This window comes from Pectinophora gossypiella, chromosome Z (assembly GCF_024362695.1).
Source record: "Pectinophora gossypiella chromosome Z, ilPecGoss1.1, whole genome shotgun sequence".
In the NCBI taxonomy this organism is placed as follows: domain Eukaryota; kingdom Metazoa; phylum Arthropoda; class Insecta; order Lepidoptera; family Gelechiidae; genus Pectinophora; species Pectinophora gossypiella.
In genome coordinates, this window is record NC_065433.1 from 21,935,832 (window position 1) to 22,007,920 (window position 72,089).

Consider the following 72,089-nt stretch of genomic DNA (forward strand, 5'->3'; position numbering starts at 1 on the left):
TCGAAGCGCGAAGTTACTAAAATACGAATAATTCGGGCCTTAAGTTGGGAACAGTTCCATGAAATCAGCCGTGTCGCCCGGGGCGGGCGGCGGCGGTGTGATTGCCGGCGCTTGCCCGAACGAGCCTGTAATCTGACGCCGTTTGTTTGACAATTAAATGTCTTCCAAGACATTTTCCCTCGTCAGATTGACCGTGCCGCACTGTGCCTAACCTAATGTCCACAACTTCAAACATTTCCTATCTCTCGTGTTAACACAAACAGCTGTTTTCATTACAATCATTGTTCAAGATAAAATACATCAATGCATCAGAAGATATTAACGACAAATATAATCAGTCGTAATGTAGTAGTAAGTAATAAAAAGACCCCTAAAGGAAATCGAATCACCCCCATGTATGTTCATTGATTATTTACGGTTTAGGAGGTAACAATAAAGTTATAATAATAAAATTCACTACTTTTAAAGTCTCATATCCCTATTTTAAAAGCGGTAAGAACCCGTTATTATGTGTTTTAACTTCTAAAGTGTTTAAAAGTAAGTAAGTATACCTTTACAGCGAAACACGACAGGCACTGCGGAGGAAAATAATCAGATTATAATAAATTGTAGATGAAACGTTAGATGGTATTTTACTCTGGCAACCAAACTAAATAATTTTACCAAAGATTTCCGTATTTTAGGAAAAATACTGTTGTTGGAGAAAATCGTTCGAACAAAGGGGCGTGAACCGTTCCTAGAACCAGAGTCCACTCCAAGATTCCGCGGATACAATCAAACTAGACAATCAACTGAAGGAAATACATTTTAATCCGCTGGGAATGTACGAGATTTTGCTTCAGAAATTCCTAGAAAAGTAATAAAACTTCAGATTTGAATTTTTGTTCTTTATTGGTTTCCGAGGAATCGATTTTATAGATGGTTTTTTGCACGCGTCGCTACGGCACTGGCCTATAAACAACTCTATTACATTGTTTGGGGGCGTTCGCCGCGGTACACTTTAGGACGTGGTAAATGGGATTTTGTATTTTGCATAATGTTTTCTACCTTTTCTCGTAAGTACGTGAGGTGTGAACGGTGAGCTACTGTCAGTCGCGCTTTGTTTGCGGAGACACGGGTTAAGACATTTAATAAAAGAGACCTTTTTTAAGAAAGTAGAATAATGGCGATTTGCATATTGTGGCGTATGGAGGTTACGTAGCCAAATGTGGACATGTACTACCTAACTAAATGAAAATTCGATACTACTTACTGCAGAGTTATAAATCGTCGCGTCGATGGGAAGCACCTAATCCTGGATTAATTGATAATCTAATATATAGTATAATTTAATATATAATATAACCTAATATATAATATAATGTTAGGTACTATTTATATAAGTAATTCTTCTATCTCATTGAATAGTACCATAAGAAAGCTCTTAGTGGAAACAATACATTTTATTATTTGCGTTCCAAATCATGCAAATATTTCCAAACAGTCGTTGACAATAAAATTATACGTTACAAAATCAAAATATGTCATTTAAACATCAATATTTTCCCAGTAATCAGTCAGATTCATTGTTGACTAGGAGAATAAGGTCGCAGTTAGAAAATATTGCCCCGAGCACAAAAATATTCCGGCAAAATTATTTCAGTGAGCGGATTGGAGCGGAGGGCGTGATTACAATCAGTTTAACGCCAATTTTCTTTTGGCTAAATGTATTTTATCAGTGCTCCGACAATTTTTCAATGTAAGAAGAGGCGAACCATAAATATGTATCACCTTTAAAAAAATGTTCGGCTTACTCCACTTGACATTTATAAATTTGTTTGAGGACCAACTAGAATATGAAAGGAGATACTTCCGGGACGCGTCTGCGCCATGGATGTTAATCTTGTTTAAAGAAAAGCCTGTAGCTCCGCCTTTGTTGATTGAATCAGTATAGTTATGGCATGATTAAGCAATTAATTTCCAACTCATCTATTTTTATTATCAACTATTGATGGGTTTCAGTAGCCGACAACTTTATATATACGTATATTACGTTTAAATCTATCGTGTCACTGTACTTAAATACTATTTACACAAGTATATAAACAATTTTTGTATATGATACAAAGACAATAAGTAGAGAAAATATTAAACCACTAACACATTACCACGAGTGTACTTAGTTGTTGCAATGAAAAATGCGGATGTGATGCCCTAAGATAATCATCATCATCATCACCAGCCCATTAACGTCCCCACTGCTGGGGCACGGGTCTTCCCTATGGATGGATAGGGAGATCGGGCCCTTAAACCACCACGCGGGCCCAGTGCGGATTGGTGGTTATTAACGACTGCTAATGCAGCCGGGACCAACGGCTTAACCTAAGCTCACGTACCCTAACATCACGTTTTATATATTCCTGACAGATTTCAGACTCAGACTCATCAGACTGACAGACTTAACCTATACTTACCCCTGCAAACGGGGTGGGTGAGCACAAAACTTTTGGTCTTCAGTCCTAGAACAATCATTTAGCTATTATTACCCTTAAAATTTAGGTATTTGTATAAAAAAACTACCTTATTGCCCTTACTCACTTAACAAAAGTTTGAGAATCCCTTTTAATCTAAACGGTCCATTTTCGAACCTAATTACGAGTATTTCTTAATCCCTAGTATTTATTACGGATGTTATGCTAATTCACGTTAAATACATTCACAACAATGGATTACCGTCGAAATTACACTACCAATCACCCCTGAGGGGAATGGAGAGTTCTAATTCATACACATTATTGTAAGCGAATTAAAAACTTACTGCTAGTGAATGAATAGGCAAAGAAAATACGCGTATTTTCTTTTGAATTCGTAAGTAGGTAATTGTGTAGGTAAATTATATTTACATTATCACTGGTAATAACAATAGAATGACTGTGTGTGTGCTGTGCTTATTCAGTTGTTCATGAATATCTCTAGATTGGCTTAACTTGCTTTGTGAGGGTAGTTGTGTATTTATTTACAGACGAAGCCTTCTTCTACAAGATGTATAAATAAATCAGTGACGGGGCTCTGCGTCGAAACTGTCAGATTTGTCACTGTCACCAGAAGTAAATGAAAAGGCTCAGATAAAACTTGTCGACAAGGGAAAGAAATGGATCTAATAACTCATGACAAACTGTACTTTCAAGAGTATCATTAAGCGCGTATAAAGTGGAGGGAATCGGCCACAACCTCGGTTACTGCTAACATTCAATGTTCAAATTAAATTGTTACGTTACAATGTCAATAATAATAAGCTTTGTATATTAGGCAAGATTAACTCGCAAAAGTCTTTGGCATTTAGACAGATGTATATCTTAATTAGAAGCGTGAGTGAGGGAAGTAAGAAGGCAGGATAAATATTTAATATTAATTAAGTTTATCACATTGCTCTTAAGTAATTTGGAGTGGAGCCGCGATTTAGCGAGCGAGTCATTCGTCAGCAGAGTTTATTTGGTTAGTCGAATAAGCGAGTAGGTCGGAGTGGGAAGGATAACGCTTATCGAATAAAATATTCAGTGTGAGTGAGTTCACCGGAGCGGCGGAGGGTCGCGGCCGCCCCGCGCGGCACTCCCGTGACAATTAATCACCTGGGACTCAACTCAGATTGATAGCAATCGTGACTGTTCAAACTGCGACACTGCGCCGCACCCCGGCAGACGCTCTCGTTTCCTTCTTGTTCTGATTACTCCAGCGAATACTGTCTTGTTTACCACTCCGAATTTTGCAATTGATGTCGTATTCATTGAGTCATGATGATCAATTGTACACTGATTGCTTTGAATGATAAATAAGGATTTCAAAAAGAAAACTGCCATTGTCCGTAGTGTTATTATTTATTCTGTGCTTTCTCCTACGATTAGCAGCGTCGCCTCTACTAGAATAAAATGTCTTAGAATACACTTACTGTAGGTAATTAAAAGCAATAGAAAAGTTGGCGAGTCTAAAAATTGCGCATTCTAAAGGCGGATACATACATTGTGAGCCATGTGCTATGCTATTTGTTATACATGCGTAGTTTCGCTACGAAGGCAACACCCACTACGCGTATGCAGGCTCGCTATGTTTATCTCTCACAAAATAAAGAACAATACGGCAGTAATGGAAAAGCTGATAAAGATCAGTAAGTACCTAAGTTTTGATTCAATTAGTATACACGCTCTACACTACTGCACCTTAACTGTTTGTGACTACGCTCTATGAATTTTGAATGTTAATTAACTTAAGCATTAAATGATCTCGCTATTCCTTAAACGGAAGAACCTAATCAGATAGACACAACTCCTACCAGTATCCCTGTAGAAGTCGTCAGAGACACTATAATGCATTACAACTATAAAGAAAATAATCGAAGGCCACGGCCGGCAGAGCAGGCGGGCAGCGGCGCCACGGACCGGCCGCAAAAGTACTCTACATCTCGCCCCATGGACACATGGATGCCTGGAAGCAAAGTGACTTTCCTTGCTTGATAATCGCTATTTAAACAGTTATTTTAAGCAAGTATTACTAATTATTTATTTAATTATTCTTTAATAAAATAATAATCTTTGCTAGAATAATGTGAACTATCCAAACCTATTTAATTACATAATTACTTCATAATAATTTACATTGTTTTCATCTTCGCCTTCTTTAGACTTTTATTGGTTGCATGCAACCATAAACAAACACACCCAAAGATAACTAACTCTTCAACTCCATTTTAAGTATAGATTTCTATGTGCTTAGCACAGTAAGCGTGCGACTCTTTCTCACCTCGACATACGTCACCCGTCACTCTCTCACAGTACTGCACAGAAAGAGACAGATGATCTCTGTCGCGTTGAGAAAGAGTCGCGTGCTGTAAACTTCATAACCTACCTGAGATAATAAGTACTCGTACATATATCTTTCAAAGAAGCAACTCTACTATCTGCTCTACTGAAAAATAAAAATATATGCGTGGGGTAATACGACAGAACAAACATAAGGTACCAACTCTGTTCTCGCATTAACAGAATAAAATTGCTAAGTGAAAGGTACGAAACTTGCCTTAACATTTTACTTTAAAATATAAGTGTAAGTATAAAACTTATTAATAAACTTGATAGGGAATTGGTTATGGCATTTTTTCTCCGCTGTGAAAACGATATTTGACGTAATAATTTTAACTTGTTGAACGAAAATGGAAAAGGAAACCGAACAAAGGGAGGCGGTGGATTCATTTAAAAATATTGGGTTTGAATTTAATAAAGTTGGAAAGAAACAGTCTCGCCAATGGACGTGGCTTGGGTACAATACAAGTCGTAAATTGTCAATTACAACTTTAGACGATATTCACGCAATTTTTTCTCTTGAAAAACGCAATGCTGGGGGCGAGAGAACAATTTGCTTATTATGTAAAGTTGCTAAATGAGCTCGCGGCTTTGGGGACGTTTGGTTATATCTAAAAACACTGTTGGACGCTGTTGTACTCAACAGGCGGTGTTGCTGAGGTAGTAATCTCTTCCAGGCAACTAAAGAGGTATAGGAAATGAATTTAATAAAAACGTAACGGGATAGACAGTGCACAATTAAAAGTTGAAAAATATAAGTATACCTAGACTATACCTAAACTTACTACTTCGCAAGTTATTAAATTACGTGTAATGTAACCTACATTGATTTTATACACCCCATCCAAGTACATACAGGTAGTCATACAAGTAGGTATGACTGTTAGTGACACCGTAACGAATACTGAGGGGGAAGATTCTGAGTTAATATCAAGTAGAATTTTCCATCGCAAAACTATGGAAATAAAAAAAATATATAAATTTTCCACCAGGAAATTCCACTGGATATCTTGACAGATATAACTTAAAATAAAATTAGATGGTGTTTACAGGAATTGGCACCAGTGTCTCCCAATATCTAATGGCATAAAGTTCTCGTAACGCCATTATTAGTAAAGGGTTAATGCGCGAGTATATCGCTGTTTTATTCCAAATCAGAGTTATTCCACTCCGCGAAGTTCGAAGCAGCTGTTACCCGAACGGCAAACTCCGTGTTTTGCTCAAGAAGACGAATTATTTGAAACGAATTACCGAAACTTTGTCCCTCAGAGATTATCGTTCGTAAAGTACGTGTATCTATTTTAACTTAAGATAACTTCACACGATCAACTTCAACGTAATGTATTGATTCAGCTATGAAATATGTGTACTCTTATATATGTATGTACCCTTTTCGCAACTCAGGTTGAATTGACTTTTTCGTACAAAACTTGGCAAAGCCATCTCCACGAGTAGTTCTAAGTCATATGAAGCAACTTGACGTATCGGCACATTCGTAAATAAAGTTGGGTAATAAATCCGAACAAGTAATCCTTGGCAGACCGTATACATCTGAGATACTGAAAAATCGACATATTACTTAAGTTGTTTTAAATTATTCACTATGGTACCTTTAACTTCTGGTTTATTGTGAATCAGTTCGCCAAAACTCTGAGATGTTTATTTATATGTAAGAAGAAGTAAAAAGCTGGTAAAGTTTGGTGTCGGGGTCTGTGGCGGGGCGCGGGGGGGAGTGAGGGGGGCGGGGCGGGCAGGTTCAGGCGCCCTCATGTGGACGGGCTGCTCACGGCCCATAGAACACAATTCGTTTGATCTCGCCGCTCTCTCGCTAAGCGCTATTTATGTCCCGCCCCACCAAGGACACCTGCCGATGATGACGACAAATGTGAGGCGACGAGATTAGGCACCCGCTCCAATTAAATAAACATGTGTACGACATACGAACACATTTTCTTCCCGATTACGCTCCGCTCTAAAATTTTCATCACAACATAGAACTCATTTATCTGTATCTTTTGTTGCAGAATCAAGCAAACGTATCTGAAAATGAGGAAAAAATATGCCAACAAAACATGTGCCAGCAAATGGGAAGTCTGAATACAATGGCTGCCAAGAACGTAGTTTCCAAATGGCTTCGCACGAAGCCGGGGAAACATAAACACCAGCCATGGCGTTAGTGTTCAAGTTCCTACTTATCAACTCACGATGAATATGAGTCTAGAGACAGAGGAGCGGGGCGAAGCGCAGCCACCGCTCCTGCTGGACACCTTCTCGCGCGCGGTCAACGCGGTCGTTGAGTTCAACAACACCTTCGACAACTACACCTCGATGAACGCCAGTGGCACCCCGCACACACTATGGAACGAGTACGTGAAGCTGCTCAGGGAACGCTCGCTGCTCGTGTCCTTCCTGTTGATATTCTCCCTCACCACCGTCTTCGGCAACATGCTCGTCATCCTGGCCGTGGTGAGGGAGAGGTACCTGCACACTTCAACCAACTACTTCGTGACGTCCTTGGCTGTCGCCGACTGCCTCGTGGGACTAGTCGTAATGCCGTTCTCGGCCCTCTACGAAGTGCTCGAACATACATGGTTTTTCGGCATGGATTGGTGCGACGTCTGGCGATCCCTGGATGTCCTGTTCAGCACCGCTTCGATTCTCAATCTGTGCGTGATATCATTGGATCGATACTGGGCCATTACTGACCCTATCACATATCCGATGCGAATGAGTGGAAAAAGAGCTGCTTTCCTAATAGCGGCCGTGTGGATATGTTCCGGCGCGATATCCTTCCCCGCGATCGCTTGGTGGCGAGCCGTCCGAGCAGAAAAGGTCCCCATCTACAAGTGCCCCTTCACTGAGAACCTGGAGTACATCATTTTCTCATCGACGATCTCATTCTACCTGCCGCTATTCGTGATGGTGTTTACGTATTACAAGATATACCGAGCGGCCACAATCCAGACCCGTTCCCTGAAGATCGGCACTAAGCAGGTGATGCGCCCCAGCGGCGAGTTGGAGCTGACGCTGCGCATTCACCGCGGCGGCACAGTGCGCCAGCGCGGCGACGCGTGTCACGGCGCGTGCACGCCCGACGACGCCGACCAGGAACCGCTGACTGCCATGCAGAACAACGGACTCTCGCGCTCCACCACTCGACTTAGCAATGTCGCTCACAACAAACATTTGACCAAGAACTTTTCGCTGTCGCGCAAATTGGCAAAGTTTGCTAAGGAGAAGAAGGCGGCTAAAACATTGGGCATTGTGATGGGTGTATTCATTGTGTGCTGGCTACCGTTTTTTGTGGTGAACCTGCTGTCTGGGATCTGCTCGAGCTGCATCGCGCACGAGGAGGTGGTGAACGTGGTGGTGACCTGGCTGGGCTGGATCAACTCGTCGATGAACCCCGTCATCTACGCGTGCTGGAGCCGAGACTTTCGCAGGTAAGTGATAGCTGTGCGATTTTATTTGTATCTACCTGTGGCTCGCGACTTCATTTCCTTGATAAACCCTTTGCAAGTCCACATACAATTGCGATTTTTTAAAGAGAAACCTACTCATATAATTATTAGTATTCTTACCAAGTATTACAGTTGACCTATTTATGTAAATGTCTTATGAAATCACTCAAAAATGTTGCTTTGATAAAGAGGAAAGTATCAACCGAAAATATAACATATAACATAATGTTATGTATAGGTACTTATTTGTTTTACTCAGCTGGCTAAATATGTGACCCAAATTGTTGTTAATGTTCCTTTGTTCTATTATACAAAGTACATCTTCTCAAACATGTATTTTATGTAGGTACGAGTAGGTATGGGTTAAACCTCTTCTATTTTGAACTTGGGCTTGAACTCGTCAAAACAGTGGTATGATTTTTTAGCCTGTACATTTCGCAACCTTCATTCAAACGGACACGTTGACACCTCCATGGATTCAAAATGTCACGTCTTTTATATACGTCGTTTTGAATCGTTTCACATAAAAACAGCAGAAAATCCAGTATTGTTACCAGTGTTGGTAATTATTCGTAATAAATACCTATCTAGTCAGTAAATTTGCATCGCATTCCTAATACTTTACAAAATATTGATAAAATGTAAATACGCGTATGTTTAATAACAGCTCTATACTTATTAAATCAGTATTTTTCGTTAATGCATCCATTTCAAAATTATCAATTATCCATCTCCTTTATGTTACCTCAGCTGAAGTTAATTGTCTGCCATTAAGAGCACGCACATTTCAGACAGGTAAGTAAGTATAGTTACTTTTAAAACTAAAAAAATATAGTAGGCATAATAATTTACCTTTCACCAACGTTATATATGGCGGGTATTTAATATAAGTAGCGGTTTCTAAATACCTATATTTACTAATTGAAGGAAACCGAGTGTGGTGTAAACAATTTAGTGCAGCTATGAGGATTAGTGGATACCCCGGGTTATCCCGTCAATTAGGCTAAATCCGCGGTTGACGCAGTATATGTATCGAATCCTGGGTGAGGGTGTCACCGCCGTATATCATATTACGCTGATTACGCCGAGAGCCCTACTAAATCATTTCGGCTTCGCTGCGTCGATATATTTTTCCTCCAACAATTTAAGTTTTCCAACTTCGTGTTCAAAAAAGAATTTTGATTTAAAAATTATGTAATATATGTCTATATTTATAGATTATTTCACTTACGGGCTCTTAGTACCCGATAAGTAATTTCCTGAATGATCATATATTTTTTTGAAGACGTCCTTGGGAATTAGCTATAGGTTTTCCACAACAGTGAAGCACGAAATTTTGGGTATAGGATGGGCTTACAAAATTATCGATAAATAGTTGAACTGTTGAAACTATAAGGTGACACTTATTTTCTTTTGACCAGTATTTAATAAGTAGTGTTCACAAACTCTATTTATTTTTATTTTATCCATTCTATTCTATCTACCGCAGTCTATTGAAGTTTATGTAAAAGTTAATCTTTGTTGTACGAGTACTGCGGGGCGGAAGGCAAGAGGAAAGCCACTGCCGTATTTTTCCCTAAAAACGTAGCATGAAGGAAGCTACACCGACAAGAGCGTGTTTCTTATATTAGTATGAAATTGTATTAATATGTATCTACTATGTATAGGTAGAAACTATGGTCTCAAACTTTTTTCATGCTACACAACACTTCTGAAGTTTTATATTAACGCCATGGAGAATTCATTTAGTTGGCAATGAACTCCAAAGCATTGCGTGGCATTGCCTTCCCCTATAAAAGTTGCACTATTAAACGAACCGCGTAGATTACTAACAATGTATAGACGAAAGTATTTGCATTTTACTAAACTTTTTATGAGGTTTGCATTGCATTTTAAAACTGTAAAAGCGATATAAAAATAAAACAATGCATTTTAATGTGGCGGACGAGTTGAAGTATTCCATTAATCTAGAATTTACTTGTAAAATATGTAGGTACTTACTTTACTTCGAATAGACACAATGTATATTAAAGAATATAGGTTAGAATTGGGTGGCATATTTTCCTCTTTAACAAAGGATTATGACAAATTCCGGGTCTGGAATTGCTGTAGGACACCTAGGTGGTGGCAGCATGTCACGGACAAGCGCCATCTAGCGAAAACGGGATGTAACTTTTTTATCATAAAACAAAAGAAAAACAATAGAAACAAAAACGGACGCAAGAACGACGCGTTTTATTTTCCCGCTCCTTATACGAATACCACAACTGACGTAGTGGTAGAGTGAGTATACAGGGTGTTCGTGACATCGTAACGAAAAGTCCTTTCTTTGAAGTAGTTATTCAGCATGACTGTCCTCGTTTCTTTTTTAGACGACATATAGTTTCTGTAATAGTTAGTTAATTACTTACAATAATTTTCCGACAGGAAATTCCACTTGATATCAACTCAGAATCATGTCTGAATCATTCTCCTCAGCATTCGTTACGGTAACGTGTCACTAACACCCATATATACTCCTATAACTGTACGAACATATTTGGGATGTAAATGACATCGTGACGAATACTAAGGGGGATGATTCAGCTCATATTCTGAGTTGATATCAAGTGGAATTTACCGTTGCAAAGTTCATACTTTTTTGTTTTTAAATTATTTTCAATTGTATACTTTGGCGATGCTCGATATTAACTTAGAATCATTGCTTAATCTTTCCCCTCAGTATACTGTATAGTCCATATCGCGTACCCAACCCATAGCTTATTAAAACGCCATCTAAGTTCGCGTATAAACTGTTTTTATAACATAAAATTTAAAAAAAAGAAACGAGGTAACATAGACAATACGAAAAAGAGACGTAAATTAAATAAACATAGCTACTGCTGCTGCACTGGGTTCCCTCATTCAGCGCTTATCGCTATCGACCCACTAGGGTCGATTAATTCTTTCAAATATTTTTCCTCTCAGACGACGCCCTGAGCCGAGGTTCGCGCCCAACTGGGCACCCTCAGGCCTGTTGTCTTAAACGTTGTACCGGGTGAGAGCCTTCAGCGCTCCCCATTTGTCCGGCCAAGTAGTTAATGCCATCTGCGGCAAATCTACAATAAGTCACGTCAAAAAAAAATGCTGCACTGGGGCGGCGTAAAGCCTGCTTCCCCTGGATATCGTTTTAACAGAGTTCGTCGAAGTTATAACTTTGAATGAATTGTGGTGGTTCGTAGGTGGTTGATTAAACGATGAAAGCGGAACCGCCTCGTAATAAGTACAACGGTGACCCAGTTACGTATTGACACGCTTCCTTTAAATATGATTTTAACTCGCGTTACGAAAACGTACACGACAGTGCGAAGTAGTCAGACAACTCATTTACGAAGTCCTAAGATAATTAGAATGATGATAGGAGGTCACTGATCAACCCAATATAATGGTTGAACATGTACGAAACAACACAATTTCTTTATCAGTTTTAAAAACGGTCCACTGCGTAGTAGACTATTCACCCCGAGGCATTTAAAGCATTCTCCACTTAGTTACTCTGCTGAGAGGGTCTAGTAATTTCGGACACAATGCAGTATTTAGTTACTAAACAATACAAATACATTCGATTCTATGTTTTAGAACCCGATTAGTCAAGCTATAGAGGCAGCCAATCAGCTCGCGACACCAAACACTTGAGAACCCCGATACCGATCCCGCTGGCGTGGTCGATGATTTCCATCATTCAGCGCTTATCGCTATCTAGGGTCGATTAATTCTTTCAAATATTCTTCCTCTCAGACAACGTCCTGAGCCGAGTGAATTGGACACCCTCAGGCCTGTAGATTTAAATTTTGTACCGGGCGAGAGCCCTCAGCGTTCCCCATGTCCTTCGAGTTCCTTTGAAGCTGCAAAAAATCAAGCTTCTAAATCAACGCAACGCAAAGATTTCTTCTTATTTTCATACAAGTTGTACGAGAATCAATACTTATGGGGTACTTAAACTGGGGAACCTGAATCATGAAATTTGACAAGAAGAAACGTCGTTACAAAGTAATTTGCAGTTGGTAAACTAATTGAGACCCATACCTATGTATGGAGTAAATAGTTTGTCAACGGCAAAATCAAGGCTTCCCGTAGGAAAACCCTATGCGCGTGTCTGAATCACGCTTGGCAGGCGTTTTTTAAAACTATAGGTACGACACACATATTTTAAAGCACGAAAGCGCAGCTGAATCTAGTTAACGATTACTATCCAAAATCGTTATTATACTTTTACTGAATACATAGTGTCGTTACTTAATATAGCTGATCGTAAGCTTAAAGACAATTGGATCGTGTACTAGCTTTAAGATAAGTTATGAAATTCTGATTACTAAATAAAGATAGACCTAGAGGTGACAAAAAACGTACTATATTTTCTTATTAACTTATTAATGAATTTTAACCAAGAAAACCGAAATAAGTCCGACATTTTATCACGTTTTTCTATGACATCACAGTGTGCTTTTTCATACTACCTTTTTTTTTCATATATAAACCATATAAATTTCCCGTTTTCACGTTTAGTAAAAAGTAACTGATTTAACTACTTGGAAACTAACCTATTGTCAAGATGTTACAAATTTTAATAGTTAAACACTAAATAATACAAAAAAGAAATTACTAGTCACTCTCTCTGTTAGCTTTATCCTAACGAGAGAGATAGCATTCTATTATAGAAAAGCCTGAAAGATTGGAACATTAAAGTCGTTTGAGGTTACATCGTGGATCGAGTGTTTTTAGTCTGCATGCGCCCTAGTTGGAATTCATAGGCTATATTTTATTTAGAATAAATAATTATAAAAATCTACATTAACCAATGTCGTGTTGGTTTTCTGTTCTTCATCCTTTGTGAGATCAATGACCGGTTGTTGTCAGAGTTCCTATTGAGCTGCTAAATACCCCTGACATAGCTCATGTAACGAACACATGACACACACCTGACATAAGCAGTGCTGTGTAAAGTTCATTATTGTCTATTGTGTGGGAATCACATTTGTGACGAGATGCCGGTTGGAGGTCGCGTCTGTTCACAAAGTTAAACTGTATAATATGAAAGAAAACATATCTGTCTTGCTTAGTCTAAATTTGTAGATAAGTTAGGTACCATAGATCATGGTATAAGAAAATCAGGTATGCCCAAAAGTGACAGCTAACATTTCAAGGTTAACCCAGCTGACGTCATCCCACCCTGCGTTGACATTTCGTAAAAAATGAATTACCCATGACCAATGTTTTTAATTTACTTTGCAAAGCAATTTTGAACTTTTAGTAAAAGATTTACTTACGATTTTAATGATTTTTATATATGTTGGCAAGTAATAGTAATTAAATAAGTACATAAGTCATAAAGTATTATTGATTGATTGATTGATTGAAGTCAGTCATTCACTTAATTTTTAATATTTAATTTTGCGTCCTTGGAATGTTGGAGATACCAATTTAATGGTACGTCATCATACTTATGTAAGTAAGTTGTCGTTACATGAGCCATGTCAGGGGCCATTGGCGGCTCAATAATAACCCTGATATCAGGGTGGATGAGGTTGAGAATTCACCTCACACCTTACACGATAGAAGAAAAAAAAAGATTAAGCATACTTGGTTTTCTTATACCATGCTATAGATAAGATAGGATAGGTGTAACGGATTGTTGTACGGGCTGGCACTGTGGGCGTCGGGCGTGCGTTATCAATACTGACAAAGGCATCGTTTACAGCCCCATGACGACACGTGATCATGCATTCGCTGGTGTAATTCTTAGGCTGTTTTGTCTAGCAACACATACTAACACGTCGGTTAGCTCACGACTAATCCCGTTTGGGGTAGTCAGAGGTACATCCATCGCAAGATGAACGCACGCACACCTCACCGAGCTTTCTGTCAGCTGCATCGCCGTTTATAATGGTGCAGCCAACTGTATTAGTGAAAACTGCACTTAAAATAAATTAATAACTTGGCGCAAGTTTGGGGTTCGAACCGGCCTCACCATTTGAGAAGCAAGGCAGTGAACTACAGGACCATAGTGACTAGACTACTAGTCACTGTGTGTGTGTGTGTGTATACTTGTGACTTTTGTCTAGACTAATATTTATTAAGATATTTGTAGGCTTACTACGCCATACGCATATCGCGATGCGATATAAATGAACCAATAGAATTGATTTATTTATCGCGCAATTGAGAGTTGCAATGAAATGAAAATAAAATTAACAACGAAGGAAAACTTCGAATGTAGAAGTGAGTTATTACATTTCACCGAAATATTTTTATCCAATTATACATTATATCCGAGTATGTTAAATTTTCATAAATTTGACGAAATAATTGAAACACGACAGTGTTTTGTTTGTAAATTTTATAACAAATTTATTTTATTCTAAAAGCCAAACACGAGCCTCTTTCATTTCAAAAAATATTAGCTCCCTTAATACTTGACCTACTTTACCGTACTTTATCCACCCATATAATATGAATATGTATCTAAGAGACTTTACCAATCAATGGATGTTGGTCTAATTTCCTTGGTTCTTTTTAGAAATCCCAGTAAGTATTTCAAAATATTTATGACCCCGAGGTTGTAAATGTCGAAACTATAGGCACGTTATGCTAATAAATCTATCTTCAACGTGTGATATTGTGGAAAAAATAAGAAATACAAATAACTGTATTTGGTTAACCCAAAAAACCATTCCTTTTAGATACCAGGATTTTTTAGTCTAGAACTAAAACGGGTTTATGGTCTATTTCTGAATTCCCAACTAGCCAAGGTAACGATTTAGCCAAATCCTTCAAAAAAGGTAGCCATCATTAAACGGCAGTTCCAGCGTTAAACATAGATTCGGTAAAATAAATGGAATACGAGTATTCTTAATTAAAAAAAACAGGGGGGGGGGGGGGGTTAAAATGGCCACATCGAAGCAATTCATCTAAGAAAGCAATATTGCAATTTGACATTTGCGCGTATAAAAGTAAGTGCGCAATGCAAACAAATGTCATATAGCAATATTGCTTTCTTAGATGAATTGCTTCGATGTGGCCATTTTAACCCCCAGGTTGTGTCGTCGGAGTGTTCTCTTTAAACCCAGTCTTCAGGTTGTCGCAGTACCTTGGCATTCACTTATTCACTTCTACCCAAGGCTGTTCATACTCTGTATCCATAGTTTCTCCAAAATGTACTCGTCAAGAAAAACGTGGATAACAAACAGTATAACAAGTTTGTTCTGATTACGTTAGACGGGTTCCCAAGCCGTGCGCCGCTTCTTCATAATATTATGTTACGCGTAATAAATGCAATTATAGCGTGTTTCATTAGGTGCGCGACAACTTATCTCGTTCGCAACACGGCTGTGACTGCGACATTTGATTAGCTTGGAAAACTTTTTTTTGACGTGACTTATTGTACATTTGCCGCAAATGGCATTAACTACTTGGCCGAACAAATGGGAAGTGCTGAGGGCTCCGGGCCTGGGGGACCCTAGGCGCTAACCTCGGCTCAGTGCGTCGTCTGAGAAGATTATATTTGAAAGAATTAATCGACTCTAGTAGGCTGATAGCGATAAGCGCTGAATGACGGAAATCGTTGACCACGCCGGCGGGGTCGGTATCGGGGCGCTTGGAAAACCGGTTACATAATATAGCTCGGACGCTTATGAAACAAAAGTTTCAAAGTATTTGTCGATTTGTTTCAAGTTTTAGTGCATATATCGAGAGTGTATCAAAGACACCCACATTTTCTTTTAAACAACATTTTCAGGACAAGGTGACCTGATCTGAAATTAGCCTGGTTTTCCCTGCGGGATGGAACGTAACCTGTGCTTGTCAATTTGTTCAGGTTAGGTAAGCCCACCCCGGAATAAACGGAACAGACGCTCAAAAGAGTCTAAAGGGAAATTTGAAACACCGAGCTATCAAAGTACGTGCGGGCTTATGAACGAAGTAAAATAAGGTTAAGCTAAAAGAAGGAAACAAAGTGATGAGTCAAATGAAATCCCCAATTATAAAACTGCTATGAAATCAGTTTCATCGTTCCGAAACTTTGTTGCATAATTTAGGAGCGATGACGTCGAAAACTTTCCTCGTAAACATTGAATGCGTACTCGACGAAACAGCAGGCTTTCTTGTTATTTTCGTTAAAAAGAGGCCATTCCCAAAATCCGTCGGTGGCTCTGCTATTATTGCCTCAGAAGTCCTCTTTAGACTGGCTATGTACCACTTTCCAGCCATGTAGTTAATGTCATTTGAGGCAAAAATAAGTCACGTCGTTAGTATAAAATTAAATATAGCGTTGTCTATACTTATAATAAATCTGTAGAGAGGTCAATTCTGTACATTAAATATTTTTTCAAAATAACTATCAGGGGGTGATAAGTGATCGATACTGATGCCAAAAATGCAATCAGTAAAATTTTTGTCTGTCTGTCTGTCTGTCTGTCTGTCTGTCTGTCTGTCTGTCTGTATGTTCCTTATAGAAACAAAAACTACTGGACGGATTTTAATGAAACTTGGTACAATTATTCTTCACACTCCTGGACAGGTCATAGTATACTTTTCATCACGCTACAATCAATAGGAGCAGAGTAGTGAAGGGAAATCCTTTTGTATGAAAAATCTAAACCACTCAAGTTAGACGTTTGAAATTTGGCATGCAGGTACCTTAGATACCGTAAAGGTGCACTAAGAAAGGAATTCCCGAAATTCCTACGGGAACGGGAATTAGCGGGAAAATCCTTTTGTATGAAAAATCTAAACCACTCAAGTTAGACTTTTGAAATTTGGCATGCAGGTACCTTAGATAACGTAGAGGTGCACTAAGAAAGGAATTCCCGAAATTCCCACGGGAACGGGAATTAGCGGAAAAATATTTTTGTATGAAAAATCTAAACCATTCAAGTTAGATGTTTGAAATTTGTCATGCAGGTACCTTAGATACCGTAGAGGTGTACTAAGAAATGAATTCCCGAAATTCCCACGGGAACGGGAATTAGCGGGAAAATCCTTTTGTATGAAAAATCTAAACCACTCAAGTTAGACGTTTGAAATTTGGCATGCAGGTACCATAGGTACCGTAGAGGTGCACTAAGAAAGGAATTCCCAAAATTCTCACGGGAACGGGAATTAGCGGGAAATACCTTTTGTATGAAAAATCTAAACCACTCAAGTTAGACATTTGAAATTTAGCATGCAGATACCTTAGGTACCGTGGAGGTGCACTAAGAAAGGAATTCCCGAAATTCTCACGAGAACGGGAATTAGCGGGAAAATCCTTTTGTATGAAAAATCTAAACCATTCAAGTAAGATGTTTAAAATTTGGCATGCAGGTACTTTAGTAAACTTAAAGCTTAGTTGCAACAGGATATTACAAAATTCCCACGGGAACGGTAGTTAGCGGGAAAAAACATTTGTATGAAAAAATCAAATCTAAATAAAAGGAGAAACTGACTGACTCAGTGACTGACATATCAACGCATAGCCTGAACGGCTAAATGTAGGCATTTGAAATTTGGAAGGGACATAGCTTAGGTACCGTAGAGGTGCACTAAGAAAGGAATTCCCGGAATTCCCACGGGAACGGAAATTAGCGGGAAAATCCTTTTGTATGAAAAATCTAAATCGCTTAAGTTAGACGCTTGAAAGGGCTATGAACCTTTCTGGCATATCTCAGTGGCGCCACCTAGCGGATTTTTTAAAACTGCGGCGCACGATGAAACCTGTGCAAATCGATAGGGGACACTTGTCTGAACAAAAAAGCTTTAATGGACCTATGCTCTAAAGTGTCACGTTTTCAAGATATCTAGCTTGAAAGTTACGAAAAGTGTCGTATGGATAAATCGATTTTACTATTTATCTATATACAATCGTAATATAGTGACAAAGTGATTGATTATACATGAAACATTATTTAATATACAACATATTTATCTTATTGAAAAAATGAAATTAATAAATACTTGCAACAACATTAATGGTTTTTGTCTTTGCTACATTATATAGGAAGTACATAGGTACTTAACTGTGCACACCTTATCTAAGGTTACTAATTGCAAACTGAGTTTATCAGTTTGTGTTATGTATGATATAGGCGTCATTTACTCCTTAACTTGATTTTACTTGACACAACGATAGGATCTAATGAAATATAAAATAAAGTTTACATTTTTATAAACGCAATGCGTTTAGTGCGGCATCATTAGTACTCGTTAAAAAGCAGAATTCTCGAAGTTTAAGAAATCTGTGTAAGAGAAACAAAATGGTGTACTTATTAACTGCCATTTTGCTTTCTCGTTTAATTCCAGGAACTACGAAAATGGAGGTCCTTTGTTTAAAGTTGCACGAATTTCTATTATTGCGGCGGAATCAACAAGGATAGCGAATAGCCATACAATAAGTGTGAGTGAGACAACATCATACAATAAATACAATAGGACGATTGGCAGCCGGGTGAACTTTCAGTCAGTTTGCCACTTTCATCTTCAACGTGCGCACGCGCTTTTCTCTGTTCTGAGACTCTATCCTGTTCATTCTGTTGTATTTGTTACCACTGTTGAGTTTGTTAATATTCCTCTTGAGTTTGTTAGTATTTTTGTTGACTTTGTTAGTGTTATTGTTGAATTTGTTGTTGTTGTCTTGGCAAGATGTCCAGTCATGTTGGTGCCAAGCAATGTTTTTTGTTGTGGTGTAAGCACTGTTCGTGGCCCGCGCCGAAGATCTCGGCGTCCTATATAGTCTTACTTGACAAATGAAGATTATATTGCTAGGCACCCCAACATCCTGAATTATGCTCGCCACTTATTTGACGATCGAGAGCTAAGTAATCTTATTTGAACATTGCAAAAATTAAAAATCTCAGTATGCAGTGTATCTGGTATCTATATTATAGTCCCTGGTCAGTATAATACATAAAATGACAATGCATAATTCGGCTCGTTTCTCAATCGTGCTTTTCATAATCGAAATGTCATATGAAAAAAAATTCGTGTATGAAAATAATATATATCCTACTTTATCGAAGCTCTCATTATGTAGCGTCTTAGACGGAGTGTAATCAACGCAAAACATTTTTAACAGAAAGTCGTCAACTTATCTCTATTATAATTAGCCAGAGATAGCTCTTACGCCAAGCGTATCACTTGTGTACCAGACTTACGCTTTCAATAGATTTTATAGCCAACTATTACCACTTAATTATGTATAATAAATGATATTTGCATTTTTTGTAACAGTAGAGAGTAATCAGTTCATATTAATGCAAGCACAACGGTAAGGCTGTTTTTTCATCTGACATGTGCTACGTTGCTAGGTTTAATATCCACCAATCAGATAATTGGGTCTGATTCTGATCGGCACAATGAACCCGATTGTAGGGTATGCAACGTAGCATCTAGCATGTTACTGGTGGAAACGCAGTCTAAATGTGACGTACTTACTTCATTATTGATGGAACAGTATTCTTATCGTTTCCAGCTAACTACGCAATACCGAATATGCCACATTTAAAAGAGGAAGTGAGGATTGCTTGCGCCCTAATAAATGCCTTTGGAAAACGGGTGACAGATCACCCACTCGTAAATGAAATAATCAACGATATATACCTTAAGCACGACGCCCCAAACTATCTGTGCGAGTTTGTAATACAAAACAATTTAAATCAACGCAGAGCCGCTTTCCAAGCTATGAACTCAAGTGAAGGCTTTCAACAGTTTCCCATCTTATCATATGAGGATCTGTTGATAATGTGGTAAGCTACTATGGCGAACACCTAAAAGAAAACGGAACGTTTTTCATTGAAGTGTATGAAGATTTTGAAGTTGACTATAATTTAAATCAATACAACATAGTAGTTTGTGATCCTTGGCTGACAAGAGCTAAAATACTCTCGAGGCAACAGAATTTATTTTGTATATATCTTGCTAAATAATAGTTTGAAAAACAGAAATAAACTTGTCGGTCACTATTGCAGCTGTATAGTTGGAAAACGGACACTCGGGTGCTGTGCTCATGTCATGTGCATAGTTTGGTATATGGGATGGGCTCGGCACCAAGCAATTCAACCCCCTGCTGCCTTTTTAGATCAAGTTATTATTTCTGATGAAGAAGAAGATTGATTATTCAAGAAGACTGATATTCATTATCCTAATAGGTACGAATTTGTATAAAAAAAGCCTATTTGTTATAAGTATATACACTGTATGTATTCAATAACAATTAGTATTGATTTCATTTTAAGCAAAATATAAATAACTATATGACTACTTTTACGATGTTTTATTTCATACTTATAAAAACACAACTAAGAAAATCGATGAATAATTGAACAATGTGTTCATGTAATATGATTGTTATGAACTAAACAGCTTAAGGTCCCGTTGCATTGAAGGCACACACCCCGTTGGTGTGTCTATACGAACTAGGTATGTTCCATACACTGCTGTAAAGTAAAGTAGTCCTAAAAGCGAATTTTCACACCCCACCTGCTTTCACTGTGATTAGACATTTAAGCTGCCTTTCATTGAATAAACATAAAAACTCAAAAAGTGTGAAATTGTTAGACAATCATAGCAAATAACTTTGAGCGTGATTACCACGAGAATAAGTCATGAGCTGTACATCTCACGACGCGTTTATGGATTTCTTTTAAGTTACACATAAAAGTAAGTTATAGATATTTATTTTACCTATTTTCTATTTATTTATTTTTCAATAAAGTAAATATGTGGTATATTAAACACTAATATTCCATGCATAATCACTTAGTCACTATATTCCAATTGCATATAAAAGTAAAATCGATTTGTTCATACAACACTTTTCGGAACTTTCAAGCTAAATATCTTGAAAACGTGACGCTTTAGAGCATAGGTTCATTAAAGCTTTTTTGTTCAGAAAAGTGCCCCCTATCGATATGCACAGGTTTCATCGTGCGCCGCAGTTTTAAAAAATCCGCTAGGTGGCGCCACCAGGCTATGCCAGCCTCCATAGTGAAATGTTCAATGCCCTTTGGCATGCAGGTACCTTAGTTAACTTAAACCTTAGTTGCAACAGGATATTGCAAAATTCCCACGGAAACGGGAGTTAGCGGGAAAAAAACATTTGTATGAAAAAATCGAAACCGCGTAAGATAGATGTTTTCAATTCAATTCAATTAAATTATTTATTGCATTCCATGTAGTACAATGGGGTGTTACATAGGCATAGGAACTAAAACATGGACCCTGTAGGGCACAGCAACGTTGAAGGGAAGAGAGGAAGTGTGTATTAAAATTAAAACTCAATGAACAATCAATTAAAAAAAAATCAATTCAATCAATTGATTCAATCTAGCATGCATGCATACCTTAGTAAATATAAAGTTTATTTTTGGCTGTATTTTGAAAAATGGGAGTTATTGGGGAAAAAATTGTATGAAAAAATCTAAACTGCATAAGTTAGATGCTTGAAATTTGATATGCACTCCCACACACACAAAGATCTCTCTCTTATATAACACGCCACGCGGACGAAGTCGCGGGCAAAAGCTAGTATATAATATGCAGATCAATAAATAAAGCATCATTTAGTAAAAACCAAAAATAAAACATCTTTTTTAGCGTTATTCCGTTTTCACAGGTTCCGTTTTCAACTTCAAAATTTGACAAGTTCGGTTTTTTTTTAGAAAAGACCGCCTATGGCCTTCCAACCCGCGAAGAGAAAGCCAGCCCAATACAGGTCACGGAGGAAATGCTATACAGGAAATGCATTTCTCGGGTATGTGGGCACAGCTAAGCACATGATGATAACTTATGATCCAAACTTTAATTCGAAAACGATTTCGAAAGTAATTAGGCCCGTACTGGATTCGAATCTATGATTTTACAGTGAGAGTCAAGCGTTCTTCCAACTGGACTATCACGACTAGAAACTAAAAAAATCGTTGCCTCAAAATAGAAACTAGTTAGTGAACACAAAAGCTACAAAGGCAATGCATACCTACTTCACTGCGCTATATGCGCTTATGCCTTTTATTTTGCAATGTGATGTTATCTGTGTTTTGTAAAGTAATAAAGGTGAATGTCTTTCTTTCTGTAATTTACTTTACGAAAAATCCTTTGCTCAATTTATTTATTGACAGACATACCTAACTAGTAACATTGGTGCTAATTTTAGCACACACCATCTAATTTTATTTTAAGTTAAGTATAGCTATAATTTTCTTATCCGCAGAAAAAGAAAGGGATGGGTGCTCGACAGGCGTAAACTTTATGGAACCACGTCATTTTAGGCAGAAATCTAAAACAACCCTCTAAAAATTATACATCAGACAATAACCTGACAGAATTAAGTTGATAGCACACGTCAAACGGGTTGCATACCGGCTAGATACCTATTTGATTCGCTCATTAATTTTAAAATGAACAGCCGCCAAGCATCCGTCCCTTTTCTTTTTCGAGGATAAGAAAATGACAGATATAACTTAAAATAAAACTAGATGGTGTCTTAAGGAATTAGCACCATTATCCGTGTACTATAAACTAAAAACTATGTTTCCTCATGTTGCCCTTATGCTCTCCCGCATTAACCCTTTGCACCGAAATTAATTTAAACCGGACCCCGTAAGCTGGCGAGGGTCGTAATAGACACTCACTGGATTTATCGTACTCTCGATCGAGTTTACACACAGTTTATTGATTGTGTAATCTGTTGCCAGAAATTGTTTTAAAGGTATAGGAAATGAGGCCTTTAGTCTTGGTTCCATACAAGACCATTAACCCGGCCCTAGGGGGGACAGAGTCATCTTCTCTGCCCTCCACTGGGGCAATTCCTGTTCGGCGCGTCCTTGCCGCGGGGGTGGGCGCCTCTTACTTCACTAGGCCGGAGTGAGTGGCTGAGAGGTTGGTAGAGGGAAACCACTGCCCTATTTTTCCCTAAAAAAGTAGCATGGAAAATGCTGCACCAACAAGAGCGTAGCTCTTAAATTGAAGATGATGATGATGATGTCTAATAGAAAGCTCGGTGAGGGGTGGGTACCTAGTTCATCTTGCGATAGATTACATGGTATGTTGTGTTCATATATTATTATACGATATACTGTATTTAATTTCTATTCTTATGTACGTATATACATATTATATTTATTTAATAATTACCGTCCAACCCTCTATGTTTTTATTTTATCTTTATCCTAGGTTTACTAAGGGTACGGACCATATTCCATCATACTGCTCCACTGAGGATTGGTAGATGTTTTACGGCTAATAGCCAGGACCAACAACCACCTTTGAGGTCGTAAGTTCGAATCCAGCACAGGCCTAAACCAATGATTGTTGAATTTGTTTTCGAATTCATGTTTGGATCATAAATGATTATCACGTGCTCAGTGGTGAAGGGAAACAACGTGAGGAGACCCACATTTCCGAGAAATGCATTTTCGGAGGTATGTGACCTAATTTTCCCTTCGCATGTAGTAAGGTCAGACAGGCAGTCGCTTCTGTAAAAATCTGGACCTGTCAAATCTTCAGGTTGGGTAAGCGGACCAAAAATGAGATAATGCTAGGGGGGACGATGAGCCAGGACCAACAGCTTAACGTGCCCTTCGAAACTCAGAATCATCTTACTTTTTCGGACAATCACCTGATTGTCTCTTGATTCAAGCCTGCAATGTCCTTACTAAACAAAAGAATGTCTCACAAAGTAGTGTGTGTGTGTCTGTGTGTGTGTGTGTAGTGTGTGTGTGTGTGTGTAGTGTGTGTGTGTAGTGTGTGTGTGTGTGTGTGTGTGTAGTGTGTGTGTGTGTTATATTATATTATGTATGTTTTAATACCGATAGGTACTATGTGCTAGAAATGCTTCAATACCACCCAGTAGCAGAACGATAACCTGTTTCATTTTATAATTAATAATGTTTACATACCTAATTAATTAGAAAACCTATTACAGGCATCAATGTTAAAATTATATTTTTAGGGTTCCGTAGTCATTACAGTTTTATTATATACCTGCGTCCGTTTGTCCCTTAGTAGATTAGTACCTGAACGTTGTGATTAGGTATGCACGGATACATTAATTAAATGTGTTGAGTGAATAAAGTGGTACAAAATCTTAATTTTTTACATTATATCGAGTGCAGTTTGCTTACCATAAAAATGGCTACTTAGCCAGTATTTTTTTAACATAAAAACGCCAAGCCCAATTAAATGCTATACCTATAATTTGCATATTGTATAGCTGTAACATAATGTTTTATTTTCATAATCTGTTCGTTTTCCGAAGAAAATAAAGTAAATTAATGCTGCACTTGTAGTCTGTTATTTGGATCCTTTATGGGAGATTGATGCTACGTTTTACGACCAAAAAGTTGTAGTGCTCCCTTGTAATACGTGAAAAATTACAAAAATATGGAAATGTTTATCTTTACCTTGCATTAAATAGGTTAGTGTCTACATACTGATTTGTTTAATATGTTGTACGCTATGAAAAGGTTATGATAAATCCAAGTTTTCGTTTTCGAAAACCCACTAGATCATTGTGATATTTAAAAAAATACACATAACATTATTCTATTTTTTTACAGTTAGTTTTAACCCCCAAGAGGCTATGCTCACGACCATATCCCAAAGGGAAGGTCCATCCATCACAAGATGAACTAAGAACCCAAACCGATTTATCTGTAGACCAACGTGATAGTCAAATTTCTACGTATACATCCATAAATAATGATCCAAATTTTATAAAAATCCGTCTTTTCTTTAGTATTCTACAGTTCTGATTACTAAGGATCCATTTCACGGTCAAAATCAAAAAAATTGTCAACAGTACTACAGTAAAACTGTCACGTCATCAATGTGATATATGTAGTCATAACAGTTCCTATAACATAGCTATTCTGTAGACACGTAAACTCCCGACGACCCGATTACTCTAGCCATAGAGGCAGCCAATCAGCTCGCGACACCAAACACTTCAGGACCCCGATACCGACCCCGCCGGCGTGGTCGACGATTTCCCTCATTCAGCGCTTATCGCTATCGACCCACTAGGGTCGATTAATTCTTTGAATTAATTAGAATTAATTGACCCTAGGATTAATTCTTTCAAATATTTTTCCTCTCAGACGACGCCCTGAGCCGAGGTTCGCATCCAACGGGCACCCTCAGGCCTGTTGTCTTAAACGTTGTACCAGGTGAGAGCCTTCAGCGCTCCCCATTTGTCCGGCCAAGTAGTTAATGCCATCTGCGGCAAATCTACTATAAGTCACGTCAAAAAAAATAGAGACGTAAAACATTTTTTTTTTATTAAGGGGTTTGTTTGCGATTTTTCAAATGACGAGCGAAGCCTGGGAACCCTCCACTGCGCGGTGCCCGACATGCACTTAGCCAATATATTTTTGATTAATAATCTTGCTTCATAATTAATTACAAAACCTATCACGGACATCAATGCAAAAATACTTATCTCAAATACATAAAAAGATATATCGACGTTCTTTAAAATATACAATATACTTATAGAGAAAATTTATACTGTTGTAAAGCGGCTGCTCTTAAAATATTTAAAATCATTCATCACTCTGTTATCAATCATTCATCGTTGCGTAATATTTATTTGTTGCCTGCAATGCATTCACCCTGTCTTACGATATGAATTGTGCCTGTCACTTCATAAGACAATTAAATGTAAATTCACTTGTCTTGGAGGGTCAATCTAACACAGCTTTAATCTGACGATAATGAAGTCCTCAATGTTTTCTCAATTCATTTAAAAGGGAAATTCTATTAATCATAATCTGTTTGGAAAGTGGCGCGGCCCAGGGCGATTCCCAACGCTTTCGCTAATCCATTTAAAGTTGGTCGTGGGAGCTAGTCGGGAGAGTTGCTGCACAATACATTACAAGTATCGTTCGATCCGGGACGAGTTCCGCGAACAATGCCGCCTTAAGTACACTTTATTTATTTCACCAAACCGTCCAACTTCCTCGTCTATATCTTGTTGCCTTCTTCAACAGGGTCGACACAAGTTTGACGCGAGTATACCTTTAAAAATGTCAGGGCAATACTTAGTTACTCAAATTAATTTAATTAGAAAAGGCCTTGTGTAGATAAATTTTATTATGGCCAGCCAGGCGTAGCTTGTGATTTATTGTGTGACGGGTCCCTGGCAGATTGGGGCCAACGACGCCAACTTATTGGATTTGCAAAGAACGGGCCAAGTAAAATATTTAATGTCCCTTAGTATTTAGGGTTTAATCGGGTTACGAGGGACGAATATTGGTGCTATGTCAAACGGCCGACCTCTGATCGCAAATGAAGATTACCTTGAAATATTCCTCGCCATATCTTGCCAGATATTTGCGTCACTCTTGGCCTTTTCAGGTTGAATTTTAATAACCGTGAACTACATAATTTAATGCCAAGGAGTTGTTGTTGTCTCAAAGGAAAGACTTTTAAAACGCGCGTTCTCTATTTAAATTCTACGAACGTTTCGCTAATGTTATATTAAGCAATGTTTACTAATCATCCGGACGATACCACTAATTCTGCATCAGCAATTGCTAGACTATCATTCTACAAAGTACTCTGCATTATTCTAACTGCAATAATTTTGGGTTCGCTACACTAATTAGGTACGAACACTCTGCAAATTAATTTCCTTCCTTCCGAATTCTGAAGTTAAAGAAGCTTATCCAAAGTTGCTGGCCGTGAAATAAAGTATTATTTAGGCAGGCACATTATACTTGTATAATGTGTGTGCCTATATTTCAACTTTTTTTATTGGCAGTTTGCGAATGTACGTTATATCGATAAAGTTTTGCAAATAGCTGTAAGAACAATGAACTAATATGTATTCTCAGAAATATTACATTATAAATAATGTAACATTGCTGCTTATATGTTTTGCTTTGATTTTGTATATTTTTGTATACTTAAACATTTGTTCAATCTAAGATAATACATAGTAAAATGAATATTACCTGCTTATACTTAATTTTGTTTTGTCGAAAAAATATGATTTTTAGGTGATGAGATCTTGGGACAGAACCCCCAGTGTTTTTTAATAATATAGGATTATAGTTTTATATTATGGAGTAATGAAGGCGATTACTTCACCGACATGAGCGCAGCTCTTAAATACAGAGAGAGAGAGAGATAGAGGTTCACGTTTCCACAATTTCACCTGATGATAAATGACGATGTGGTCTAGGGTGGATGACGCTTTCCTAGCAAATGCTTATTCACTTTAGTCTTGAATCTTCTACTAACTCGCTCATGACTGGTTCAATTTGTAACTCGAGAATAATATACGCTTCGGACTCACTCGTCCAAATGTCCCATCTTTTAAGTGAAAGTACTGGTAGGATCGTCACCTCTCTAAAGTACCTAATCCTTAGGGTTCCGCTGTTGAAATTTCCGGTCAAAACAAGGGAGGAACTCAACGACTCTTTAGACAGGGAAAATTACCATTAATTCAGCCTTAGATTATTCTCTAAACCTTATTTGAAATTTACATCTCAAGATGTCACTTCTCTATTCTATAAATAACCTTGTAACTACCAAAAACCGTGATCAAGATAACTCGTCAAGAATTATTAGGTTAGATAAGTACGGTTATATTGCAAGTTATGTGTTAATTAATTTCGACACAATGAAATAACATCCACTACCTACTAAAATATTATACTACTCTAAGTTACTTAGCACTCATGGAAAAATAAAAACGAAAGATATACTTTTTTGAAAGTACCACTCCTTATCTCGACATTCTCAACGTTTAAATATTTCAAACAAAGATAATAAATGGTACCTGAATGTAACTTTACACAATTTCGCGGAGCTAAATGTTCGCACCTGTACCGTCCCCCAGATAGCTCTAATCAGACTAAAACGTTATACAATTGCTTTGCATCTGGCCCCAGAATATCTGATTAAATAAAAGAAGGGCAGCAATTACAGCGGCAAGTGAGTCGGAAAATTATCCCATCCTCGAGGTGGCTCTAAGGAAATTGAAAATTATTCCTCAAGTTAGCCGCCATTATTTTTTGGACTCCCTAACGCAACAAGACTAATACTAGAAGTAAAACACTGTAAAATTAGAATAAAATCTACTGTTGTACCCGCATGTATATTCACAATAGTTAAAGGTAACGGTATCATGTGACCAAATTCAAATTCCAAATTGATGTCACGTGTTTTCCAGATTTTGTGTCCCGTTGATGCCTATAGATTCGCCCCCTATTACATTGAATTACACATAGCTGGCTGGGAGTTCAATACAGACGTTGGGGATAGGGTATTTTTATGTAAGTAAGTAAAAAAGATCCAAATCCCGATTTATTTAAATATCCAAGATAACCGAGTAATTCTTACAAATCGGCGGGCGTATGTGTGACTATAAGCCTCTTGTGTCACGCCACGGAGCGGATGTAGATCGTCTTTTGTCCGACAGCGACTACAAGTACTCTACACTTTTGTTGCACAGCCTCTTTGAGACTGAAAGCGCCTTGATATCGAGCCAATAGTATCATGTAAGTACCTATAAATACTTATATACTATCCTAATAGTCGTAATCACTCTAATCCCTCAAATTATAATATTTTAATAAATGCACAAAATAACAAGACGCGCAAGCTGTAAGTACAAACAAAATTTTATAGTGAATTGGGTTGACAATAAACAGTTTTTCAACCTTTCCGACACGAGGAACCCCCGGGGAATGAATAGGACGCCGCCGGTCCATGATTCCACAACACTATTTCAAAAGGTTTTTAGATTTTTTTCATTCCACAATTGATCTGGCGGAACAATTTGAAAGCTTAAAATAAAACCTTTTTTCACAATTGAACTTGTTCAGCGCTCGACCGACTTGATTGATGATGTTCCGTCTACTCAAACCAAATCTCAGTTTTTATTAAGTCTAATAAGTACTTACCGCAGTGGCAATTCCATTCGGTTTTAAATACTTGAAAGCTTCTTTCATATTTCATTATCGTTGTGCCTCGTTTCGCCAACTGCACCATTAGGTCGAGGGAAAAACAAAAAATCACTTTGAATTTTACTAGCGGCGCCGTAATGTAGGAAATAAAAACGTCTTACGACTTCCCCGGATCGGCCCGCCAAATGGAGTTGGGCAAACGACGGCTTTTTGTCAGCCGACAATAGGTACCACAAATTGTGGGTATTCTGTCTTCTTCGCGCGCACCGCCTCCCGGAGCAGCGGGTGTGTACCGCCAAATAAATATGCTTACAATTGCCTATAAACAAACTGAATCGACAACTTCATCGATCTTTAGAGACTAGACGGCAAATTAACTGTTGATTGTTTCATTCAAACAAATACTTTGTTGACGCGTGTAAACTTGTAAGTTAAGCAGAGTATAAAACAATGTGACGAACGCGCGGTTCTGCCGCTAGAAGTGAAACATCAGCGGCGCGGCACTAAAAGGACCCATAAGTGGCTATTACGCACCGCCCAGTAACCCATGTGTCTTTGTTAAGTGAAACAAAACAAAGGGAGACAAAACGTAGTTTACGGCTGCGCAAGGCGGCGGCGGCCAGGGCCCGATAGTGACGCGATGTGAGCCACAGTAATCTTCAGAATTAACCCAGATTACATTGTCTTTTTAAAGCTTTTTCTGTGGCTTGAGCTATAAGCCTTTATTGCGGAATTTGTTCTTTTATTGAATTACGTTCTTCATCACCATTTCGTTGGCTTACCTACAGATTGAAATAATAATTACTCACGGCTTATCCTTAATTTACGTTACTTTTGTAATTAGAATTTATTCTAGCGAGAAAATAGCGCTCATCGGTCGATGTTTACGAACCGCTTGATACGCCCTGAAAGCAACGTACTGAATTAATTATTAGTTTATAAGAAGAAGTGAAAAAGTTTATCGCCCGTAAATTATTTACCTCAGTAACACGTTTTATTTAGTAACTTATTATAGATTTCCCGCAGATAGCATTAACTACTTGGCCGGACAAATGGGGAGAGCTGAGAGCTCTCACTCGGCAAAATTTAAAACAACAGGCCTGAGGGTTCCCCGTTACGCGTGAACCTCGGTTCAGGCCGTCGTCTGAGGGAATCGTATTTGAAAGAATTAATCGATCCCAGCGGGTCGACAGCGGTAAGCGCCGAATGAAAATCTTCGACCACGCCGGCAGGGTCGGTAACGCGAGCTAATTAGCCGCCTCTATAGCTAGAGTAACCGGGTTATCAGGATTGTATATAACGTCCTTTTGCGCCTATACTTTTCTGTACCGTCCCTAAGCGATGTATTCGGAAGCCGGGATTTGGTTGGTGTGAAGCAGAATCGAAAAAATGTTTTGAAGCTAATTTGAGCCATTGGGCAATGTGCAGACTTTAATTGCAAAAGAGCCACGGAGCTCCCGTTGCTTTATTTATTTTCGCATGAAACGATTTTGTATCACTTGGATTTGAGAGGGAGTCGCCTGAACGAAAACTACACCTACATAGGTCATGATCGGACGGATGCAAGTCGAGTAGAGTAGTTTTACCTTATTTGAAAAGTATACCGCTGCACTTTTTGACGGGTTTACCTCGATTTTCCATTTGCGAAACCATTTGCCCAAGGCATTGGCTGCGCGTTAGAAAATCCCGGTAATCATAACTCGACCGTGGGATGAAGAATAGATGGCTGTGTCATCCGCGAATAAAGGTAGATCGGTATTTGGGGATTTGGGAATGTCACTAGTATACAATGAAAATAGTAAAGGGGAGAGAACGGAGCCTTGTGGGACTCAGGGATGTATCGGGTGCGGTGACGAGAGAGTTCCTTCCACGCGGTAGCTAAAGGTTCCATTTGAGAGGAAGTCTCGTATATGTGCACAAGGCATTCAGGCATTCCCAGAATATAAAGCTTATAGATCAAGCCGTTGTGCCACAGCGAAAAATAACGCTCCCGTAGCGACAGGTTTTTTATAGCTTAAGTAGTATGAGACATGTGTTCAACAATACGGTACACTTGTTGAACGCAGGAGTGTGTTTTTTAATAATATAAGCTCGCTTTTGACCATAATCTCCTCCTTCTGATGGTAAGCGACGATGTGGTCTAAGGTTTACCCTTATCTAGAAAATATTATATAGTGTTTGGTTCTACAACCAAACTGCTGCGGTGGAATAAGACTATTGGATTCGGCGTAGATGAAAATCCATTATCACAGGTAATTGAAATATAAGTTTATGACATCCAAAAACGACTGATCTCCAATTACTTAAACGTTCAGAAAGGGAAAAGCGCTTTAGAGTTAAATATAAATTGTTTTTAAAAATTTCGCCAAAATCTTTCTATCATGGCTTGGAGCTGCAGTAAAAAAATATAATTTAAAAAGTACGAGTACTACCGCTTTCATGAGAATAGGTGTGCAATAGTCGACAACTAGAAACACCTTGTCCATCCGGCGAAACGCAAAGCTGTTACGTTGCTCGTAAACTTGTTGTAGGTACGTATTCACTTTCAATTCCCGTCCTGCCTTTAATATAAACAAAAAAAAACTGTTTTTAAACCTCCCTTATGAAGAATGAATTCTTTATTTGCTTTAAATGCGGTGCTAATACAGACGTCATAATATTTTATAAAGGTATTCAAACATAGAGTCGTAGATAATCAAAAACAACTATTATGGCTTTATAATATTAAGCGAAGGTAATCTTGCAACAACTTACATTCCCACACACACCTATTCCCACAACCAACCAGATGATAAAGACAACCCTGCATAGTATAAAACAAGTATTATATATAACATAACATAAACCCGTCGAATTTAGGGATATACGTCCCTCTGCAGGGCTCCCCTCAATCAACCGGTATGGATCATCTGAAGCACGGAATCATCTAACTTATTGATATAATCAAGTGATTCAAGCCTGTAAAGTCCTTATCAAACAAAGGACAGTCTTACAAAGCGTTTTCGCCAATATCCCCCGAGTTGAACACAGACCTCCAGATCGTGAGCCTGACGCTCTAATCACTACACCACGGAGGCTGTTAATAACTAAGCTTCATAAGAAGCAATTCACATTGAAACTATATTTATCAGACGTACGTTTGTGACAAGTATAGGTAAGTAAGTTCTGAAGTCTGAGCGTATCTACTTGCACAAACGAGTAACCTTCGAAATCAGTTGGGTGTGAAGTTCCCGCGATTCCGCGCCGTCTCAGAACTCGATACATCTCAACATTCCTACTTGAGAACTAAGAACTAAGATGAAAATGCAAGGGAACTTCAAACTGTTCAGCCACAAGGGAGCGGTTGCATGACACCACCGCATTTGCTTTTAAACTTGTCGGCGTTATCAAAGTTTTACTCAATATGAGATACTTACGTGGTTGTTCAAATGTTCTGAGATTGGTCGCCTTGAGCGTTTACTTTATGAGTGTTCTTAAAGAAACTATTATTGTTATTCGTTCTTTGTTAATAAGTATACTTTCGTAAAGCGTCGACGTTATTTTGCTTCGGATGGCATTCTCTACTTGCCCGGGCAAATGGGAAGCGTTGAGGGCTCTCACCCGATACAAAATTTAAAACAACAGATCTGAGGGTGCCCTGTTGAACATGACCCTAGGCTCAGGGAGTCGTCTGAGAGGATTGTATTTGAAAGAATCAACCATCACTAGTGGGCGATAAGCGCGGAAAGAGGGAACACTGCTACCACGACGGCGGGGTCAGTATAGAGTTCCTAAAGTGTCTTTATTGTCATTCGGTCCTTACATTACATAAACATAAAACCCCACTCGTATGTAACAAAAAATAAACAAAAATGAACGTCCATTTAACCCCACGTTGTCCCTTATATAGGCCAAATCCGGATTAAACGTAGTACCTACACGCTAATAAGTAGCGACATCATTTTATTCATACTCATTTGTTATAAGGGTGAACGCCCACTTTAATAATGTACAGCAATAAAGCTGGTACACCGCTATACCGCTGGACATAATGGTACTTGAGCAGTAATTTCTAGTTTACGACTCTCGAACAACGATAGTTTCACAAGTTTATGCAAATATAAGTTAAACCTTTTACGCTACATTGTGAGAATAGTCTAGATTTTTACCGTGTTGCTTACTTTCATCAAAAGTACTTACGTAACTAAAAATGAAATCGGTCAAGTGCGAGTTGGACTCGCGTACCGAGAGGATGACATTACGACGATAACACTGCACTTGGCTTTCGCAGTGATGACTTACCTCGAACAAGACTTACTCAAACAATGACTTAATAAAAAGAAAATGACTAGGGACACGTTACGAGGGGACGTTAAGCCGTTGGTCCCGGCTGCATTAGCAGTCGTTAATAACCACCAATCCGCACTGGGCCCGCGTGGTGGTTTAAGGCCCGATCTCCCTATTCATCCATAGGGAAGGCCCAGCAGTGGGGACGTTAATGGGCTAGTGATGATGATGATGACTAGGGACAGTCTATAGACCACCATAGTAAATTTACCTAAACTTGGAAGGAGAATTAGACTGAAGGGGATTATGGTAAAAATAATAGCACAAGTGAGAGAGATGAACTAATTCAATAGTCCGAAGGCGTAAGAAAGACCGACAATCATTTATTGTCCTTATCATAGTCTCACCTGACACAACTCCCCTCAACCTAGTGTTGTAAAACCGCTCGAGTCAGCGCTTAAACGATGGAGTCGACGCTCGAGCAGAATGCTAAAGCTCAAGTCGGGACTCGACTGAGGCGCTTGACGTTTCAGCAGTGGCTTGAGCGTTTAAGTGAAAAAGTCTATTCCGAGCGCCGGACTCAGCGCTCGGCTCAAGCTTGAACGTGAGCGTCTAGATTGAATAGTAATTAGTAAGAGGAATAGTTAAAAAAAGGTATTATACATTATACGCGAAATAAAATGGTTTTAGATCTATTTTTTAATGATGAATGAATTAAACGAATGAAATATTAAAATATTAATACAACGCTCAGACGCTTGAGCGCGTGACTCGAGCGTAGAAGTCTGAGCCGTCAACGCTCGCAAGCCTTAAACACTCAAGCGCTTTACGCTCGAGTCTAAAACGCTCCAAAGCGTCGACTCAGCGCTAAACGCTCGACGCTCAGCGCTCATTTTTACAACACTACCTCAACCTTCCCATTGTGTCAGATAAACGCACGTGGGGATACCAGTAATGTTTTATAATTACCCACGCTTAGTACCCAACATTTAGGTAAAATGTTAATCTAAATAAAATAAAATCATAATAATTATTCAGTTACGATAGATCTATTTAATGAAACTTATTTTAGGTACAAATGTATTTATTTAAATCTTTTTTTACAATTTAGTACCAGAAGATATTTTGAATATGGCAAATCTTTATTTTATGTAAAAAACTTATTATATTTAAATAGTAAGCCGTTCAGGAGTAACGGAGTGCGCGCAGACTGTTTGTCTCGCTCGCACGGGGTATGATGGTCCATGTTAAGGACGAGATTATTGTAAAGAGTGTCCTAGCTGTGCTTTTGGCACTGTATGGTTCTGCTTACCGCGGTCGGCATGTTTGGGGTAAAGAAACACTATTTTATTCTATGGGAATGTACCTACTGGGAAGGGATATGTATTCCCACTGCAGCCGTAGTATTCTATACTATACGCATATAGTGTTAGTTAAATGAAAAAGCTCTATTAGCTATATATTATAATAAACCAATACCTATTGTTGGTTCATTTATATTTATAAACCATTTCTATATTAGGTTCCATGTCGCGAGCGATACGCGGGAGCTATGCTACAGCTACTGGTTGGCAAGGCCGCACATCCGCTTCCGGACCGCAGGTGAATTCCGAAGTACCGCCAACTTGGTGTTGCTATTGTCACAACTTGCAACAACCCGGAAATGTGCTGCGAAATAAAATATTATAATGCGAGATACCGGCCTCTGGCTTACTAACTCGTATGACGTCCGAATGTAGGGCGTTTTTATTATTTTTTTCATTTCTTTCTTCTAAAAAGTAGGTTGGTTTCATTTTAGCTGGACAAAAAATGTGACATGGCGATGGAAACGTTAAGAGCGATTTTCGTATAAAACACAATGTTTCAAATCTGGTTTATTTTTTTATTTTTTACGGTCTTTGAATAACTACACCATCCCCATTATACCTTACACCTTTGTATATAAGTATGTCGCAGTCGGATTGTATGTATAATCCACTGTATTACATTACGGCTAGCTGCTTTCAAAAACAGGGCCGTTTTGTAATGCGGCGGTTCAACGATTAGCCGTATTGTCATTGCGATACGTTCTCCAATAAAGCGGTCCACGTTTAGCCGCATTGTACTACTACTTAAATTGTAGGGTGACCATAATATTTTTTTTCTAATTGCACTTGAAAATTGTTCTTAAATTCACTATTTACCGACATATTTAACACGTTTCCTTTATTTAATTCACTTGTAATTTCGCTATTTAATAACACACTTTCTGCATCCAACGCCATTGTTGTTGTTATGACAGGCAGCGCCATGAGTGTTAAGAATCGGAACTAAAAAATGAAGAGGCGGCTAATCCCTCACTTTATTACATTACGGCTAGCCGTGTTGAATGACGTATGGCGACGAATACGTTTAGGCGGTTTTTTACTTAGCCGCATTCAATACAGCTAATCGTTGAACCGCCGCATTACATAACGGCCCTGTTTTTGGAAACAGCTAGCCGTAATGTAATACAGCGGATTATACAATCCGACTGCGACATATACATGACGTCGAAAGATATTTGAATTCAAATCACGCAGCTACCTGGTATCTCTCTCTCAGATCTATCACATATCCTCTCGTGTATAGAGATCATAGCAAAACCTTTAAATGTTGGGTTCCAGCAAATATTTAATCTTATTAGTATTCCAAGCGAGCTTTGACATGTCAAGCTAGGAACCTAGTCCTGTAGGTCCTCATAACGCGTCAAATCCAATCTAATTTGCATTTTGTAAATGGGGTTCCTTCTCGACCTAGCTGTAAATAACAAAGGTTAAAAAGGTATACGTACCTACTTATAATGAAGAGGGGATATACTTATTTAAAAATACTTCATTTTCTTTTGGAACATAACTGTCAAAGGGGCGCATTTATATTATAATGCACGGTAAGTATTATTTCGCGGTAAAAGTATGGGGCACGCAACGTCCGTCTACTCGCATTGAGTGTGTGTGAAATGTCCCTAATGAGTCTTGAAACAACCCGTGATTATACACGCTAGCGTTTTGTTAAACAACTACACATTATAAAGAAGTGTGCCTACTATCGTGCCTTATAATAAAAACCACGCGAACTCATAAATTTGTAGAACCATTTTCCAATGTGATTTTTGTTAACAAAACCTCGCATATAGACAAGCTAGTTTCAATCGAGATAAAATTTGATTTTGTGATATAAATTTTTCCCGGATTGAAAATTAATTAAAAAGAAATCGAGGTTTTCTTGAAAAATGCGCTTACATGGTTTTTACTCTAAGGCAACGACACTCACTCACACTCACTCATACTGAAATTCATAAAGCTACCAAGCTCAGTTTTTATTGTGCGAACATCAAAGGCTCTCATATTATAGTCTCTATAGTAAAGGCCCACATAAACCTACAAATTGGGACAAAAAGATATTTGAAAGTACGTGTTGTTGAGCTCTGCTACAGCACGTCCCGAAATGACATCATTGTCTGTTTTATGGCGGTAGTAAGTATAGAGGCGGTAGTATTATGTAAGATACAACTAAAATATAATTCTGACTGTCTATAAAGGGTGTTAGAGACATCGTAATTAATACTGAGGGGGATGATTCAGACCATGATTCTGAGTTGATATCAAGTGGAATTTCCAGTCGAAAAGTGCATTATTTAGTGACGTTTTTTAATTATTTTCAGTTTCATACTCAGGCGACGCAAAATTCCACTTGATAATTACTCAAAATAAAGGTCCGAATCATCAAAGTCTTCGTTGCGATGTCACTAACACCCTGTATGTCTAACACAGATCTATGCACAGACCAACTCACTATTCCCTCTTAAACAATAATATAATAATATTATATATCAATAATATAATGATAATGATTACTTAGTGATTAATTTATTGGACAAATTATACTATACAGGAGCGAGCAAGCTTCCTGACACCAAGCATCCTACAGGTTGATTGAGGGGAGGGGTGTACCTAGCGAAATGTCCTCCGATCTAACTAATACATTTAATTTCCAAGAATTATCCTTATAATGCAGTTGAAAACTAAATAATAATCATAAAAATATTAGACTAAACACTTCCGTTGTGCGTGAATCTTTAAAAGTGTCTATCACAAAAGAAAGTATTAATGATGGACTCTTCAGACTACGTTCCTCAAAAACAATATAGATGGCGCTGTACAGACTTTCCTTCGTTAACCTTCTAATTCCATGTATAACAGACATTATGCATCTTTTATCTTTATTTTTAGGTATTGTAGCAGAGTACAAACTCTGCACATACTGACCTTTTGTTCGGACCATCATCATTTTAAATTACGAAATTCTCATTCCATTCCATTCGCTTTTCCTTTCATTTTACTCACTTTTGACTTACTGAATCTCCGACCTTCATAAAAACAACAAGTGTACGAGGGGAGGTCAAAAAGTTCGCGGAATGAGGGGGAAGGGGGTCGAAATTAAACACGAAACTATTTTTCCTTCTCAATATATTCTCCCTTAACCTTAACACATTTTCCGGATCTATCAAATAATTTGTTTATTCCATCATAAAAAAAAGATTTCTCTTTGCTGTCAAAATAGGCCGAAATTGCAGACTTGACTTCTTCATCATCGCCAAATTTTCGTCCACGCAGTTCCTTTTTCATTTTTGGGAACAAATAATAATCGCTGGGGGCCAAGTCTGGACTGTAAGGCGGGTGGTTTAATTTTTCGAACCCGCATCGGTGAATGGCAGCCGTCGCAACATGGCACGTGTGGACGGGTGCGTTGTCGTGCAAAAGGAGCACACCTCTTGACAGCTTTCCTCTTCTTTTTTCCTTGATAGCCTCTTTCAATCTATCCAGTAAAGAAGCGTAGTAATGTCCCGTTATAGTCACACCACGATCTTTATAATCAATCAGCAAAATACCTTCTGTATCCCAAAAAATAGTGGCCATGATCTTTCCGGCCGATTGTGACACCTTAAACTTCTTTGGAGGAGGTGTGCCTTTTTTATGCCACTGCATCGACTCTTGCTTCGACTCAGGTTCATAGTGGTGAACCCAGGTTTCATCTCCAGTAACAATCCGGGCCATAACTTCTTCCTTATTCTCTCCACAGAGCTCTAAAAACTGGCGAGAACACTCGACACGCTCGCTTTTTTGAAGTGGCGTGAGCATTCTTGGAACCCATCTTGCGCTGACCTTAGTCATCCCAAGATGTTGATGTAGGATATTTAAAATACTTGTTTCGGATACACCGACCATTGCTGCAAGCTGCTTCTTCTTCAAGCGGGTATCTTCTAATACAAGTTTCTCTACTTTTTCGATGATTTCCGGTGTGGTGGCCTCAATGGGCCGTCCGGAGCGGGGGTCATCTTCAATCGACTCTCTTCCTTGCTTGAAAAGACTATGCCACTTGTAAACCATGGTTTTACCAGGGGCAGAGTCCGCGTAAACTGCTAACAGCTCTTGAAAAATCGTCTGAGCGGATTTTCCTTGCTTGGTGAGGAACTTAATGACGGCGCGGTGTTCAATTTTCTCCATATTCGCTGAGTTCTTCCCGATTCACTTGTTTGCTGGTCGATAGTTCAAACGCTAATGACCCGATTTGCTTCAAACTTGGTATATATACTGTTAATGAGGTGTGCAACTAGCGGCTACCTGTACGAGCAAACCAACCCCCTCCAACCCCTCCATTCCGCGAACTTTTTGACCTCCCCTCGTATTATACCGTTTAGGGCCGTGCCCTCTAAATCCTTAGTCTTGAATCTTTTTGAAATGTGTATGTCGTGGCCAGATCATAGAATTGACCATTTCATGAAATGATCGACCATTTCATGAAATGGCCAACTTCAACTGACCATATCGTTGAAACGTCAGCGTTTAATGATATTTCCATCCACGTTTGGCCATATCATTAATGTAGGGTGTCCATGATAAGTGGTGTAATAAAAACGCGAAATAAGATAGGAATTAATGTATTACTCTAGTACAAAGTACAAAAATGTTTAAAAGTCAATTAAAAATTAAAAAGTCGTTTTCGATTAACGGAGTGTTGATGTAGTTGACATATACGCCGTAACTGCATCTCGCTTTGAAGTCGTCGTTATATTTTTTGACACTATTTCATGCCATTGGTCATCATTCAGTATACTTTTCGTGTGTAAGATAAACATACTGGCGGCGTAGGGGTGGCCCAAGGGCCACCCCCGCCGCACCCTAACCTACTGTTATGCCTTGTAAAAATTATAAAAAAAAGGATTATGATAATTTAAATTATGACAAAAACATTTATGCGTTTTAATAGAATCCTGTTTCAAGTAGTTAATGCCATCTGCGGCATATCTACAATAAGTCACGTCAAAAAAAGAAACTTTACGGACAGTAGGATCGTCTATATTTTTCTTTTTTAAAATTAATATCTCTTCATTCGCAGTTTTAATTATATCATATTTTGAAATCCAATAATAGTCCATTGATTTACTTAGCGTGGTCACTCGACCTTCATTATTTGCCATATAACCTAAAAATAAAAATAAAGTTGCTGTCTACTGTTAATACGAGTTTTTCTTTTCACTTTAGTGTCAAAACATTGCTTCAATGCACTTTTATCTTGTATTTGCTCATTATTATTCGTATTATTCGCGTTCACACAAGAATAATTATTGTCCGCCGCCATTATGCAAAACATAAACAAAGCGACACCAGCGCCACTACCGGTGGATAATGTTACTATTTTATATCATAAATCATATTATATCAAAATATTATATGATAAATATGATATGATCGCTAACGTTTGGCCATATCATGAAGTAATCATGCATTTAGTTGGTCATATCGTTAAACGTTTTGTGTTCATTGATCTGGCCAAACCACATCATGATGTGGCCAACGAATGTTGTTCTATTTCATGAAATACGACCATTTCATGAAATGGTCGATCATTTCATGAAATGATCAATTCTATGATATGGCCACGATATGTATATTGTGAACTATTATTTTTGTGACTATGTTACTAAGTTTTGTGAAGTGTTTTTAATAAACTATATATATATTGCTGCTTGCTGTTGCTTCTACTTTTTCGTCAATCATTCCCCTACTCTGCCGGCACGTCGGGATACCATATCCTCACCCCTCAGCGTGCCGCAGTATGAATGGCCTTTTTATTACACCCAGGCATATAAATAGAGGGTAAACATATAGGTAGCAACACAATCCTATACCTACATAATGTGATTCAAATATGAAGCAACAAATATTTTTTATATTATGCTTCTGCTGTTACATTCATACCATTTAAACGTTGTTTAAAGAAAGCTTAGACGATCTGCTTTTTCTTTTCTAAATTTTTTTTTCAATTATTGTTCTTTTTAATTTGCTAACTTTAGTTTATACTTTTTATTATTAGTGTTGTGTGCGTCTATAATTGGTAGGCATACCGGAACTTTTCCTGTGTATTATATATTGTGTGTTTGTGTATGTACTGCTATTGATGTACCATAATAAATAAATACATTGTATTTTGGAATAATGAGAAAACAGGCAATTATCACGTTAAACCTGTACAGCGTTATCTATGTTGTTTATGGTGAACGTAGCCTGGAAAGTCTCTGATTGAATATTCAAATTCGTTTTTATATTGCATTGCACAATATTCCCAATTTTTCTTTTTAATCTTAATATTGGATAACCCTGGGATAGACGAAAGTAAATCTCGGAATTTTCGGAACTGTACAAAGGCCACGGAATTGTTATCTCTCCAATAGCGTGTTCGGTCTGTGGTAATTATCATCACATCATGACTAGCTTTGTGTTCAGATTCGCAAGATTAGATCATGGAGGTTTTGTCACGAGAGAACTTGTATTGAACTGCCCATTGATCGATAATGTCTATTGTTCTGAACTGTCAGCGTGATGTAGGTGACACTTACGTTGATTGCTGTATAGTGCTATTGATAGGCCAATTTCCAACTAGTCAAATCAGTTACTTTTTACTTAACGACAAAACACTAAATTACAATAGACGTTATATTTCGGATTTGACAAAATAATTTACTACGGAAGTCCTTCCATATTGAAATTGAACCGCAAAGGAAATGTAAGTACTGAAGACTAGGCAGCATGGTCTTATGATCTTAGCCTGACCCACAAATGGGCAAAAGGAAAAAAAAAAGAATTTGTATGATAAAGCACACGGTGACGTCATATAAAAACGTTATAAAATGACGGACTTATTATTACGTTTTTCTTGATTAAATTCATAAATAAGTTAAATAGAAAAAAGAAAATGTGTTTCGTTAGTTATAGATCTGTCAATTTAGTAATCAGAATTACATAATTTGTTCATATTAAAACTAGTACACGACCCAATTAATTAGATATATAATTTATGTTACCATATTCCAGGACTGGGGTAATACGTCGAGGCCCTTGTAGATACTTTCGTTTGTTATTAGTAGCCTTCATTTAACACTTTCAAAGTCTAAACGGACTGCCACTACAATGACCATGTAGTTCAAAAGTTACGGATTTATTGAATAAGAATTTATTGTGATTGTGCAATAATTTCAACGATTTTGTTAATCGTTTACCACGAAAAACTTACGCTGATTCTAAAACCATTTCGAGATTTCGTCTCTGTTTCTCTATTTTTAGCTCTCAAATCAGCCGCATGTTGTTTATTTATGCAATAATCGTGAATTTATTTGACTTCCACATTGTGACCTCTAAAGTCTGTTTACCCAAATTGTCGTTGCCAAATGCTGTCTGTTAATATATAAAATTTAATATAATCTGTGGTCATCAATAGGGTAAGGTGTCCTACGAGTGTGCCATTAACAAACGTAATGAAATAACTTCAATAATAATGAGGGTCACTAACCTCCATTCTGTATATTGAAAGTATAAACTATACAAACTTTATAAAATAAATGAAAAATTAATAAAATGTTATTTGTATCGATCGTATTGGGCCTGACTATTCTTACGGACCGCCCACAGTTTAGGCACATTACCCTAACAAAATATCAATATTTTTTTTTATGTAAACTAAGCTAAAGCAAAAGTATAAACGTCATTCAGCCTATATCAGGAGATATTTTTTAAAAATTGTAAAAGATTAACAACTGCATGAAAAGCAAAAAAATTAAGCTTTTTTATTAATACCTAATTACATAACATTTTATTTTATTTAAATAAAAAAATATGTAAAAATACCTTACATACTTACCCAATTAATAGTGTAACAAATTGGTATTTTGCATGCCCATGAACGCCCACCATTTCCGTGGAAATACACGATACGTAAGTGTAAAATTTATGGTTTTATCGTTGTCCGATTTATAAATAGGAAATCTCATTACTTACATAGATACATACCGATATGCTCATATCTCTATCCGGACAACCTTTGGAAATCATGGATACTTTATCATTAAATTGAGCTAAATTATCGCACAGTCTGTCTGTTGTAACTTTTAAATATTGCAATAAGTAGGTAAGTTGTATTATTAGTCTATCAAAAATAGGTTGTTATTCAAGACTACTATTATTATAATAAAGTGCTGTATTAGAACTAAGTTATTTAAGTTGCAGAAAACTTCTTTTTGCACTTGTTTTTGGCACTAAAACAGAGCGGTATGGGTGTTTTGACACATTTTCTTAATTGAAAACATTGTATATTGAGTTGAACTTAGCTATTATAATTATAACAAGAAAATAACATTTCATACGTTACCACACTTTGCTTTACGTCCTAAAATTTTTATAACTCACATATAAAATTATACCTACATACTCCTAAAATGTAGTGCTAAATATTATCTTCTTACTGAGTTAAGGTACGGCTGCTTCAAAAACCGTGCGGTGAATAAATAGGCAAATGTCACAGTAATGTATGTATAAGTACATAAAATGTTTCTGAAAAGCAAAATCTCTTCATGTCTTCTTATTATTCGGAAATCTTGTATGGGAGCTTTGAAAACAAACCACATGCAGGAAAAAAGAAGTCTCTCATACAGAGTGTTTTTTTTTTACGTGACTTATTGTAGATTTGCCGCAAGTGGCAATAACTACCTATTAATGTAATTTAAATGCGGTGTAACGTTTGCGATGTGGCGCGGCACCACATTATAATGCCGCCCTAACATGGTTGTACTATCGTAGCCTCGTTGACTCTTGATGTTTACTTCTCGCCCTTGAACCATCTTGGAGCCACGCCAACGCTTTCGTTTTCAGCGCAACTTTCAGTTTGATAGCTTCATAAATTAAGATATCTATCCAACAAAGGTATTTTCAGCACCAAAACTAACTTGCCGACTTCGAAAGGCTAGCAAGTTTCTTTTTAAACGATAATGGTTTTATTACGTCATACATATAATACCGTAAACAATAAGTACAATGCTTTTTCTGTGCTAGGATTCCGCCCGTGACTGCGTTCTGGTTGGAATTCGGAAACCGTGCCACATGAAAATATCGGATAATATACTCTTCCCAGACCGGATTACACTACTTACTGGCCCGGAACTGGGATTGCCAGATTACAATATTCCTAATTATGTCGTTTTATTATCGCAATTGAGGAGCTCGGTGGCGCAGCGGTAAACGCGCTCGGTCTGCGATTGTTGAAGTTAAGCAACTTTCGCAAAGGCCGGTCATAGGATGGGTGACCACAAAAAAAAAAAGTTTTCATCTCGAGCTCCTCCGTGCTTCGGAAGGCACGTTAAGCCGTTGGTCCCGGCTGCAGTAGCAGTCGTTAATAACCACCAATCCGCACTGGGCCCGCGTGGTGGTTTAAGGCCCGATCTCCCTATGCATCCATAGGGAAGGCCCGTGCACCAGCAGTGGGGACGTTAATGGGCTGATGATGATGATATTATCGCAAAGCTCGATTTATGTAAGTAAACCGTCCTGCCTTTTTAATTTACTTTTGCGAAGAACGTATACACGATTTTAGCTTAAACGTTCCTGTGATAAAGCTTGAGGAACTTCTAGAATTTTAAACGCTTTTGGAATTAATGGGTGACAAATAAATATATATTTTTACACTAGTCAGTGCAAATTAAATAATCGGTATTTGGACAAGTGCAAAACCACATCAAATAGTTAACATTTCCCAGCTTAACACTATCTTGTAGTGACACCTGTTGACGACAGTCATACATAACACTGATTTTATTATCTTTCATCTTTCACAAGCGGTACCTTTCTCAAAGAATTAACTTGACACAACATTTACCCAAATTAAAATAAGTACAACATTTAACAGAGGGTCTTTTTTCCCAGGACATTATTCAAAGGCGCCCATTAGCTTCTGTTTTATTATCTTATTATTTTAGAATTACATACAATTTGGCTGAAATGGCAAATATACTTCTTACAAGTTATATTGTCTGTAAAATAATTTACTTGTTTTATTTATACCTATAATATATAACAATTTTTTAATCGTAATATGTACCGTGCATGTGTGTGTACTGTACCCAGCAGTGGGACGTATATAGGCTTTTATGTTATGTTGTATGTTATGCAATATGTACAAATACTTTTTTGAAACATGCGCTTCACGAACCGTTTTTACAAAAATGTATGCGCCAAATTGAAACAGGCGAAGTTACTATTTGTGTTACGTCATACATGAAAATACTGTAAAGTGTCTTAGAAAAAAATATCTTACGAAAACCGATGTTGTACGTAATTGTATACACAGTCATGGAGTAAGGAATCGTAATTGAAATTAGTACCGAATGGATTTCTAATAAATATACGAAGGTACACCACAAAATGGAAAAACTTTAACCGATGTTTCGTTATTTGTTTGCTGGGCCTTTGTGTAACGAAATTACCTTCGGCCGAGACAGCCAGTCTTTTTATTATGTAAAAATAAATCAGGCCAACGAATTACTCCTTTGATCCGCACCCTTATATCCTGCCTAAACAGGTAAATGTATACTGGATTAAAATTCTTTAGCACTTTATTGAAATTTTCTCAGAAAAGAAACGTACTTAAGTATATAATACTTTTTTCTTTGAGCTTGACATAAACAAGTAATATACAAGTACTTAGTTTGTTATTTCTTTGTCAAACTGAAATTTGTCACCGATATGTAAGCAAACAAAGGTATATATCAGTTGCTAAACTGTCACTAGCGATCTAATTTACTACTAAAAAGTAGGTAAATATTTCAATAAGATTTATACCTAAATATTAGGCTGAACAGGTACCTCTTTTGCTATAATCGAATGCTCCTAGTCGAGTAATGAAGCATTGGGTGAAGGTAACTTGCAGTGTGGGACGCGAATTTGTTCATGTTTATTCGGTTTGTGTTTTGTTCTGTGTTCGAGGTGCGCATATACAAACTACACTCAAAGCCACCGTTGCATTTGCACAACAAAAGGGCTTCATTAACCAGCGTAGGCGCAAAGAATTTCAATCTCTCAAACAATTCAAAACTGCAACCGCTGCGTACTACTTTAGATATTCCCTACTTCGCGAAATATTGAAATGCAAATTTAGTATGGAGTACATACGAGTAACATAGTAGTGATGTCATTAATAAACGTGGGGTCGTAGGTAATCACTGTTTACTTAATTCTCGATCAAAATTCATAAATACTTACATCAATCAATAAGAAAATATGAGAGTATTGGGTATTTGACATGGTCAAAGATAAATTATAAAATGCTAACGTAGAAATAGAAGCCAGTCAAAGATGATCAAAAATCAATCTTATTTTACTATTCGAATTGTTTTCCAATTTTATTTATGAATTAAGTAACAATGAGTACGGCGTTTGACCGCTTTTATTGATGACGTCACAGTACCGTATTTCCATACCAATTCCAAGGAGAACTTTCGTTTTGACATTTTGTAAAAAGTATCTTATTTGACTAGGTTGTCAAGTAGCCTATTTTGAATTATATTAGACTGGCTCTCTTTATATAGATAAAAGAAAGAAAATAGAAATAAATTATTAGTATTATTTTCGGACACCACAGGCACAGAGAGACATGTACATTACATTTAACACAGGGCAGAATCCGTAATGAAAATAAACATAAAAAAATGAGATTAAAAATTATTACAAAAAGAAAAACGAACCAAAACCAAAATCATAATAAAAAAATATCCTTTACCCATCTATTTACAATTCCATACCGTGATACTGCCACATTATGAATACAATTCACGAACGCTTTTCAATTTATCCCGCTCTTATGAATTAAGTGACACAATTACATACAGACGCAATATTAAATGAATTGAGCAGACTAGATTAGTCAAGCGTTCAGAGTTTCATACACAATTGTTGGTAAACTACTGAGTCTGTAATCCAACGCCCTTTTAAGTTTGTGAGGCAACTTAACATCGCAGCTTAGCTAAATAGAGTGAGAAATGTACCAAATTACGAGCAGTAATACTCGACTTAACACCAACTATCATAAATAAATAACAATATAATATTTATCTCAGTTTAAGCACAAAATAGAATATATTTACGTACACACTTACGTGCCCCTACCTGTCGCTCCTCTCTAACAACGAGAAGGGGTATGGAGAATAACCTAATGAGGGTAGCTAGTTTTGACTACTTTGAGTACTTACCTATATTATCCGTCCTTTTTCGAACTTCAACTAATTCCATGGACACAGAAAAATGAGAAAGCAAAACGCGATTTATTGTATCTTTCGTTTATTATTGGAATCTCAATTGGCACTTGTTTGAAGCCAGATCGAAACTCCTTCAGCTTATTGAAAGGCAAATTACGTTGCTAATCGAGTTTTTACTTCAAACTGTTTTCAATTTCTTGTTCTATGTTAATTAAAAATCCGTTGAAAAGTTACTTTTAATTGCAGTCGATTTAATCAATTAACACTTTCGGGACCTTTTTAGGTTTTACATTAAGTGAAATGGTTATTATTAGCTGATAAACGTTTACAATTTAAATATGATCAGGATTTAAAACGACGTAAGGACCTGTTTATGAAAGGAAATTCGTCGTCAGATACATATCCAATCCAATAAACATTTTCTTACTAAGCGACTGGCTTCTGATAATGTTTTCATTATTAAATTAATCGAAACGTATCAATACAATAAATTGGAATGTTTAGTCTCTTTAATTATCTCTTCCAAGTCGAGTTCATCAAGCCGACCACTGAACCACACGCCATTTAGACTGTTCCCAACGTTTAATCGATACGCTTCAACATCGGAAAGTTAGCCTTTTACGATAGCCTGCCAGTTACTAAATTACAATATAACCAAGTATCTCCCCGATTGTTGCAGGGCTTTTCTAAGGATTCTGTGCTCTTGCTGCCCGAGGAAACTTCGTCGCAAGTATCAACCGCAACTACGATTCAAGCAGTCTCAGGTAAATATACCACACTCTTAACACTTGCCACGACACTAGCATTAAATACTTTGATTAAATGTTCACGTATACATAATCAGCCACTAACTGTATCGGTATGATTGCGCCGTGCGGTCGAGTGCGTTGCTTGTTCGTGCCGCGGTCACATTGCGCTGCTCACACGCACTCGGCGCGGGCGCACACAGCCCGCGCTACATTCGTGATCAACTTGTTGTTTTCTTTCAGTTCCGCACGACACGCCGATATTACTCATCGAGCGAACTGATGGGCATACAGCAAATCAGACAAAACTCCTGCGAACAGACTTACATTTAGCGATTCGGCCCCACTTTAGCCCGTTCTTCAAACTCATCCAATTTCCAAGTGCCTTGTCGGGATTCACTGTAAATTGATATCTTTAAAAACTGAATGCTGGGTGACTTACACCTACACTTTTATTGGGAAAAAATATTTCAAAATTTGAACGTCGATTTGTTTTGCCTGAGACACACTATGGACTATAACGCTGGGTACGTGCGAGTCATTATTCTCAAGTTGCACCTATACAGTGCCCTTCGCAGTGCGTCCACCCCATCTTGATGTTTGCACTTGGTATATTTCAAAATTGTGTTCCCCTTAAGTATGCCATGCCCTCTTCATGCATTCAATATAATAACCTAAGTATTTTATTACTACGGTGCATGCGTTTACCAGTACACTTCTACTTCTTGACACTTTACAGTTCATGTATTTCTTTGAATTTGGACTTCTTGTTATACATATTAGTCCGTATTTACCATTCACCGTATTGCATGAATGTATTTCAATTGGCAGTTTTATTCTACGAAACTAATCGTCGGGCAGGGAGTGACTTAACAATCACATGACATGCCTCCAGAACATTTGCGTCCACACTCACGCAACAAGCGCACGCTAATCGGTGCATTATACATTCTTCGTCTGAATTATGTCTATAATGGCTTCAAGCTTAGTTTTGTACAATAAATCCTTCTGATCTGAAAGTATTAGTGTAACAATCATCTTTCAATTGACGCTCCCCACTAATAGAACAAAAACAACGCTTCAGATACCTATGTGTGTTAAGCCTTCATCCATATAACCCAATATATATTATAAACAACACCCAATTAGTTGCACCTGCTCCGACTTGTTAGTCGACGAAGGCCTACTTCACACCGGATGGTTGGAACGGAAGCAACGCGGTGCGGTACAAGTTATGTATTTCAATTACAAACTTCTCTCTATACGAATCCTATCTTATAATGTATTAAATGGCTGCCAGTGAGACAGAATCTGTTGTACTACGGGTTTATTGGATAATGTTGTCAGCATCTTTCAAATAGAGGGATATTACCTTTCCGATCAATGCCGATTTGAAGTAAGCCTCTGTTGAGTTTGGGCTTGAAAGAGCGTGAGAGTGAGGGTGTATGTGTGTTGCAGTACCCGGTGTCAACGATGATGTACGCGTCGGTGTCGCAGCAGGAGATGTGTCGCTTGTGACATGAGGGGTGCGCGGGGGGCCGCGCCGTGCGGGGCCGCTGCTCCTGATGCCGGGCCCGGCCGCATGTCCCCCTGCACATGCGCCGTGGCGAACGCCTCCCACCCGACGTCTTCCGCATGCGAACTCTGGATCACCGGCACCTCGACGAACCGATTCCGTGCGTGGACAGGCGTCTATGTCCTGAACCCTCGTACCGGGAGGACTCCGACACTCTCAGCGAGATCAGCGTCGAGAACGAACTGGCCGGCCGCCGGCCCCCGCGCAACCCCAGGAGGCGAGTCACCTACCAAGTCCAAGCTGAAGTGATCTCGAGTGACCTGTAAAGAGACGGCCACGTATTAAAATATATTTACATAATCCATTCCCTTTTTAATCTAGTACCGCTCTTTTGATAGAATAGGTAATTTTAATGCAGGGTCCTGGGTTAGGGCTTCATCACACTGGGTATTATTGAGCGCTATCACGTTTGTTGATGAACAGACTTCGCGAGTGTCTGCTGAGTTATCAACGCAGGTGGCCTCATACATTGTATCAACGAGACAAGTTATTTTTATCAAAATTACTAAATATTTTGTCTAAAATGATCAAATAAAATTAAATTATTTTGGTATTCAAAACCATTCCATTCTTATGATAACTACATACATATAATATAATGTAAGGTATACTACTTATAACGAGTCTATAATTTCCTCAAACTCTGACAACACGTTGTAAATAGTTTTCTTATCCAATTTAACATTGGCTATGAGATCAATCTCGTGATAAGCGTTCACTTAGACTGAGAAAACCCCAGTGTGATAGAGACCTTAGTAAACTTAATCAAAACTAATCTGCAGTCATTTTTTCACAAGAGGTTTGGTTGGTTTGGTTCATTGTGTATATAAAGTATTGGGAAAAAGTCTGCAAACCTAAGTGTACATTTTGTGTAATATCATAGTCAAGTATAGTATAAATACACAACAGGACCCTCTGCGAAATAACCTACAACGATAGAGCACTAATGACTGTCGGCTACTAGGCCCGGTTGTCAAGAATAAAGCGACAATAAACAGTTTACTCACTCGGACGAAGTACAGCCACAAGATTTCATGAAATGAATTTACTACCAGTATTTTTATATTGCTTTTCTTTTTTTTTTCACGTGACTTATTGTAGATTTGCCGCAGATAGCATAAATTGCGAGCAACATTTCACTACATGCTTTTATTGATAAAAGTTATCAAACTGAACGCCCCCATCCACGGATTTTTCTTCTTTGACCACCCTCGAAACTTGCCGGAAATTGAAATTGAAATTTAAAGAAAATTTGTTGTTCAATGGTCTAACCGTAGTTGTTAAATCACTCTTGTGAATATTTGACTTCTTTGTATAGCTACTTGTGAATATGAAAAAGCCAAAAGATATAAAATTTACTGCGACAATGCAAAAATCACCAAGGGTTTCCACTTTCCATGAGTTATTCAAAACCAACTCGGCGATTTCAGATAGAGGCCCGATTTCGTCCCGGCCCGACATCTTTTATTGTTTCCCACATTAACCTACTATCGTATACCAAGATACTCCAAGGAAACCATCTATGCGCATTTTTGAAAAATCACATTATGTCGGAAGTGATTTTTGTTAACAAAACCTCGCTATAAACACGCCAGTTTCAATCCAGATAAAAATTTGAGTGCTAATTTCAATAAATCGTTTTGTTTAAAGTCTTCTTTCTACAGGCAATTGGCTAATTGACAGTTGTGGTTGTAACGATAAAATATGAAATATATCAGATTCTGTTAGTTTATCATTTAACGATAATTACCCAATTAGTAGTTTTATTTTTTGTAGATATATGACAATTGAATGTAATAGACCTGACGTTATTAGTCTGGATAAAGCTCGAAAGAACTATACCTTACTCGAACAACCGGAAACCTGTCACATATCTCGACGGGGCTTAGCTGACACATTACTAATTAAGTTATATTCATCAAGTGCTCTATTGCATCTAGTTGAAATGAAAAAAAAAATAGAACGGCAACAAGATCGGGGAACTTGATTAATTTGCATTTTGCATCGGCACTGCGACTGTACATATACAACTGTTATACATCGGTAAAATAGATTTGCATGTAAATATTTCGGTCCATTAGCGCATTTATATTCAGCTTATATTTAGCAAACATTTGTGACGTACAGAACATTTGCCGTTCTACATTATATCACGGGTACTAAAATTAAGTTAGCAGAGGATTTCTCGCGCCGCCGCGTGCAAATTAGCCCCACTGATCTTCTAAGTGTTAATAACGAGCTTTTACGAATTATGTATATTGTAAATACAACAGAGCAAAAGAGCTGTACTTATTAAAAACTTAAGACATAATTTTAGCGATAACATGTAGACGTTGTACTCTCTATTCTAGTCGTGACTTTCACGCGAGGAAAGATTTCAATCGGGAGCTGTGATTTACTGATTAGCTGTGTATATATGATGGAAGTATAGTATAAAGAAAGTAGGACCCGCATTCAATGCTTGTAGTAATATCGATACTTGGGTATAGTGGAGGGGAGCTGTATGCGCCCTTCTCTTGTTGTAAATATGTTATTTCTCCCTGACAATCCCATAACTACACGCGATCTGTCCGGCATATACTCTCTGACATTGGTCTTGTATAATGTTATAAAAAGTCGATGTTTACGTCTACTAATTATAATAAGAAAATCCAAAAAAAATCATATCAGCCTGCATGTAATGCACCGCAAAAAAATATAAAATAAATATTATACTCGTATGTACCTCTAACGACATGGGCTCGGCAATGTAACGACATAATATTCACGAGATATTTCAAACAGGAAATGTGCAGTTTGTTCCTCGTGGATGGTGTACAGTAATAGAGATATGGCTAAACGATCGATCTCAGTATCTAGATACGGTGTTAGGTTTAAGACAACAATTTACCGCACGTAAAGTACGTATATATATCACAATAATGGTGCTAATTCTTGTCATTTCCTTTATCCGCCGAAAAGGAAAGGGTCGGGTAATTGACAATTTTAGGCAGATATCTAAAACAATCCTCTATACGTTTTGCATTGGCCAATAACCCGAAAGAATTAAATTGCCAGCACACTTCAAATGACTTGAATGCACGTGATTCGCCCGAATTTTTCATACATTCGCTCGCTCATTCATTTTAAAATTAACAGCTGTCAATCATCAGCCCCATTCCATTTCGGCGGATAAGGAAATGGCAGGTATAACTTAGAATAAAATGAGACGCTGTCATCAGGAATTAGCACCATTGTCTACGCCCGAATCGCGGTCTCTGCGGAGTGACTTACTCAGATACGGAATCGAATGCAAAAATGTGTGTTCATGTAATAATATTGATAAGCCCTGGATTTGTCTGAATTTGAAATTTAATATAAAAAGTTGTCGGCATGTATTTTAATGATCGGGATTCGGGATTTAATTATAACAATTTATAACTTATACTTACATAGAAACTTACGATAGTGACAAAAATAGTAACGAACAATGGTTTTATCACTGTAATGGTCTAAGAGTTGTACGTATTATTGTCATTTCAAGTCATTACAATTAATGGTGTCAGATAAAATGTGTAATCGTTTATTGATGTTCATTGTAGGAATACTACTTAAATTATACGTAATAAAGCAGTTAATACTCAGTGTTTTAAAAGGTGTCATCTTATATCAATAGTAAATTATTGGATGTACTCTTATCAAATATGCATGCATCGATGTAATAACGTAAGTACTTGCCCTGTCTAAAAATTGTATAAAACTTTAACCGGAGTGGCACACCACTGCGATCGGTCGTCATCAATGGAATATGCTTCAAGTTATAGGGCTTATTACACCTACTTGCCTGTCAGATGCATCAAGGTCACGGTTGCCATGGTTACTCCCCACCAACCCCCGTTTCCCGATCAGATCGTGTAGTCTAATAGCAAATCGGCAGGTCGTAACCATTGAAATCACGAGCGAGTTCGTGAGGAGTAACCATGGTAACCACGCGTGACCTTGACGCATCTAGCCTGTCGGACAGGTAGGTGTAATAAACCCTTATCTTGGAACAAAAGATTAAGCAGCGCCGTCATGTTCTCGGCTACGCGTCACGTTTCGCTATTCCATAACAGGAGCGTATATTTTTTTCATAGATACTTAGTATTTGGATAGTTCCTTACAAACGACGTGGTGTGACTGTCCGCTATAATATAGACTCAAGTGAACAGGAGAAATATATAATTGCCGGCTGCACCAGACCGCGGGCGTGCATGCAAGGTGTACTTTTCAAATGTCATCGCGACTTCAATAAGGCATCATACATTTTCAGATACGGGTAACTCTTGCGTCAGAAATAGCTCCTTCAGTTAATGGCCTAATAATGCAGTTAGTTCCGTAGTTATCCACTAGACTGGCGACCTGTGTAGGTATGCTACGGTCCCGGCACCGTGTCTCTGCCTGGTGACCACCCGTTGTTGACCATCATCTTGCATGCCAGCCCGCCCCAGCAGCACGTGGGGTTGCTCTTGGAGATTCACGGCGATTTCTCATAGATATTATCAAACATAGTCTAGTCGTTTACATATATCGTCACTGGAAAGGCAAAATTACGTAAGCGCCAAAAGGCCATTTCGAGAAAAAGCCGTTTAAAGTTTCATTTTTTCGTTTTTTTATCATAACTTTTTACCCAATTATCCAATTTAGATGATGTCAAGGTAAGGTTACATTGTTTTTTAATTTTCTATGTCCAGCAATACATATTATAACTGTTGGATTGCTATTTTAGGATATAGTGGCGCTTACGTAAAAATGACTTCAGTTTACAGTAAAGCAAATTTACTTAACCGCCATCTGGTTAAAATATTATTTGGAAGCAAAATTACTTACAGCTCTTAAGACAATGCATACGAGAACGACAATATTTCTTTAAATATAATAATACTGTAATGTTAGCGGAGTAAAAGTTACTGTAACGACTTTTACACATCTGCTCTCATTATGTAAAAATTGCCTAAAAAGTGATCGATTGATTATGTCAGTTCACCAAAAATTCTTTAAAGTAAGTTTTTGTAATATCTTACATGGGTAAAAAGACGTAAGAGACAAATAATTATTCTTAATACCTCCTTAAACTACTTATTACTTCAATTGATTTATAAAAATGGCTATTAAAATACTGAAGTGCCAGAAATAAAGTTTCATAAAATATAAATAATAGCGTACAACCCGTTATCTGTTTGTAAAAGTTTCTTTTTAACACTTTCAAAGACAGAACGTATACGGACGTTCCGATTCCAAGGTGCCATACTACCTATTATGAACCACCAATGACCCATGGTCTCTGTCCGTGAAAGGGTTAAACGGTTTTATTTAGCTAAACCCGTACGGTATATTTGTATCAAAATTAGATATTGCAATTTAAGTACCTTCCTGTTGTCAGATTGATCTGAAATTTGGTACGCACCTTTAATTCCGATGTCAATACAATATAATAAAATCAATAACATTATAAATCTAAGATGGCAGCCGGTACATAATGGGGGATTACATATTTTTCCAAACCTCCTCAATATGGGTATCAAATGAAATAGCTACACAAGTAGAATACTGTGATTATGTCAAAATTTAAAATCCAAGATGGCCGCCGTTCCAAAATAGCGGACTAGGTACATATTTTTCCACAACCCCCTCAATATGGGTATCAAAGATAGGACTACACTAGCAGAATACTGTCATTATGTCAAAATTTCAAATCCAAGATGGACGATATTACAAAATGACTGAAAGAAGGATGTTGCCCTTAATTTTGTCATTGTCATCCACCGTCCATAATATGCAGGGCAGCACAGTGGATCGCTGGGTGGGGTCGCTCCGCGAAGCCTGTGAAATCCCCAGGAGGCTTCTGAGCTTCTGGAAGGAGATAGGTTGGCTTACGTAGTCAACAATTACACGCATAATGGGCCACCTTAGAGTCTAAATGCGGAAAACAGAGCCCACTAACATAACATAACATATGCAGGGCAGCACAGTCGACCATGCAGTAGTATATTTGGGCTCAAAATTATTTTAATTAGGACAAGCATACGTGGCTCTAAGTCGAGTCAAGTCTCTGGAAGGGTCAAGTCTTTTTAATTCCTCAATAATTCCCCTTATTGTTTTTAAGAGTATTTACCACGAAGTTTAATACACTTTTCCATTCGCTCGAACCAGGTGTTATTTAACATTTATTCCACTCCAAAGTAGAAGTGTTCAAAATGGCTGACTTGAAAGCGTTGGCCGCTTCTTCACCGCACTGGAACCTTTGACCGCGAAGAGTTTCTTTTTTAATTTTAGGAAATGTAAAGAAATCATTGGAGCTTAGGTCAGGACTGTATGGAGGATGGTCAAGAATTTCTACGTTTTCCTGCTTCAAATAATCGTTTGACGAGCGGTGTGTGAGCTTGCGTTGTCATGGTGCAGCATCCTGCACTCCTGCGCATCATCATGCGTCGTTTTGGGTTAGATTTTCGAAGTTCGGCGATGACTTGTGGTATACCAATCTGCATTAACGGTCCTACGATCTTCAAGTGCAATTGTCGCAACATGACCGATTTTCTCCACGAAGGTAGCCACCATCTTCTTTGAAGTGCTTCGAGAGCGAACAACTTTGACTCGTTTTGGAAGACCCAAACTGTGGATTGTTGTTTGGAATCAGGATAATAGCATAAATCCAAGATTCATCACCACTGATGATGTCGTACACGTGATTTGACTCTCCTCGGTTGAACCTCTGAAGAGTTTTCTTACACCATCTGACGCGGGCTACCTTATGATCGTCAGAAAATGCGGGATGCAACGGCAAACTAGTTTTCTCACACCAAGTGCCTCATTCAATATCGTTTAAATGGTTGTCCCTGAAATGCCTAATAACGCCTCTATTCTCGGTATGCCACATGACGATTTTTGAGGATTAGTTGTCTCACAGCAACGATATTATCTTCAGTGAAGGCGGATGTCCACGCTCGAATTCTAAATACCAGCGTTCGATGGCTCGCAGACATGGCACTTCATCGTGGAATAGAGATTTTAACTGTCTGAAACACTGAAGTCGCAGTAGGCCTCTTCGAAAATTATAGAAAATTTTTCTTTGTAAGATTCATTTTCGGACGTGACCTGACAGATTCAAACCAACGCTGTGACTAAACAATTGCATTAATCCTAATGCTTTCAATTGTTTTGATATTCGAAATTCCAACAAATTTGAATTTTGAGTTCTCAATTCAAAATTGGCGCTAAATATGCAAACGACAGAACTTAAAAAGTATAACAAAGTCGCTTTTTCTGTCCCTATATCCCTATGTACGCTTAAATCTTTAAAATTGCGCAACGGATTTTGATGCAATTTTCTTTAGTAGATAGAGTGATTCAAGAGGAAAGTTTATAGGTATGTATAATAACATCCAATAAATAGTGTAGAAATACTGTTATTTTTGAGGATTTTAATGTGATGTCGTAAATAATTTCATTTTTCCTCAGCATTGCATCCGAGCGAAGCCGGGTCGCTAATAAATTATAAAATCAATTCTAAAATAGTTTTACTTTTAGATCTATTGTTAAAAAATAACTTCCTGGGAAACTTACTGCTAGCCCACAAACTTGCTTAATAACAGCATAAAAATGCGAAGGCAAATTTACGTACACGCCTTACTTATTCTAAATACTGTAAGTCAAAATTACTTATACGCCATTCACTGCATAAACATGCTAAGACATTTTTTTCTTATACGCCTTACTTATTTTAAAAGCTGTAAATAAAAATGACTTATACATAGTCTATTTTTTATTTTCAGTAGTCCAAAATTACTAATAAAATTATACTTTTCAAACTATAGAATGCCAAATTTACTTAAAGTTAATATGTAGTTATTATATAGGACCACAATATTACTTATACACCAGTCACGAAAAAAACACCAAAATCTTGTCGTTTAAGAAACTGGAATTGAAAAAAGTCAACTATTTTTAAATTTACGTAAGCGCCAAAAAAGTGCTCGTATCGCAATGCTACCCAGACAGATCGACGCAGAATGAAACGCTGATTCCGAATATATAAAAAACCCAAAATACCTATTTTGGCGCTTACGTAATTTTGCCTTTCCAGTGACGATATAATTTGCTCAATTTGTTCTGGACTAGTTAAGTAGACATTTCGTTAATTTAGCGTATAAATGTTACATTGTCATTTAATGTTAATTATTTATGTCTAAAATAATTAACCATTGTAATGCGTACCTCAATGTTCCCCGACGTCCTCATATAGTTCAGAGTCTCCGATTAATCACTATTATTCAAGTCAGTTGTCGGTGTTGATAATAAATGTTGTTTCAATAATTAACATTCGATGTTTCTGTGTTACGAATTTAATCATAATAACATACATAACCGTTTACATAAATGTTAGAGTAGAAATAGTTGAATGTTCGTACACATGACAGCCCAGGAACTCACTTTCCATATCAATATAGTATGTATTTATTCATATTTTATAAAGGTTTAATTGGAGCGTTGAGGATTTTGATAAAGTACTGTGTTGGGTGGGATGCGGAATGAAAGCTGTAGAAGCGGTGTCGCCTTGGAAGGAAGTAAAGTCGGGACCCTATCCTCCTTAACTTCCAGCACTGGTACTCCCATTACGTAATGTTGCATTAATTATTGTTCCAAATTTAAAATTAGCTGCTAAGAGCAGCTATGCTCCTGTAAGTAGTTATATCGAGGTGGACACATCTGCCTTGTCCTGCCCTGCGATGCGCACGGCGCGGCGCGGCGGGGCTAACAATAAGCCAATTCTCAACCTGAAAGGCTTTCCTTGTAGCTTTAAATCTGATGACAGGCCTTTGTGAAGATAAAATATTTATTAAAACAAAAATAATCATTTCGATTGAAAATTAATCCAATAGTTGCTGAGGAGGCTTGACATCTATTGCAGTGTCCGACCGATGTAATATGGACGTTGGCACGAATAGCGAACTGTTCTAGTTTGTAACCTCTTTTTTATATTTGTCGGAATAATTTTACGAGGCTTAAATTAGTAAGCTGTTGTGCCCGATTTGGCTCGTTTGGGTCGAACCACAATAGCGACTATTTCAAGCCTTGTTGGACACAGACGTACTGGTCAAATTGAGTCAAAGAAAGAACTTATCGATTCAAAATTATAACTGTAACTGACACTGTTCTGGTTGTTAACAACATCTGAGTATTTTAATTTTCTATAGTAATGAAGATTGTTCTGTTAACTTCGAATATTTTAAGAATTCATTCTTGTATCCAGTAAATTATTTTTGTACTTGATAATTGTTGTTAGATTATACACATACTAGTTTGGAAAGTCTTATTATTGATTTAGTATGTGCGTTAATATTTTAATATAAAATTTAAAAAATAATAAATAATATTAAAGACACATCTTAACATTCTTCATATTTTATATCATATTTCATATTATTTATTATTATTTATTTTTTCATATTTTTTTATTCATTTAATACATACGTACTTATTGTAATTCTTATTTTTAACATCAATAAAATACATAAAGTATATTTTATTTATTTCTGTAATTCAAGGCAAGGCTTTTCTTTAAAATTTTAACGTGTATAAAATACAATACAATACTATTTATATTTTTTTTTCAAAAAAATTGTTACCCCTTTAAATATTCGAAGTTAGTAAATGGAAATTCTAATTCTTATTGTCTTAGTTCGTGCGACAATGAATTCAATTTAACTTCACTATCAACACCAGTGTGCCTATCTATACTAACTGTACTATTCTGTATATATACATATATATTATATATTGATACTAAATTTTAAAACAATATATTTTAAACATGTAACTGTATACTTCTACTAGTATTTGTAGTTAGATATTTCAAGATTGTGAATATAACTTATGTATGTATCGATTATAAAATGGGTTGTCGTAAATAAATTTACATAAATCTATTTTCTATGTGGTTGTGTTATTTGGTCCCTGCCGTTGACACATGTCAATAAAAGTTAAGCTTAATACGTGGCTTTAGGGTCCACACCTTACACCTTACTTGTATTAAAAACTCAGAACTCTTTAACTCAGCCACTCAAAGTACATCGCAACCTTCGTCAATGAATTAACTATACAAATTCAATTAAATTACTTACTTACATAAAATAATAAAGTTTGAACGAGCATCAGAAGTATTAAGACGAGTTTGTAAGGGTCTTAGAACTAATAGCTACAAATGCTAAAAGGGTTTGCAGAAAGTTTCCATGTACTTTTATATTTGGATTAAGGGATGGTAAAGTATATCAACACACACACACACACACACACACACACACACACACACACACACACACACACACACACACACACACACACACACACACACACACACACACACACATGTGGCAACATACATTCAAGTAGTTAACGAGTTATTTACAAGTAAGTATATGATTAACATCGTAATGTAAGTAAGTTTAGCAAAAGAAAATATTTATTTTTTACTAGCTACGTGCTACGGCGTAACGGGTCGTAGTTAAAATGTAATTTGCGTAGCAGTTTCATAGCAACGCCTTGGATGTTTACAATAGCATCGATGTAACACAATTCTCAGTCTGAATGCTGACACACACAGATGATGGTAAACACAGCAGGTGATGTGTAAGTAACCGGCTAAGGTGACAATGGTCAGCGGCGACTACGTTTGATCTGCTCTGTAGCTACAATGGTTCTGCGACGTAGCGAATATAAGCCTCCATTTTGCTTCGCCGCAGTCGTTTAAAAGAGTAAGTACTTATTAAATTTTATACGTAGCATTTACTTATAACTTGACTTTGCGCGCAAGTACTTAAACATTAACTCACTTCGTTTTAAAATGTCTACAGAGTAAAAAATAACAGATTTTCTTTTAGAAACCAGATGGATATTATTTGTCACACTTAAATCGTGAATGTTCGATAAGTGAACATCCTAGTAAAACACTGGTAAATTGTGATTGTGAACCATCATCTCCCTACCGTCATCGCTTTTTTTCCCAGAGTACGCTTACCTAACCTGAAGATTTGACAGATCCAGCTTTTTTTACAAAAGCAATTGCCTGTTTGACCTTCACCCGCGAAGGGTAAACCTGCCCAATACAGGTTAGGTCACATACCACCGAAACGAATTTCTCGAGAATGTGGGTTTTGTTAGTTTAAAATCCCAAATTGTTTTCAATTTATCAACTAAGTATTACAGCAAATGGGCAAGTAATCAGAGCAGCAACTAATAAAAAAAAAACAAAGTATTTACAGTAAACATTAGTTCCAAACACAATAATCTAAGCGCAATTTTAGAATAATCCACTACAGACTGAGTGCTCGAACCAATGAAGTTTGCGGCATCGATATCAAAGGCCCCTTATGTCAATGTGATGTCTCGTTGGAGTTAGGATGTCTGTACTCCTTTATACGTAGGTACGTATAGAGGAGAAGCAAATGTAGTCACCCAGTATAGCCCTGTAGAGTGCAAACTCTGCACATACTTCCCTCTGCATTTTACCGCCAATCATTTTAAATTTCGTGGAAATTTATGACGTCTGAATTTTCACCGGGAATCGAACCCGTGACCTCCGCATCGTGAGCCCAACGCTCAACCACTGGAATACGGAGGTCGTTGTGTTACTAGTGACAATGGTGATTGAAGCGTATCATGTTACATGCTCTATTGATACTGCCCACTCCCGTGTTTACACAAGATCTTGATTATAGAAGCCAGTAGGTAGTGAAGGGCATAAACCCAACGCAGAAAACATTTGACAATGGTAATGTGTAATCTAATAATATATGTGTACTTACTGCTCCCACTCAAGAAAGAAAGACACCAGATAAAAGAATGTTTTTTCCACCCATAACGCTAGGTGAATGACCTTTGTAACTACTGGTATTATGTACATCACATACAAATGTACAAAGCATCACGCCCGTATCCCTGAAGGGGTATGCTTTGTACTTTGGGGCACTGCTCCCCATAAGAGGCGAGCTTATTGCCATTAACCGCACGAATCCTGGAATGCACGTGTTATCAATTATCTATGAACCAAACATGAATTCAATCTCACTAAGACGAGAAAAATACACGATAAATGGTTGGACTGTATATGCGGTTACGATAAATTCGAAATTCAACTGGTATGTCACGCTGGGTGGACTAGTACAAACTGCTGCGGATATGGCACAAATAATACAGTTTGCAAGGGTAAGGAAAGGCACAGTACCTGGTGGCGGCGCGTCTGACCTCAGCCGGCGGGTTCATAAAACACTGATTGATGATGATACACTTCGATCAAGCACACAAACAACACAGTGCGGCGAGGTAAACCTTATTACTTACAGCGAATTTGTCGAATTAATCACCAGGACATGTCCCTTACGCGAAAGAATTTTATTTTTACCAGCGCGTAGAGTGCATTTCGAACCCATACATACTTACATTTTATATATCGGCATGATAATATGTAAAATGTACACATGTCACAAAATACAACTACATATAATAATATCATGTCGATATAATAATATAAAATGTGTACATTAAACTTGTTATTTTTTCATTATTTCACACATCATATGAGATATATAAGTATATTGTATGTAGTCACGCGTCAGAGGCATAGTCGTTGCTGATTTTGGACGTAGTCTAACGATACAAGTCATCACCTCTCTAGCAGTATCCCGTTTTTCACAGGGTCCACTTACCTAACCTGAAAACTTGACAGGTCCAGTTTTTTACAGAAGCAACTGCTTGTCTGACTTTTTATCCCGCGAAGGGAAAACCAGCCCAATACAGGTTAGGTCACATACCTCCGAAAATGAATTTTGCCTAACGACACTAGTATCTAAAATAAAGCAACCGAAACTTGCCTTCTGGTGGCTTGAATTTTTCATTTGCATTGGACTATTAAGCCTGCTTTGTTAGTCTGTAAAATAAACTTTATGCGCTGAGCTGGTTGACATTTTGAGGTCTATTCTGTTGGCCGAAATTCAAAGAAAACTTGGTAAACTACTCAACCTAATTAGTTTGACCAAGCACTAGTGCCGCTTGCAGCAAAAAATTTATAAAATTGTGGTCCGGAGGTATATTCTGTACTACTTGACGGTATTTACCAGTTCCTTTTGGTGACGAGGTCCTTCCACAAACACGTAATACATATAAAAATATATATTACTTATCTCATTATCAGAATAGATATAGGTGACAAAAAAAAATGTCCGCATTGAAATACTTCCCACTTTTTGACGTTATTTATTTTGTACATTTGCATGCGGTGATAGTAATTACACCTAAGTAACTCTTTGTTTTTTACTCTGAGACTATAAGATGTTTTTTGGTTTGTTTTTTTCGTTTTGGTATCCGCGCTTCCGTCGCATAGGTACCCCTGCCTATCTCAGTGTGTACGCGTATTTTTTTACTACGCATGATCAAATTGGCGTATTTTACGGGTTGAAAGAGTTTAGATAACTAAAGAGTAGAGTTTTAAGTACCATCTAACACAATGATGCTTAAAGAAAGATAAAAGATCATTTATCCACCGTCTAAGACTGTACTAAGAACTTAACTTTCTTGATAATTTCCTATAATTAAGTAAAACAATGCTACGATCTCATTTTAAATAGAGTATCTGAGGAAAATGAACTCTTTGGCAATCTGCTTTCAGTTCACGATTAAGTTTAGCACTTTCACAGAGTAAGTACAATGGTTACAGTTGAGTCGCGCTTAATCGGCAACGGTTATCATCATTGTGAAGGGGTCGCCAACAAAACCAATCAAGAAAAGTTCAATTAAATCAGTAGATGGGCTCGTTAAAACTGGGAGGCTCGCGTTAACTCCGACGGCGGGGAGAGTGTCCCAATGTCAGCGAGTAGCGACAAGATCCGCCGCACAATCCCTATTTGTCCCATTACTTGTTGAATGACGTCCGAAATCTATAGCAACTGAGATACTTTATATTTTATTTACATTCATAATTCACGCTTTAATGCCTACTGATAATAGGCAGTGGCACAAACTTACGGTTGGTACCGAAATTGTTAGATGTCTTTATACTTAGCCAACAGTACTCTATAAAAATGGACAAAAGCAGTTCTGATTTTTAGTAATATGATCCAGCGGCGAGTCTGTTTTTTGAAACGATCAAAAAACAGAATGTATGACATGATATATTTCGTTACACTTATATACATATGGTTTTATGTTTATGACACGATGAGTTTGCCCTATCAACGCGTGGCTGTAGGCTGTTGTAAATCATACTTAGGCCTATTAAAACATCGAATGATAACAAATAAATAAAGCACGCACAGACCAGCCTAACACAAGTTAAATAAACAAATCACATAAATTACTTTTATATATGGTAAACAGACCTAAAACTTGCTCGTTCGATACCAATAAAACCAATAAAACAACCGCCTTTACCTATTCGCAGAAAATCAAACATAAAAGTTTTCTACATTCGCAAAACACAAATAAATTTATATGTAATCATTTTCAAAATATACCTATAGGGTAAGAGCAATTACGTATAATTACATCACTATTATACAGGGTGTTAGTGACATCGTAACCAATACTAAGGGGGATGATTCAGGCCATGATTCTGAGTTGATATCTAGTGGATTTTCCTATTGGAAAATTCATGAAAATTATAGTGTTTTTCTAAATTATATTCCGTTCCATACTTTTGCGACGGAAAATTCTAATTGATATCAACTCAGAATCATGGCCTGAATCATCGCTCAAAGTTTTCGTTACGATGTCATTAACACCCTGTATTTAGTCTGTTAGGTATTACGTTAGCAAATTTATTCGTTAATGTGGATAAAATCATTGTGAGGCAGTGCATTTCGGACGCCGCACGCCTTATGTGTTAATCCAAACATTACGCATTGTAGACTTGCCACAAATGGCATGAACTACTTGGCCGGACAAATGGGTACAGATTTAAGACAACAGGCCTGAGGGTGCCCAGTTGGGCGCAGACCTCGGCTCACTATTTCACTCGCGCAGCACATGCCTCGTATGAACATTGCGTGACGTGTATGCCGTGGCATACAGTGTAGGTACGTATACGTGTCTTGCAACGAGTTTCCTTTTTTAAATATGTTACTAGTATTGCGTTTCAGGAACTCTAAACTAACTAATCGTTAAAAATTAATTATAAAAACATTAATTTAAGCAAATTACCTCCGCATAGGTAACCGTGTACAAAAATATTGAATCTCTAAAATCTGTCAGTGGCGTTAAATTTCGTTTCACATTCCAAAATATCCAATTTGCACAAATATTTTATCTCCGTCCATTGCAAATCATTTTATTCTCACTGCATTGGTAACAGCTCGCAGCGCCATTTTACTATTGGTTTTTTTATGTAATCGACTTCGTTTTCACTCCCTTTTCTTCTGTAAACAAATTATTAATTTAACAATAAGATAGTATCCAACTTCCAACTAGTCAAATCAATTACTTTTTTCTAAACACGAAATTACTATGGAATTTCTATGAAAAAGCAACTTATGACGTCATAGAAAAACGAGACAAAATGTCGCAAGTATTATTAATATTAGTTAATAAATAGAAAAAAGAAAACGTTTTTGTCAGCTTTAGATCTGAATTTCATAATTTATATTTGACCTAGGAATCTACCCAGTCGTAAAGTCAGCAACGTACTTAACTAACTTTTTTTAACTTCACGTTTTGTCATAATATTAAAAAAAACCGATGCTAGCTAACTAATTGTGTCGTATAGTGTAATCTAATGGAATCTATACAACAACTATTTTGCAGTCCGATTTTCCGTATTCAAGCTATGAGGAGGCTATGGGTTAATGTAGCATGTGTTGTGAAAGTGGCGTTCGGGATAATCCTCAAGGATTGTTTGGGATTCGGTTACCATCAAGGACATGTCACCTGCCTTTTCCTGGCCCATATGTATCCGTTACAAACGGCCAAGGTCGGATCTCCATCTGAGTGCTTGCATTTGAATTTCGCTGGGGACAGTCGATATCACTTCTGACTGCCATAGTTGGATTAGAACATTGCATTCTAAATCGCCTGGATGTTATTTTATTGACGTGATTTATTGTAGATTTGCCGCAAATGGCATTAACTACATGATCGGACAAATGGGGAGCGCTGAAGGCTCTCACCCGGTACTAAATTTAAGACAACAACCCTGAGGTTGCCCGGTTGGGTAGAGTAATCGGGTCGTCAGGATCGTATATTACGTCCTTCGGGCCTGGGTGACAGAAAATTGAGATGAATAGGTTCTAATGAAGGCACATCAAGCCATGGCATTTGATGGTAAGTAACATTATATTAAGGCAACTGTTAGCGACACGAATTGACATGTAACGTTTGAAAATAAAGCGGCAAAGTATTTGGTGCTCGCCGCGCCTGCGCGTCACTTCTTTTCGATTTTTGATTTTTAATCTCTCTCTGGCTAACCTCTACGCCGCGCACCACGCTCTTCGGTTGCTCACACGCAAAAGCCATTTTATAGCGATCGATAAGTGTTTTTCTGTTTTCCCTTCCAATATATAACAGCAACAAAATCAAATTACCTTGTTAATTACGTTTCCGGGTTCGAATCCCGGTGCGGACATATTACAAAAATCACTTTGTGATTTCTAGTTTGGTTAGAATGTCTGACATCCTGACATGTGTGGCTGATCACCTAATCGTCTGAAAGTAAGATTTCGTGCTTTGGAAGGCACGTTAAGCCATTGATCCCGGTTACTACTTGCTGATGTAAGTTAGTAATCGTTACATGAGCCATGTTAGGGGCCTTTGGCGGCTCAACAATAATTTTGACACCCCAGGGTTGATGAGGTTGCTAATTCACCTGACAACCCGCACGATAGAAGAAGACTGCCAATGCACTGAGTTTAGGCGGACAGAGTGACGTTGACGACATAATTGGCGCGTGTTGCTGAGGCAGATTCCAGTTTGAATCTTGTTTGTAGAATGCGAACAGTTTATCACTGGAAAGGCAAATTACGTAAGAGCTAAATATCTTAAAATAGCAGTCCTTGTGAAGAAGATGAAGCTCGGTGGCGCAGCGGTTAACGCGCTCGGTCTGCGATTGTTGAAGTTAAGCAACTTTCGCAAAAGCCGTTTTCAGCACAAAAAAAAGTTTTCATCTCGAACTCCTCTGTGCTTCGGAAGGCACGTTAAGCCGTTGGTCCCGGTTGCATTAGCAGTCATTAATAACCACCAATCCGCAGTGGGCCCGCGTGGTGGTTTAAGGCCCGATCTCCCTATCCATCCATAGGGAAGGCCCGTGCCCCAGCAGTGGGGACGTTAATGGGCTGGTGATGATGATGATGTGAAGAAGAATTACTTTTTCGGGAATCGCGTTGCGTTCATACTAATATGTCATGTGCGTGAATCTTCCGACGCTCTCCTCTCGCTCCGCAGACCCACAGGGGAGAGTTACAGCCACAGCTTCTTATGCCAATGAAAAAGCGCCAGTATCAACTTCACATAGATATAATGAACAAGAACTTACATTAATACAATTATCGTCACTTTGACGTTTTATGGACGCGCGTGCGTTGTTGCAGGCTAATTGCCGAATGGCGGCGCTGCAGTCTACATTTCCTTGACGTCGCCAAATATTTACGTAAGTAAATAAGTCCGTAATCTTTCGTGACCTTACTTGCAAAGATTGGTTACTTGTAAACTTTAGGTTAGGTTAACGGAGTCCGAAATGAACACTACGTTCCTACATATAAGGTTCTCTTAAAGTTATTAAGTCTTCTAAGTATACGTATATACAGTATGTATGTGTATGTTATTTTTAAATTTTATTTTATTCATTTTACAAAGAACACAAATCTTTGAAACCAGTTGAAAAATAGTAAGTATACTCTATACGTAAGCTTTGACGTCAACTCTTGTAAACATCAAGGAGCTCTCTAGATACCAGGTTCAGGAATAATGTCCATCAGAATGGTGTCCACCATCGCCGGTCACTTATAAAAGTATTTGTCTAAAAATATAAAGCAAATATTTTTATCATAGATCATAATTACAAGTGTATACGCCTCAAATTCTAACTAACTTCATTAGATGTTATTCGAGGAAAAAAGTGGTGGTTACGTGCAGAATCGGAAATTTTTGTAATGTTCAAGTTTGTATGCAGCGATTCACACGATATCAACATCACAGGATCTAACTCGGATATCTCACCGTTTCGTTTCGCATCGAGCTTTGGGCCTACCACCTGTTCCTGCAGACGAGATCGTGCCAACAACCGCAGTTTTTAAAACACTGCCGACAAATTGCAGTGTTTTTAGATTTCCTTTCGTGTTGCGTTTCAAATAAACTCGTAAATCAATCTAAGTAGAGTACATTTTATACTCGTAATATGGGTAATCGGAGCTGTGGGTGGGGGATTTTCCCGCACCATTACTACGCATCGTTAAACATTCTAAGCAACGAAATAAGCGTTTAGAAAAGGTTTACGAGGGTTAAATCTGAATAATTTTATAAAAGCTTTATTATTCTGTGTCTTTGTACTTGAATATTTTTGTGATTATGGGTCGTAATCTCTCTTTTGAATATAATTCAATTCCAGTTTTATTTTTCTTTTTATAGATTAGCTATAAGCTTCAATAGAGGTGCGGTCACGCCCGAAAAATGTAAATGTATATAATAATAGACTGGCTTAAAACGGTTTGATATACCTAACACAAAAGCAAGCCAGCCAAGTGCAAATGTTAATTTAGAAAGTGGTTCAACGCGTAATTACGGTAACGGATTTTTGTCTTAACGTATAATGTAAATTAATTACGCATCGAATTCCTTTCTTCTCCTACATCATATCCTCAGTGGCTTAACGGCATCATTCACACCACGCCCTAGAATAGAAGTTCTTAGTGTAATAAAGTATTATATAAAAAGTAATGAAAAAATGTGCCACTAAAATTATGTAGATGTAAAAAGCACTTACAAAAATTCACCCAAGTACAGTCATGAGGAATATAATGTACCCACTATAGGACTCTGTCGCACTAACATACTTGACATTTAGTGAGACTTACAGTTCAATTTGTCAAAAAAGTTAATGTGACATGGTACCAAAGTGTACACATATTAATACTCGTGACCGTACAGGCAGAGCACTTTTGTTTTTTACGAGGGGAAACGCCAACTGCATACCTTCCCGCAGCGAGAATGTTACGTCGGGCTCGCACTGACTAAAACCTCTCGGTGTCTTTAGCCCGTATCACCGCCATGGTGCCAGACCCGCGGGTACGCTTTCGCACTCGAAGGACGTATATTCGATCCCGACGACCCGATTACTCTAGCCATAGAGGCAGCCAATCAGCTCGCGACACCAACCACTTCAGGACCCCGATACCGACCCCGCCGGCATAGTCGACGATTTCCCCCAATCAAATCATTTTTCCTCTCAAACGACGCCCTGAGCTGAGGTTCGCGCCCAACTGAGCACCCTCAGGCCTGTTGTCTTAAACGATTTACCGGGTGAGAGCCTTCAGCGCTTCCCATTTGTCCGGCCAAGTAGTTAATGCCATCTGCGGCAAATCTACAATAAGACACGTCAAAAAAAAAGCTTTCGCCCTCGTCCGCAAACCGCAAAGGGAGCAAATGTTACCATACAGCACCGCCGTCTGCGTGGCTTACCAGGATACTGTTAGGGCAGTGGTTACTTATGTTACTGTACCGCTGGCTGCGTGGCCCGGCCTTGCACTGTCCCATGCCTGCTGGCCTCAACTTGTACTCGTTTATTTATATTATACTCCTCTTGTTTCAAGGGTATGGGCAGGGCCACTGCATAACCCTCTCTAAACACCGGCTTAGTTAATACAAATTGCTATGTTACTTAGTTTGTTGTATACTGGAGCTGCTCTATCTTTGATTTTTGATTATATTCCTCTCTGTCGATTTTTGACGTGACGCGATTTTTTACTTTAAATTTGGTGAGAAGTATTATTTCCTTCACAGATACCTTATCTAAATCAGAATGATAATTTTATACTCTGGATGAGTCTAAACTCTTCAAATAGCATTGTGACCTTTAATCTATTCCAGTAACGGTCTAAAGCTTGTTTAAAATTTCGGTTTCGACTAAAAATAATATTCCGCTCGGACTAAAAGTAAAGTGCTAGCCTAAAAGCTTAGCAGTGCAACAGCCAAACTCTTTTAAAACCAATCACTCAATTTTCGGTGACCCACGTGCGTTCGAGCACTCAGATAATTAAATATTTTCGAGTCGAAATGTATTTTATTTTCTAGAGTGAAATGGAGACAATGCGTCCTTTATAGATGGCCAATACTACGTTAAAATCCTTTTTACATAGCGAATTACGGTAGTGAGTGCATTAAAAAGTTTTTTTCCGTGTAAACTCAGCGTAGTTAAAAATTGTTGGCACAAAAGTGCTTGGGCTCGTTAGGAGATAAAAATATTGTGCAGTAGTTTATTATGAAATTACGTCTTTGACGAAGTCAAAGAGCGATGTTCTTACGCCTATGATGTTCAATACTAGTGACTCGACCCGGCTTCACCTGGGCCGTGGGCTTCTTAAAGAAATACAGCTGCTATAAGTAAAAGTAACAACGACATGAAAATCAATTCAGGGAATCTCAAGATTAGCTCGAACGTAACAAAGAGCACATTTAGTTAAATATCAGTACTGATTCCACTACATAAAATCTAATTTTATTTTAAGTTATACCTGTCATTTTCTTATCCGGCGAAAAGGAAAAGAACGGGCAATCGACAGGCATACATTTGATTGAATACACGTCAATTTTAGGCAGAAATTTAAAAATAACCTCCCAATATTTTATATTCATCAATAATCCGACAGAATTAAGTTGACAGCACACGTCAAACGTGTTGCACATCAGCGAGATTGCTATTTTATTCGCCCGGGTTATCCATTCATTTTAAAATTAACAGTTATCAATCATCCGTCCCTTTCCTTTTCGGTGGATAAGAAAATGACGGATATAACTTAAAATAAAGTTAGGATATGTCTGCAGGAATCCGGGCCATTTACTTACTACTTAGAACTTTTTTGATGTTAAAATTACTAGTTAGCTACGATTATTTCAGTCTCTAGAGATACGCCCTGGACATTGAAAGTTTGTCAATTAACAGAGAGGCATAAATAAGAACAATTAGTGAATGGGATAAGATGCCTTAGTCAATTTATCGATTCCGACGATATAATCGATTGATGCTAATAAGTGAACCCAAATAATTCGTGTCGTTCTGTCAAAATACGAACAAAATCACGTGTCACGCATGTTAGGGGAAAAAACAAACTTATCGATTCTGACAAAATTTATTGAATCCATAGATAATTTTATCACTTTGCGCATGTTAGCCCTGCAGGGCACGTTGCATTTTATACTATCAAATAATCCATCTGAGCGGCTGATAGTCTACCAGCCAGATTATTCTCAGGTGGTGGCAGAAGCTGTAAAGTATGTAAACAAGGCACGATAACACAATGTTTACGGGAGAGCCGGTGTTTCTTATAAGCATCGGTAACGCGACCATGGCGTAGATTACAGGGCTTATCCACAAACCATTAATTGCTATGTGGGCTTACCGAGTCGGTGTGGGAGCAGATTAATTTGGGGAGATAACGCTATGTGACGCGGCCCTGCGGAGCCTTCGCGGATCGATGACGTAGTCAGCTCTCAAGGAACTATATTAAACTTGCATACATACATAAACTTACGCCTATAGTCATCACTAATGGGGTGGTCAGACAGACAACTTGCAGCTACTGTGATACGAAGTCCTAAACACAAGGGGTCAGCCCATATACCTATTAGGGTATGCAATCCCGACTTGAGATCGCAAATTCGAGATCCCGCGGGATTGGAAATATCAATCCAACGAGATCCCGAAATTTTCGGGATCTCGTCTAGTTCATAAAAAAAAATGTAAAGTTAGGATGGCTGAAAATTATGAAAACTGCTTGTTTGTGATAGTGAGGTTATTATTTAAGAAAATATTTTTAGAAAGAAAATAATAACCTTTATTCGTCAATATTTCTAACTATAATATATAATTCAGTTTTCTTTGGAATTCAGCATAATTGAATCAAAAAGTATAACTCAAGGAGATTCGGCCAATCTCGTCAGTATCGAACGGGATCTCGTCATATAATGCTTCGGAATTGATCCCGAAAAATTAGACGAGATCCCGCGAGATCGGGATTGCATTCCCTAATACCCATATTAGAAAACACACAATCCCTCCGTCGGATTTTACGACATGCCCCGGAAGACAAGCAGCTGAACGTGTTCAGATTTATTAAAATAATTTTGTAAATAATCTCTTCAATTGTATTTTATGTTTGATATTTGTTCTGTTTTCCTTTATTTAAGATTACCCCATTTCTATTATGTACGTAATTATCCTGTTTATGATGTAAGGAAATACATTCTACTGAAATAAACTTACGTTTGTTTTGAAACGTAAATGTTTACACACGACGATACGGTTCACCTATCACGTTGGTCTGAATTTCGGTGAAACGCGGGATTTTAGGTCACTACAGGAACCTGTGCAGAACATCTGGAAAATAGTAAAACTGCCTACAGAAACTTTATCAGTGAATAGTAGTGAAACAGGCCCTTATCCTTATATATAGCTGTTATTGTTGAATATACGCTTCTCATC

General features: G+C 37.8%; 1 protein-coding gene across 1 annotated transcript; it reads left to right on the forward strand.

Moving 5' to 3' along the window:
• The first annotated feature begins 7,043 nt into the window (after positions 1-7,043).
• LOC126379747 (dopamine receptor 2-like) lies at positions 7,044-49,482 on the forward strand. The gene is made up of 3 exons (XM_050028564.1): positions 7,044-8,275; positions 47,757-47,841; positions 49,282-49,482. The coding sequence occupies exons 1-3, from the start codon at positions 7,044-7,046 to the stop codon at positions 49,339-49,341; spliced, it is 1,377 nt and encodes a 458-aa protein (XP_049884521.1). The 3' UTR covers positions 49,342-49,482.
• The last annotated feature ends 22,607 nt before the right edge of the window (positions 49,483-72,089 follow it).

Excerpts from the sequence above, each read along its gene's own strand:
- LOC126379747 (XM_050028564.1), top strand. The coding sequence starts at position 7,044 with ATGAGTCTAGAGACAGAGGAGCGGGGCGAAGCGCAGCCACCGCTCCTG. Across the intron at positions 8,276-47,756 it reads TGGAGCCGAGACTTTCGCAG|GGCTTTTCTAAGGATTCTGT; the intron begins GTAAGTGATAGC and ends CGATTGTTGCAG. Across the intron at positions 47,842-49,281 it reads TACGATTCAAGCAGTCTCAG|TACCCGGTGTCAACGATGAT; the intron begins GTAAATATACCA and ends TGTGTGTTGCAG.